The sequence below is a fragment of the Schistocerca serialis genome, chromosome 10 (genome assembly GCF_023864345.2).
Source record: "Schistocerca serialis cubense isolate TAMUIC-IGC-003099 chromosome 10, iqSchSeri2.2, whole genome shotgun sequence".
NCBI lineage: Eukaryota > Metazoa > Arthropoda > Insecta > Orthoptera > Acrididae > Schistocerca > Schistocerca serialis.
In genome coordinates this window covers 167063840-167134911 of record NC_064647.1, presented here as the reverse complement: position 1 = coordinate 167134911, position 71072 = coordinate 167063840, and the positions used below count along the sequence as shown (strand labels likewise).

Genomic DNA, 71072 nt, shown 5'->3' with positions numbered 1-71072 from the left:
TGGCAATGGGAAGGAAAGCGTTTCTGAAGAAGAGAAATTTGTTAACATCGAGTATAGATTTAAGTGCCAGGAAGTCGTTTCTGAAAGTATTTGTATGGAATGTAGCCATGTATGGAAGTGAAACATGTACGATAAATAGTTTGGACAAGAAGAGAATAGAAGCTTTCGAAATGTGGTGCTACAGAAGAATGCTGATTGGATGGGTAGATCATATAAATAATGAGGAGATGTTGAATATGATTGGGGAGAAGAGAAGTTTGTGGCACAACTTGACTAGAAGAATGTATCGGTTGGTAGGACAAGTTCTGAGGCATCGAGGGATCACCAATTTAGTATTGGAGGGCAGCGTGGAGCGTAAAAACCGTAGAGGGAGACCAAGAGATGAATACACCAAGCAGATTCAGAAGGATGTAGGTTGCAGCAGGTACTGGGAGATGAAGCAGCTTGCACAGGATAGAGTTGTAGTGTTGACAGAAGAGCCAACACTGTTTTTCTAGAGGAGGCCGAAATGCACGCATTTAATTACACGCTGACTGGTGTTAGGTCTGGAACAGGTCAGAGAAATAAGACTAGCAAAACAGGAGGTAACTGGTAGAATACTTAACTTTAATCCACAATTGTAGAACATCTCTCATTACGGTACATGCTTCATAATATTAATTATCAATTGAATACGGCGCCTTGCTAGGTCGTAGCAAATGTAGCTGAAGGCTATGCTAACTATCGTCTCGGCAAATGAGAGCGTATTTGTCAGTGAACCATTGCTATGAACGTCGGCTGTACAACTGGGGCGAATGCTAGTACGTCTCTCTAGACCTCCCGTGTCGTGGCGCTCGGTCTGTTATCACTGACAGTGCCGACACGCGGGTCCGGCGTATACTAATGGACCGCGGACGATTTAAAGGCCACCACCTAGCAAGTGTGGTGTCTGGCGGTGACACCACATTCCTCCCCCGCAAATCGGCGAACGGTTGAGTTATAATGCTTCCGCCCGCCGTGGGGAGGACCCCATGTTGACGTATGCGACGAGGTGGGGAGCCTAACAACAGGCGAGGCTGTGCCACCCGCACCCGGCCATTCGGTCCGAGGGGAGTTAGGAAACGCCTGAAAACCTAGTCCAGGGTGCACGTCAACATGCGGTGTAGGCGCCCGTAGAGAGACAGGAGGGGCCGAAGGATCGACCTCCATCGCGTCGGGGTACCCGACGGGCGTAGACGACATGTGGTCCGTATCGGGCAAGAGTTCCATGTCGGAGGATAGCTGGTCACGGGAAGCGATCGGCGGCGTGTGACCCAGGGAGGCGCCTGGCGGTTGCAGTGAAAAGTCCACTGCGGGCGTCGCCGGCGGGAGAACAGGCGGCGGCGGCGGCGGCGCGTCGCCACGGGGCAAAATGGAAGCCATCGTCTGTAACACCTGGGGATGAGGCGAGCCAGTAGGTGGGTCCCCAGGGCGCTGACCGGACGGCACCGTCGCTGAAAGCCGACGGGGAGCGGCAGAACCCGTGCGACGACAGAGGCGCAGCTGATTGAGATGCCGACGCACCTCACCAGATGCCCCCAAAACCAAATACATAGCGCGGCCGAGGCAGCGAAGAATGCGCCCTGCGAGCCAACGCCGTGAACCTCGATAGTTGCGATAGTATACAACGTCGCCTGGAGCAAAAGCAGGTGGCTGCTGCTGCACAGGAACCTGATGCGGCGGATGTAGCAAAGACATCAAGGTTCGATGAGGACGACCGTGGAGCAACTCAGCCGGCGAGCGACCATCTCGGGGCTGAGAGCGGTACGAGGACAAAAAGAGCAATAACGCGTCCTCCCGAGAATGCGACTCTTTCAACTTCAACATCTGTGGCTTGAAAGTCCTGAACAATCGTTCAGCGGCACCGTTTGACTGAGGCGAAAACGGCGCGGACGTCAGATGTTGAATACCATTGGCCTTGCAGAATGACTGAAATTCTGCGGACACGAATTGTGGGCCATTGTCGGAAACAATAGTCTGTGAAAGACCTTCGATGCAAAAGATAGCAGATAACGCTTGGATGGTGGCAGATGACGTCGTGGAAGACGTCCGGACAACAAAAGGAAAATTACTGAATGAATCTACCACAACCAACCATTGAGCATTCCAGAATGGATCAGCAAAATCGAAGTGTAAGCGTTACCAAGGGGAAGTGGCTTTTAGCCATGCAAAGAATGTCCGCAGTGGTGCTGATTGTTGTTCGGCACACACCATGCAAGAAGAGCACATATTCGTAATCACGGCATCGATTCCGAACCAAGTACAGTGCTGACGAGCAAGTTGTTTCGTTCTCACTATACCCCAATGTCCTCGGTGGAGAAGCTGTAAGACAGAGGACTGTAACGAACGTGGTACCACGACCCTAAACTGATCATTATCTGAACGCAACAGCAAAATACCACGTCGTACAAAAATTCTCTCCTGGTGAGCAAAAAATCGGCGAACCAACGAATCCCCGATCCGTGACTTTGACAAGGGCCATTGCGTAGCAACAAAACGCAGAACGGCAGCAAGGACAGGGTGGGCGGCTGTGGCTGTAGCTACACGACGAAAATCAATCGGAAACGATTCGACCACGTCATCGGTTTCCGAATCAATGAACGTGCAAGCATGTTCGGAGGAATCGAATGCTCTATCCTCAGCAACAGGCAAACGGGACAACGCATCGGCGTTTCCGTGCTTAGCAGTGGACCGATACAAGATATCGTAGCGGTACTGTGAGAGGAAAATAGACCAGCGAATGAATTTATGCGCTGTACGTGTAGGTACAGGCTTGTTCGGATGAAAAAGCGATGTCAAAGGTTTGTGGTCTGTGATGATGGTAATGTAACGACCATACAAGAAATCATGAAACTTTGTAACACCAAATACGAGAGCCAATGCTTATTTCTCGATCTGTGAATAATTTCTTTGCGCAGACGAGAGCAATTTGGACGCAAAGGCAATAGGGCGATCGTGCGATCCATCTTTGTGCGCAAGCACAGCACCGATCCCGAAATCCGATGCATCTACCATCAACAAAAGGGGTTTCTGGGGATCGAATGGCGTAAGGCAAGTATTAGAAAGCAACGCCGATTTCAACTGGCGAAAGGCGCGTTCGCATTCCGTCGTCCAGACCTTTACGGCGTAAGCAATGAAGCGGAGCTGAAATGGAAGAGGCCTTGTGCACATAGCGATGGTAGTAATTTATTTTACCCAGCACACTCTGTAGCCGCTTCAAATTCTGCGGCGAAGGCAAGTCTTGTATTGCACGGAGGTGCTCTGGACTAGGATGTATGCCTTGGGCATTGATTACATGTCCCAGATATGGTAAATCACGAGAAAAAAACACACATTTGTCCTTCCGCAAGCGAAGACCATTTTGTCGCAAGACCTGAAATAATGTCCTGAGATTGGCTAAATGTTCTTCTTCCGTCTTTCTGGAGATCACAATATCGTCCAGATAGTTTGCTGCAGTAGGGACCGATGCACAAACAGTTTGCAGATATTGCTGAAATAGTGCAGGGGGGGATGCACACCCGAATGGCAGTCTTTTGAATCGGTACAAACCAAGATGCGTGTTAACCACCAAGACACGCTGGGATTCGTCGTCCACTGGTATTTGCAAGTACGCATCTGATAGGTCCAACTTCGAAAAATATTCACCCGGACACAGTTTGTCAAAAAGATCTTCCGGGCGGGGTAAAGGAAAAGTTGCAATCACTAGTTGTGGATTCACCGTAGCCTTGAAGTCCACACAAAGTCTCAATTTTCCGGAAGGTTTTGGCAAAATTACTAAGGGTGATGCCCAGAGGGAAGCCTGCACACGTTCAATCACACCATGTGATTCCAAATCATTTAATGTTCTTGCGACCTCATCACGCAATACGTGGGGAACATTGCGCGCTCTGAAAACATTTGGTTGCGCGTTTACTTTCAGTTCCAAATGTGCTTTATAGTTCTTAGCGCAACCAAGGCCCGGTGCAAAAATGTCTGCAAACTCTTCACATAGACGAGAAACACTGTCTGAAGGCACAGTCTGGTTCACTGAGAGGACCTGATTTACTATAGACAAGTTAAACTACTGAAATAAATCTAAACCAAACAAGTTCACTGCAGAAGAAGAACGAAGTATGTAAAATGACACAAGTTTTGTTTGTCCCTTGTATGTTGCAAGAAGGCTGCACTGTCCTAACACAGGGATATTCTGACCAGAATAACTATTTAACTTAACATTTGCGGCACACAACACAGGTGTGCCCAGTTGTTTGTACGTGTCTTTATTGATCAATGAAACTGCAGCTCCGGTATCGAGCTGGAATGGGACCACGTTGCCATTAATGTCCAAGTCAACAAAAAGTTTATTGTCCTGCTGACGACAAGAGCGACTGTCTCGTGCAATTTGAACTGACACTGGAACAGAAGCACTCACGACTTGACGGGATTTCCGTCGACGTCAACACACACTATGTGTGGGACGAACACAGTCACTGTTAGAGAGAGTGGCACTGGGCGGAGTGGAATTAACTACATGAATGTCCATGGGCGAAGGTTCACGAGCCTGAGTATTCTTGGTTCGATTCCGGCGCGAAGCAAAGGGCCTGGAATGGTTGTGAATGTCCGATCTGAGCTTTTTCTGGTAAACACTCTGAACATGTCCTTTTTTATTACAGAAAAAGAAGCAAATAACTTGGCGTGACAGGCAATTCTCACGCGAATATCTAGTAGCACACCGCGGGCATGATTTCAGCACTGCTTTTGCGTGCTTGCGCGGCACACTTAGCGGAGAGCTTGGTGGCAGCTGCGCGGACGGGCGCGAGGGCTGTTTACCGTTCCGTGCAGCTCGCCCGGCGGGCCGGTTAACGTGACACACGGCTGGCGAAGTTGCAAATGATTCCTGAGCAAAGCCAAGTGTGTCTTGCCTATCCAATATGTCTATCACTTGTTGAAGGGAGGGATTGACGAGTTTCAAAATTTGCTCCCGTATGCGAACATCAGAAACGTTCTGTGCAATTGCATCACGTACCATTGTATCTGAATAAGAGAGTCAACATTCACACTCAAAAGCACAATCCCTAGTAAGGCCTTGCAATGTTGCAACCCACTCCCTATTAGTTTGACTGGCCGTACGTTTGGTACGAAAGAACGTATAGCTTTTTGCAACTACATTGACTGATTCCTTGAAATATGCATCTAATGCAGACAAAATTTCTTCATAGGACAGAGTTGCTACGTCGCGTCGGGGAAACAATTTCACTATCACACGGTATGTCTGGACGCTGACACATGATAATAAGTGAGGCCGCCGCTCATTACCTTGAATTCTGTAGGCGGCGAGATGGAATCCAAATTGGCGTGACCACTCCGTCCAGCTTTCCAGTGCCGCATCAAACGGACGAAAAGGTGGTGCAACTGCATGTTGTGGCTGCGGTAGCGGTGGAGCGGCGGCTGTCGAATCGTTTTGCATTGCACGTTGACCCTGGACGAGGGCGTCCAATAAGGCCTGCGTCTGCTGATTCTGCAAGTGATAAAATTCGGACAGTACATCTGGAGATTGTGGCGAAGCCATGACAAGTAAATTAGAGCAATACAACTGTTAATTCTTCGTCGCCAATTTGTAGTGTTGGCAGAAGAGCCAACACTGTTTTTCTAGAGGAGGCCGAAATGCATGCATTTAATTACACGCTGACTGGTGTTAGGTCTGGAACAGGTCAGAGAAATAAGACTAGCAAAACAGGAGGTAACTGGTAGAATACTTAACTTTAATCCACAATTGTAGAACATCTCTCGTTACGGTACATGCTTCATAATATTAATTATCAATTGAATACGGCGCCTTGCTAGGTCGTAGCAAATGTAGCTGAAGGCTATGCTAACTATCGTCTCGGCAAATGAGAGCGTATTTGTCAGTGAACCATTGCTATGAACGTCCGCTGTACAACTGGGGCGAGTGCTAGTACGTCTCTCTAGACCTGCCGTGTCGTGGCGCTCGGTCTGCTATTACTGACAGTGGCGACACGCGGGTCCGGCGTATACTAATGGACCGCAGCCGATTTAAAGGCTACCACCTAGCAAGTGTGGTGTCAGGCGGTGACACCACAAGAGTAGCATGGAGAGCTGTATCAAACCAGTCTCAATACTGAAGACCACAACAACAACAACAACAGCTGCACTATCTTGTGCATCTCCACCCTGACGCTCTTTATATACCCTCCAGTATTAGTGCTGCCATCTGACATCTGTGAGTGTTTATTGTATGTTGACACTTACATATGCGGTGGTCACATTAATGAGACTGGACTGTTTAAGCCTTATATGTTTCATGACTACTATGAGGTGTAGGAGTATATCAGAAATGGAATACCACTCTGGTATTGTTGTTGATTACAATGGATGCATCGCTATGGTGACAGGAATGAAGTACAAGATGAATTGAGAATGCCTGATAATAATAAAAGTAACGTAAATAAGTTCAGACAAATAGTGTCACAGTAATTCTAATAATTCTTGGAGTAAATCACGATGACCACTCTCTTCCCCATGCAGCTGTTATGAAGGTTCTATATTAAAAGGTAACGCAACTCAAGGTGTCCCTGCACTGACAGTAAATACAAATTGGAGAAATGGTGAAATAGTGCGACACTTGGATAATCATATTGGCTCTACAGTTCATATCAAGCGCTGCCATAGATTTGTAATCGGATGACCAAAGTGGGTGACATGGTCTGGGTTGTAGGGCGTGACTGGGCAGAAGAAGTTGGCTGTTTTTGGCAATCTTTATCTTTATTGTTGATTCTCCCAATACATTTTCCAGTAGCTCAGCCCCACCACTCGTGTCGTGGTGGAGATGTGCTGATGCAAGGAGTCCGGGGAATACAACGCTGGGCTCGGTCAGCAGCTGTGCAGACGGTAGGAGGTTAGTGGCCTGAGGCCCATCCCAGCGCGCCTCTTGCTGACCGAGGCCAGCATCGCGTTCCCCGTACTCCTTGCATCAGCACATCTCCACCACGACATGAGCGATGGGGCTGAGCTAATGGAAAATGTATTGGGAGAATCAACAATAAAGAGGAAGATTGCCAAAAACAGCCACCTTCTTCTACCCAGCCACACCCTACAACCTAGACCATGTCACCTGCTCCAGTCATCCTATTACAATATCTATGGTAGCACTTGATATGAACTGTAGAGCCAAGATGATTATCCAAGTGTCGCCCTATTTCACCATTTCTCCAATTTGTATTTACTGTCAGTGCAGGGACACTTTGAGTTGCGTTACCTTTTAATATAGAACCTCCATAACAGCTGCATGGGGAAGAGAGTGGTCGTCGTGATTTACTCCAAGAATTATTAGAATTACTGTGGCACTATTTGTCTGAACTTATTTACGTTACTTTTATTGTAGTAAGCATTCTCAATTCATCTTGTACTTCATTCCTGTCACCATAGCGATGCATCCATTGTAATCATCAACAATACCAGAGTGGTATTCCACTTCTGATGTACTCCTACACTTCATAGTAGTCATGAAACATATAAGGCTTACACGGTCCAGTCTCATTAATGTGACCACCACATATGTCAGTGTCAACATACAATAAGCACACACAGATGTCAGATGGCAGCACTAATACTGGAGGGTATATAAAGAGTGTTGGGGTGGAGATGCAGAAGACAGTGCAGCTGTTGTAGTAATGTGTAAACGGAGCAATTTGTCTGATGTCCAAAAGAATGTGATCATTGGCTTTTGGAGCTCAGGCGAAAACATTTCTGAAATGGCTAAGTTTGTGAACTGTGCATGTGCTACGTTGGGTAAAGCATTCTGTGCATGCCAAAATGGCGCTATCCAAAAACAGCGCTGAAGCAGCTGTCATGGACCACAGGCCATAGATGACAAGGGTAAATGACAACTGTGGAAATATATACATATGACTTGATGTACAACTGTTGCGCAACTGACCATCCAGATGAGCCTATTGGCTACCAACAATGAGTGCTCAACGACCATTCAGCGAACATGACTGCCTATGGGCCTCCACACCAGGTACCTGGTTCATACTCCTACAGTATGAAAAGCCTGAAAGCAAACACCCTGCAACAAACGTTGGACAGATTCAGTCTTGAGGAGGATACGTTATCATCTGAGGAATGTTTTTGTGGTGTTCCCTGCGTGATCTCGCCATTCTCGAAGACACACTGGGTCAACACATGTATTCATCTTTTCTTGAGGAACATGTCTACCTCTACATGCAGTATGTTTTTCCTCAGCATGATGTGTCTACCACCAGGACACTGCAACATGTCACAAAGCTCACAGTGTATGTGTGTGGCTCGAACAGCACCAGGATGAGTTTACCACATTCTCCTGATCATCATATCCGTGGATTTAAACCCAATCGAGAATCCATGGGAGCACCTCGATCGGATTGTATGTGCCATGGATCCTCAACCGAGAAGCCTAGGATAGCTGACTTTGGTACTGGAGTTGGCATCTCTCCATGTTCAAGTTGGTACATTCTAGAACCTCAGTGACTCTTTTCCTGTTCATATCGTGGCAGTCTGTGTTGTAGAAGGTGGTTATTCAGGCTTTTGACAGGTGTTCATATTAATGTGACTTGCAGTGTATTTTGAGGTAATCTAGCTTAATCAATCTTGCTGAGTTGTAGTGGATTGTGTACTGTTGCCGAATGAGACATACATGTAGTTGTTGCCCCCACCTGAATAATTTGTAATTTACGAATTACGAAGCATAGGGTGCATTGCTTATACCTAGTTGTCCACAGGACCATACTCAGTTGTCATGAGCTGCTATATGCTAATATAGAAGTGGTTTGCCGAAACTCATGTTAGAGGCAGTCAAGAAACCAAAGAAAACATGCTCAGCAATCCAGAGACTCTGACTGTTTGTGTAAATACAGCATTATAGAGATGATTGTGGTGGCCTGTAAACTTGAGTCAATGAAAAATTATATTCTGCGCCCCATTCAGTTGATGTCACAAATCCTAGTTTTGGAATTCATAAATTAATTGAATTGGTGCTTGTAAGTTCCAGGCGTTTGGTCTCAGATTTCACCTCTGCCAGGTAAATATTAATAAATTTGAACAATTTATTCACATTGTGATATTTAATACGTAAACACAGTGCACAATATTTAATTAGAGAAGAGAGTTACAATATGAGTCCAGAATAGCAACAGCCGTTAACCATGTTTCTTTGCAGCTGTCATTCTACATTTAGAAGGCATTCACAAAAATACAAGTGCTATAGATTTACACGCCGTTTTGCAATGTTACTTCCCTCTGCACTGCCTTCTGGCTCATTTCAGAAATCTATATATGAACATGTTTGTACTCACTAGTTTAAGATGTGTGAGATCACAAAAACGAAGTATAAATATGTGTTTTGTAGTAGAATAAGCTGCCTGTTGGTTAGCACTCTTTTAAATTACATTAATTTATACTCAAAAGCTTTTATTCTTTGGATATTAAATTAATCATAATGTATATTTATGTTGTAGCAACCATATTTGAGTCAACTATTTTTCCAAAACCCATTCTGCCATCTTAGGAAAATAAAATAAATGAAACATAGCGGAATCTAAAACGACCTTGAAATGATGTGTGATGTATCTCATCTTAAAGGAATTTCAATTCTGAGGTCGAAATTGGTCTTAAATTTTGTTAGTTGGTAATATTTCCAAAGTTATGGGGAACTTAATATTATGATTCATATTGAGGTAATACTGATTCATGTGATGCATTTGGGATACAGTTGTATGTGCATACCATATATTTTGCACTCTAGTAGTAGGGGGATGAAAAAGTTTTTTGAAAACAGTTGTTTAATTGAATTTCACTATTTCACTCTTGAATTATAAGTTTTTCCATTAATATGTGATATAGTTTTGGAATTTTGCAAATTAGTAGATTACCCATGAGACCAGTTTCCCTATTATAACTGTTAGTTGCTATATAACCTCAGTTCATAGTAGCAAAATATGAGGAGATGAATTTAACTGGTTTCAACATTGGAAATATGGATTATTTAATGGAATCCAAAATAAAATTTCAGAAGTATTGTATGGTGTCTATGGAATCAGTAATAAGCACTCTAATGTGGTTGTTCCAAACACGTTTTACATTTAAAAAAGTAGTGACACAGTACAGTTTAGGTTATGATCAAAGAAACTGTTGCTAGGAGTTACAATCAACTTTGCATCGCCAGTTGGTGAGAAATGCTGTCATATATTACTCATCCACATCCCCACCAAATGGTCCAGACCTGCTGTGGTAAACCTATTTACATACTCACCTTGCCATTTGTGTAGTGATGTGATTTTTATTATTTACTTTTTATTTAGCTGCCTATTTGCTCTTTGTGTATCTCTGGTGATGGCAGAAGCTGTAGAATACCTGAAGATACAATATGTTTCTTAAGATAACAGGTTGCACTATTTTCTTCTGTACTTGATGGCTGCCTTAGTTGGTTGAGCATGTTCATCTAGGGGGGGGGGGGGGGGGTTCAGTAACATTTTCCGCACAGTTCCAGCGTGACAGCAGAATTATATCTCTATAGCAGCATTACAGAACTCCTTACATCATGGTCCCATGTACACTGATACCCTCAAAATTGTGCCACATCATAAGAAACGTTGTGTCACATGCATATGTCACATGCATGATTTAATGGTATGAAACCCACAAGTATGATGACTTTCTTACTTCTGGTGTAGTAACTAAATTCACGAAACTGTTGCTTACAGATGCCAATTTTGAGGGTGTGGGTGTGTCTTCACATAACAGCTGGAATCACCATAGTTTTTAATAAAAATAATATGGGAAATTTCTGTGTCATTCCTGGTCACTGTCACTGTACTCCAAAATAGTCCATTGGGTAAATAATAATATTATACTCAAAAATTGCAGACTTTAGTTTAAATTTGCCTCCCTATTGTTAGCATACATTTTCTTTCTTTTGGAAAATTTCTTTTCTTAAATCGGTATTAATATTTGATTCATACTTCATCATATTCCAGACATGAACCTGGGACAGATATTTCATTATCCAACATTTCAGCAGCTAACTATTCAGCTAAATTCACAACAAGCTGGTGGTGCATTTAACCACTTTATGCAATGCAGTTTTATTTCATTCACTTACTCACCTTCAAGATGGCTGTATGGTTAACAGCCAAGATATTGTTGTTCCAGATGCACACATGAAAGACGGTGGAATATTCCATCCCCTAGGAAATTTTCAAGAAACATAGTTTTATTCATGTTTTACGGAAGAACTATGAAGGTGTCTCTGTCATTCATTGCCTACCCACTGGATAGGAAAGTCTAGCGTTTCATATGAACAGTGGTATGAGGTGAAACTACCTTAATGTTATCAAATAATATGATGTTGTCTAGTAATATAATGACTAAGCATTACAAATATTAACAGGTAATAAAGTTAAAATTCGAAATTTCTTAAAAATTAGTTACATAATTATGTTACAAAGCAAGACTACATTAACAGTACTGATTTACCCATTAATTAATCGAAAAAGAAATTTTTACATAGGTACAAAACTTTCCCGATAACACAAAGGCTGAAGTTTGAGAGTGATTCCTTCAACAGTTGAATCCCATAGTGAAGAAGTGAGCGTATCAAGGACTACATCATTTCATAAGGAAAAATTCATCCTTTACTAGCAGTTGTCAGCCACAGCTTCAGTGTGCATGCTCCCACTCTCTGTTTTGTGAAGCTTGCCATGACTGGGATGGTAGTTCAGAGAAACATCATTGTAAGAGGTCAGGAGCTTTTGGAGCACCTACTCCTCCTTTCGAACATGCCGTATGTTAGCCACTGTTCAATGCACTTTCAACTAACACAGGAACTAATATTTTCCCATTTAGCATGAGTCTTACCTTTAAGAGACTGCGAAGAGGCTGATGTACACCAGTGAATGTAGATACTGGAATGACTCTGGATCATACCTTCATTCTCTAATTGGAAATGCTGGAATTACTCTTTTTGTTTTGTGTGTCCAATAACTGGGAAACGTAATGATAGGCTTACCTTTGTGTTCGTGGGTCCTTTATTCAATTGCTGAACCGATTTTATTCCCTGTTAGCTCTGCTAAATTCGCTGATTGTTGAATAATGTCGAACTATTTGCAAAAAAGACCACATATATAGATACGAATCTCACATTAGATATTATTGTTATTTATTCAACTAAGGACTACTCTGAGGAAGATAAATGCCTGTTCTTGCTTTGAGAGCTATAGAAATTTTCTCTCTGCAGTAATTCAAAAAGTGAAATAAATAAAACACAAATTAAATCCTGTGCTTCCGTACGAACCAGTATTCAAATGAGATTAATTTTCTTTTATGTTCCAACTGTTAGCAAGAGGTAGTATTCATTTCACACATCAGTTAACAATATAAGGTTATAACTTGGAAAAAACATTATTTCCGTCTCTCTTGTTGATAATGAGTTAAACATGTAACCTAAGGTCCAGAGAATGACATACGAATTAAACATATAATCTAAGGTCCAATATCTAGAATTATCACATGTAGTCTTCTCAGAGAAACTATAATTAACGACAACTGACAGGAACGTTTAACTGGTCATTAACGTCATCTCTATGACTGTATAATCTCACAGTTCAACAGCCACTTTAAACACCACTCTTCAGTATTACCAGCATCAATAATATAGCGTAACAAACTCACTTCGTCTCATAATATGAATTATATATTCCTCCAATCAGTTATCCGAAAAATGTAAGTTATCAGGAGACCTGGGACACCGCAGAAGATTCACAGAATCATGTGTTCTGTCATGTAAGTTTTTATCATGAATTATTATTTCATAATCATTAAATATATTGCATCTTGCATAGTAACCAATAAGAAGGATCCTGTTTCACAGTGGCAACATAAATGATCATTTGAAGGGAAAAACACTTATCTACTGCATTTATGTATTGCTTTTCTTTGCCACTTTGATTTCATACAGCTATTACAGATGCCACACAGTAGAAACGTGCAATGCTAAAAGGGATGTGTGGCGTAAAAATGGATGTCAACACACTATGTGAATACAATTTGTCTCAATTGAGACACAGCCCTTATATACCAGATATTTAGTATAACTAGATATTTCATAAGTTAGAAATAAAGAAAAGGGGAAGATAGGGCCAGTTAGCACTACAAACTAAAAGTAAAGGCTCCAGCAGGCTCTTGTCCATGCAAATCAAATATCCTTGAACTAAAGGTAAGCCATATATTGCAAAATGGTCAGTCAACCATCGTGGAATGGGGATAAAATATTCCCTCATTGTAATTTAATCTGTACTAATTGTTTCAGCATGGAAAGTATTGTAGATAATTTGTGAATTGCTAATGAGCTCTAAACAACTCATATATATATATATATATATATATATATATATATATATATATATATAGAGCTCATAAAATACAACAGTCTCAGAATGGGACCAATTTCCTTGTGATTGTGATCCATGTGGTATGGGTCCAAGTGACTGTTGGAAGTAGTAGAGCTAATAAGCAATTTTTTTTAATTTAAAATTAATGGGATACTACCTGTGATGTTATAATCGGAATTGTGTATCAGTAGAAAAACACAGTTTGTAATATATTGGGCGATAGTATGTGAACAAATGTATCAACAATTAAAAGTCGTAATTTGGATGTACATAATACAAACAATGTCAATTATTTTTTGAGACATGGAATGTTGGACTGAAGGATACTATAGTTGCCAATTTACGTTTGAAGGTATTCCCTGTACTGAATTTGAGCCAAATCCAAGTTGGGCCTTTTTCTAGCCAACCATTGTCAAGTTAATAGTTTTTTCTCCAGTCATTCACAAGATGTAAATGGGGTTTTCACAGTGAAACACGAAGTCTGTGTTACATCACTCTGTAAAATATTTTCTCTCCTGCTCCACGACCTAGGTGGCATCGTTTAGAGTAATTGAAAGGAAAATGTTTCATTCGTTCTTGTGGCCAATGGCATCTTGGTAGTAGGATGGCTATGAGAATCGTGTCACATATTTCAACATAGCAATGAGTTACAAAAAAGGAATCTCTGAAGTTAAGTGTCTTTCACACAGACGTGGGGTGTATATGTAGAAGTTCACAAAGTGTGGATTATGATTCTATAGTCTGTATCACATAATTTCTTATGTCTGATGTAGTAATGGTTGTAGGTGTGTTTTCGTGGTGTTTAGCTTTGTCGTAACATCACTATCAGTGGACATTCGTACATATCTTCTTGTGAATACTCTGTGGCAAATTTAAAAACTGTTGGGACTTAAATAGTATTCCCTATGAATTCAAATCTCTGTTGCCTCTTGGATGACTAAAAAAAATTATTTCCAGTCGATATGCACATAATTTATAGCCTGGTTTGCAGAGTGTGCCATATCCTGTACAGTCATGAAGATCCATTGTCACGTGGCGACCTAGAATATGTTACTATAATTTTAATTTCCATAGTTCATTTCTGACATATTTTTCCCACATTTTTGTATCGATAACCTCGCTGGTGTGGAGGACAACAATGGTACTGGTGATAGTGACATTTTGGTAAGCAAAGTTTCCCTAGCTGCAGGAACGGGCAGCAAGATACGAAGCATCACCAAGCAGAAAGCATCCTGTGGAGAAAAAACTTGTACACACATGCATGTCTGAAGGAATTTTGCATCATACTTCTGAACAACACAGGAACTGAAATAACGTAAAATAACCGAAATCATTCAAGAGGCTTTTACTGGAAATGTCTCCCCTGTATGGGAATATACATAACTGTAGTATGAGTGCAGGTTGTAGGCACTTGGTTCACGACATGTGGAAAATAAGACAAGAAGTGTATCGCTAGAGTTGGTAATAGTAGAATGGTTTTAGAGTTCTCTACTATTTTCACGTGTTCCTTTCCGAGTAGAGCAGAAAGAAACCTGTGCTTGATCATAAAGTTGACACTAGAAGAGCTGCGCTGATACCCCCTTCATGGTAGTCTAAACTGTACTGGGGAAATGCAAGACAGACCTATTTCGTGATGGTAGAGTTGTGGGAGGATGCCCATAGGACATATTTTCACGAAGTAGGACCGCAATGGGTGTAACTAGTGCATTATTCACTCATAGCTATAATCATCTGCAATCAGCATTATGTCGATCAATGATGGATACCCATCTGTGCATCCAATCTCCCAGTCCATTGTCTACCAATCCAATGGATTGACCAAAACTATTGAACACTGTCAGTATCTCAGTGAAAGACACCATCTGATGGAGAGTGCAAGGTAGAGGAACAGACAATGTGAAAAATTTAAATAAGAATGTGAAAGAGGAATCACCACAACTGTGTTCGTGTGTGTGTGGGAGGAGGGGGGGGGGAATATAGACACATCAATAATAAGTTGTAATATTTTAATAGTTCACAGGTTCATCAGCAACGTGGAATTTGGAGTGTCAGATTCTCCTGAGTGGGGGGGGGGGGGGGGGGTTAACACTGACATTAAATGTCCTGGGTACCATGCAGGCATCTGCTCAGGCTTGCCAGATGCCTGGAGCCATACTCAGAGTCAGCCACAAGCTTGCAGGGTGCTGAGCTAACATCAGCCTCCTGTTGATGATGTCACACACGTACAGGCCATGTTATGCTGAGGCACTATGCTGCCGCCCCTGTGTCCACACTCACTGCTCAGTTCCTGTGCATCAATATCGACCTCAGGTATGAAAGTGGCATCAGCTGTGGGAAAGATTTCATCACCAGCAACAGATGAGCATACAGAACTGCCAACAGCGAAATCATGTCACTATGCTAAAATATTGGTGACATAGCATTCTGGAATAAAACGGGTCTGGGTTGCGTTGCTTCATGCTGTGGCACAACGCTATGCTTCCACAGCCATCTGTGTGTTGAGAAGCGGGCTTCTCTTACAACACACAAGATCCAGCACTTGTTTTTGGACTTCTTAGTTCAGTTGGTACCATAATGGTCTCCACACCAATTGTTGGTCCAGTATATGGCTGAGGAGTCACAACATAACTGAACAGCGTCTTCAGCTATGTGAACTTCCTGGACTACAAACCACCAGCTAGACCTGATGGTTCTGTGTCTCGAACTGTTACCACTGAGAATCACTCTACACTCTGACTGACGTGAAGTGTCCTGGGTACCATGCAGGCATCTGCTCGGCCTTGCCAGATGCCTGGAGCCATCTAAAGTATACTCAGAGTCAGCCAGAAGCTTGCAGGGTGCTGAGCTGACATCAGCCTCCTGTTGATGATGTCACACGCGTACAGGCCATGTTATGCTGAGGCACTATGCTGCCATCCCTGTGTTCACACCCACTGCTCAGTTCCTGTGCATCAATATCGACCTCAGGTATGGAAGTGAAGACTACTGTTATTGAATGAGCGTACTTAATTCAACATTCACCTTCGGTATTGAATGATTCCCACCAATAGATCCAACATGCACTAATCTGGGGGCAGATGTGGTCGCCCCCACTGATACTGATGTCGGCTTTGGCTCCTGCTCTGTGGTGATATTACAATGGGTGCAACATAAAATGTTATGCAAAACATCTGTGTTCATTTTTTCATAGATATCAAGTAACATTCCACCATCACACTTCCTTGGCAGGATTCTCCCATTGCCATAACACAGTCGCAAGGGGAATACAGTTTTTGTATTTCATAGATCTGCATGAAACTTCACAGAGATAACAATCACTGGAAACAAATGTTTCCTAGTTTGGCTTATATCTAGGAAAGACAAATGTTGAATGGAACTATGAGTGAACGCTTCAGTAAACTGTCTCTCAAGGCGTTAATAGTGAAATCAGGATATACTTAATGCTTAAGTGTTTGTGCTTGTTATCTATCTCTAAGTATGTGTCGTTTTTTAACCGTAATTAGTTGAAGGAAAAAGTGAGGGTGTTGGAAGGATGCAGAATTAATTGATTGTGTTGTAAATAAATTTCGCTTCGCTTTGATATATGTGTTTCTCTCTGTCTTTAATTGATGTCCAGTACCTTGTCCACAGTGGTGGTTTTGCTGTAACTGTGTTTAGTAATAAGTTGTTACTACATGTATAATTGTGACTTCCAAGTTTTAAATGTAAAATAATCGCGGAATTTTCGTTATGACAACACTATAGTGTCAGAAGTAATTATGTAGGTACAGAAATTCTAATCACATGTAAGAGATTACAATAGTCTAGTTACAACCAGGCAGTGTCCCAGAAACGTATTGATTATTTAATAGCCCCGCAGAGGTTGTGAGACACACTGAAACCACCGAAACAATGCGCAGTACTGTGGCACTGTGCCTTTAGATTCATAAAAGTATTGTTGAATGCATTTGGTCCAGATGTTGTCTCAGGTTATAGTCAGTCACTTTCAAGCATAACGTTGACCACAAATACTGCCATGTTTCTTGCAGCTCACAGAGAAAAAGGCCCACACAAATATTCATTGTTGACGAACACACACATAATTTAGTGCAAGATTTCTACACTTCAATTTCCTGTAGTATATCACAGTTTCGTAATACGTGAGTACAGGACTGCAGTCATGAATGCATTACTCACTGATAGGCGACTGTACCAACGTCTACTAAGAGTTAGCAGCGGTTACGTCGGCATTTAACCCTGGTCGGTGCAAATTGCGGCTGGAGCAACCTCGTTTAAAGTTAAATGGGGGAGTTAATCGTGGTTAAAGGCGGTTGAGGTTGGAGTCTCGTTTACCTTGAATTGATCAAGATTAAAATAAAGTAAACACGTGCCATATTAAAATGGCGCGCCCTTGATGTTTTAGATGGCATAGATGATGAAGAATTGTTATGTCTTACCTGTAACTATGAAAATCGTCGCAGCATCAGTATTGGAGTACTTGTGGAAAGGGGAAATCCTTTCGAAAATTACAGTGACAGGGATTCTGAAGAGAGATTTCGTCCTTCAAAAGAAAAAATGCGGTGGTTATTATGTCAAATCAATGAGACGTTGGAATTTCATCCTTATTGCAATAACCCTGTCGTGCCCAACAGCAGACTTCTGATGACATCAAGGGCAAATGTAACTGGTTCATTTAATATAGTTATTTGCTGACAATCCTTATGTACATAGTAAAACAGTACAAAAGAATTGTCAGTAATGTATTCTGGATCATACAGTGAAGAGCCAAAGAAACTGGTACAGCTGCCTAATTTCGTGTGGAGGACCCACGAGCACACAGAAATGCCGCCACACAACGTGGCATAGACTCGACTAATGTCTGAAGTAGTGTTGGAGAGAACTGACACCATGAATCTTGCAGAGCTGTCGATAAATCCGTAAGAGTATGAGGGGGTGGAGATCCCTTCAGAACAGCATGTTGCAAGAAATCCCAGATATGCTCAACAATGTTCATGTCTGTGGAGTTTGGTGGCTGCCGGAAGTGTTTAAGCTCAGAAGAGTGTTCTTGAAACCACTCTGCGGCAATTCTGGATGTGTGGGCTGTAGCATTGTCCTGCTGGAATTACCCAAGTCCGTCAGAATCCACAATGGCCATGAATGGATGCAGGTGACCAGACAGGATGCTTATTTACGTGTCATATCTAGACAGATCAGGAGTCCCATATCACTCCAAATGCATACACCCTACACCACTACAGAGCCTCCACCAGCTTAAACAGTTCCCTGCTGACATGCAGAGTCCATGGATCCGTGAGGTCGTCTCCATACCCGTACACGTCCATCTGCTTGATACCGTTTCAAATGAGACTCGTCCGACCAGGTAACATGTTTCCAGTCATCAAAATTCCAATGATGGTGTTGACGGGTCCAGGAGAGGGGTAAAGATTTGTGCCATGCAGTAATCAAGGGTACGTGAGTGGACCTTCGGCTCCGAAAGCCCATATCAATCGTGTTTTGTTGAATGATTCGCATGTTGACACTTGTTGCTGGTCCAGAATTGAAATCAGCAGCAATTTGCGTAAGGGTTGCACTTCTGTCATGTTGAACGATTCTCTTCAGTAGTCGTTGGCCTCTTTTTTTCTGCTCACAGCGATGTTGGAGATTTGATGGTTTCCCAGATTCGTAATACGGTACACTCATGAAATGGTCATATAGGAAACCGCCACTTCATAACTACCTTGGAGATTCTGTGTCCCATCACTCGTGCGCCGACTATAACACCATGTTCAAACTCACTTAAATCTTGATAACCTGCCATTGTTGCAGCACTAACCTATCTAACAACTGCGCCAGACACTTGTTGTCTTATATAGGGGTTGACGACCACAGAGTCGTTTTCTGCCTATTTACATATCTCTGTATTTGAGTATGCATGCCTATACCAGTTTCTTTGGCGCTTCAGTGTAACAGTAATGTCTCCACAATATGTATAGTTTTCTTCTCGAGCAGAATTACACTCCGTGATAGATAGTTTCAGTGTACTGGATGGAGTTTCTGGAGTCATCTGTATAGCAGATTTCAATGCTGCAGCATAATGGTCTATCAAAAGCCGTCGTTTTTCTACAGTTTTTCATACTTAAATATCAAATAATAACGTTTGTAGATACATGAAATGTATTCGCAGTTGTGAATATGGACAACCATCAGTCACATAATGGATGACGACTGTGAAAATCTGGGCCAGACGGAGACTCGATCCCAAATTTCCCGTTTATCGCGCGCGGTCGCCTTGCAGTTAGGCTACCTGAGGACGACTTACTGCCACACCCAAATTTCCATATGTTGTCGACCATATGTCTACAACCTTTAGTCGTAATCTACAAATCGTTGACGGCATATGGAAGTTTGGTTTTGGGCGTGACTCGTGCTTGGATAACTTAACGGTAAGCGGGAAATACGGGTTCGAGTCTTGGTTCGGCGCAAAGTTCCATTGTCGTCATTCCATTGTACAGCTGATGGTTATCCATACTCACAATTGTGATCACATTTCACGTATTTCGTAAGGCTTGTAGTTGTCCCTTTAGACATGCATGCTTGGAACATTGCATCATACTTCTGTACAACGCAGGCATTGCTACACTGAGGTGACAAAAGCCGTGGGATAGCGATGTGCACACATACAGACGGCGGCAGTATCGCGTACACAAGGTATAAAAGGGCAGTGCATTGGTGGATCTGTCAGTTGTGCTGAGATGATTCATTTGAAAAGGTCTCTGGCGCGATTATGGTGGCATAACGGAAATTACGACTTTGAACACAGAATGGTGTTTGCACCTGGATGCATGGGGCATTTCATTTCGGAAATCGTTAGGGAATTCAATATTCCAAGATCCACAGTGTCAAGCGTGTCCCAATAATACCATATTTTAGGCATTACTTTTCACCACAGACAACGCACTGGCCAACAGCCTTCACTTCACGACTGAGAGCAACGGCGTTTGCATAGAGTTATCAGTGCTAACAGACAAGCAACACTGAGTGAAATAACCTCAGAAATCAATGTGGGACCCATGGAAAACGTATCCGTTAGGACAGTGTGGCGAAATTTGAAATAAATGGTCTGTGGCAGCGGACGATCGGCGCGAGTGACTTCGCTAACAGCACGGCATCGCCTGCATCGCCTCTCCTGGACTCATGCCCATTTCGGTTGGACCCTAGAAGACTGGGAAACCGTGTCCTGGTCAGATCAATCATGATTTAAGTTGGGAAAAGCTGATGATAGGGTTAAAGAGCGCCACAGACCCCACGAATCCATGGCTTCAAGTTGTCAGCAAGGCACTCTGCAGGCCTTCAAATGGTCTGGGCCGTGTTTACATGGAGTGAGCTGGGTCCTCTGGTACAACTCAACCGATCATTGACCGTTTGTAGTCTGTCAGGGAGTTCATGTTCCCAAACAACAATGAAATTTTTATGAATGACAATGCGCCATGTGACTGGGCCACAGTTGCTCACGATTGCTTTGTAAAACTTTCTGGATAATTCGAGCGAATGATTTGGCCACTCAGATCTACGGATGTGATCCCATCGAACATTTATGGGACATAATCGAGAGGTCAATTCGTACCCAAAAATCCTGCGCTGGCAACACATCCCCAGTTATGAACGAATATAGACGGAGTATGGCTCAGTATATCTGTTGGGGGCTTCCACCAACCTGTTGAGCCCATGTCACGCTGAGTTGTTGCACTAAAGCCTGACAAAAAGTGGTGCGACACGATATTAGGAGATATATCATGACTTTTATCACTTTGACGTGTATCGATTTTGTTGATACGATCTATAAACAGATTATACCTTACCAGAATAAATTTTCACTCTGCAGCGGAGTGTGTGCTGATATGAAACTTTCCGGCAGATTAAAACCGTGTGCCAGACAGAGACTCGAACGTGAGACCTTAGCCCTTCGCGGGCAAGTACTACCAACTGAGCTACCCAAGCACAACTCACAACCTATTCTCAAAGCTCTACTTCCGCCGTACGTCATCTCCTACTTTTCAAGCTTCACGGAAGCTCTCCTTCCGCCGGTACCTCATCTCCTACCTTCGAAACTGCACAGAAGCTCTCCTGTAAAGAAAGAGTACTGCAGACATATGGCCTAGGCACAGCATGGGGTTTCTTTACAGAAAGAATTTTCACTCTTCGGCAGAGTGTGTGCTTGTATGAAACTTCCTGAAACTCAGGACCTTTGCCTTTCGAAGGCTAGTGCTTCATCAACTGACGTAATCAAATACGCCTCACGATCCATCCTCATAGCTCTACTTCCGCCACTATCTCAACTCCCACCTTCCAGACTTCACAGAAGCTGTCCTGTGGACCTTGCAAGACTAGCAGTCATACGAGAACGGATATGCCAGAAAGTGTCATATTAATGCCTACTGCGCTGCAGAGTGAAAATTCATACTGCAAACAATCCCCCAGGCTGTGGCTAAGCCATATTTCCCCAGTATCCTTTCTTCCAGGAATACTAGTCTTGCAGGATTTTTGCAGGAGAGCTTCTATGAAGTTTAGAGGGTAAGAGATGAGTTACTGGCTGAAATAGGGCAGTGAGGACAGGGTACCTCAGTTGGTAGAACACTTGCCTGCGAAAGCCAAAGGTCCCGAGTTTGAGTCTTGGCTCAGCACTCAGTTTTCATCTGCCAGGAAGTTTCATATCTGCGCACACTATGCTGCAGAGTGAAAATTCATTCTAGAAATAATCCCCCCATGCTCTCGCTAAGCCACATCTCCGCAAACAAAGGTTCACATGAGAGCTTCAGTGAAGTTTGGAAGATAGGAGATGAGGTACTGGCGGAAGTAGTGCTGTGACGACAGGTCGTAAGTCATGCATAGGTAACTTAATTGGAAGAGAACCTGCTCGCGAAAGGCAAAGATCCTTAGTTCAATTTTCAGTGCAACACACAGTTTGAAACTGCCAGGAATTTTCAGTGTATACCTTTTCACATACCTCGCTACACTGTTGAAGCTGTAGTCTATGCGGATGCTGAACAGCCAACAGTTTGAAGTGGCAGTGTAGATGCCTGCCGAAAGGAGGATGTTGTTAAGTTCGTTTCGATGTCCTACTGTTAAAGATTAAATATCATTCATCATTCAGTGAATGCTGTAATTGATGACTGTAAATAGCTGACACCTTTATTTATGTCATTTCATTGTAAGCTAGTCACTTTTGTTACTATTTTTGTAGAAAAAAAGTTGATAGCGCCATGAGCTGTGAAATGAGAGCTAGGAAGTTTGCGTCCACCTCTTTCAAATTTTTTTTTAACTCTATTGTTCTAGAAGATCGTCGGTCTCTCTTCTTAATGTAGTAGGTTATTACTAACAGTAGTCGATATTATTTACTATGAATAATTCATTTTCTGCAATTCTTATTGCAAAGCTCAACGTCTGGAATGTTGCTCCAGTGGACAGAAATCTTAACAAAACTGTCAATCTACGTCGGAAAATAAACACAAGACTTTTTCTTATTATGAACCTTTACATAAAATATGTATACGTATCTCTTAGTTTTATGGACAGCGTCAGGTTTGTGTCTTGTTAGTGAATACACTGAAGGAGAAAAAATCGCAACACCAAAAAATAATTAATATACAATAATGCAATTTCATTAATGCATTTGTATAAGTAACATATTTATCTGATTAACATTGCAAGATCACAGGTTAATGTAAGTGCGAGATAAGCCATTGTAAATGTGAAGTGATGAGACACTAATAACCGGCGTAACTACCAGAATGTTGAAAGCAAGCTTGCAAATGTTCTTTTACTGTGTTATACAGGTGCTGGATGTTAGTTTGTGCGATGGAGTCTCATGCCTCTTGCAGTTCGTCACTTGATAGAGGGATGGTTAATGATGATTATAGGTGATGCTGGAAGTGTCGTCCTCTGATTTCCGATATATATTCTATCAGAAATAAATATGACGATCGACCAGGCCAAGGCAACATGTCGATACTCTGTGGAGCATGTTGGGTTACCACAGCGGTTGTTTGGCATGCGTTATCCTGTTGGAAAACAGTGTCTCAGAAGCTGTTCATGAATCGCAGCAGAAGAGGTCGAATCATCAGACCGATGTAAACATTGGCCGTCAGTGTGTAGGATAACCACGAGAGTGCTTCTGCTGTCATACTAAATTGCACCTCAGAACATAACTCCCGGTTTAGATCCAGTGTGTCTCACATGCAGACAGATTGGTTGCACACACTCTGGCCTCCTCCCAACCAACATACAGCAATCACTGGCACCAACACCAAGAAAGAACCGACTTTGATCATAAAAGGAAACAGACCTCTACCTTCCATCCCCTTAGCTCTCACTTGACACCATGGAAGTCGCAAATACCCCACATGTGTTTGGGGCTAGAATAGACTTGCGGTATTTCTGCCTGTCATAAGAGGCGACTAAAAGGAGTCTCCTAGTTTCCAGCCTAATCGGTTATGGTCCCCTTTTAGGATTTGACCTCCATGTTTCAAAATTCTACATAAGTGTGGGTCATTTGGGAAAGGACATCTTACAGGGTGCATCATGTATCCGTTGTGCGCTTAGACCTTCTGCACCTGTTATTCTAATGGAAATGTTATTTCATCTGTAATTTAGCCTTTTGGGCCACAGGTAGGGATTGCAAACGTCCATTGCATCCGTATTATGGTGTGCATATTTTACATCCTTTGTGCACCGTCATCTCCTAATAATAATGGATCTTTCTGCACCCAATATTCAGTGCAGTAGCCAGTCTGTCTTGAGAGTGTCGTCATGTACCCTCTTGGTTGTAGCCCCTTGACAACATGGGGATCGTACTGCTGATCTACAAACTCCCCACTTATGGCGAGGAGAAGATACTCATCTTCTTTGGGTACCAGGTGGCTACTGCTGTGGCTGGTTGGCGCCCATTGGGAGAGCCCCTGATTGGAATGACGTGGTGTTCACTACATCCAGCACGTCTATAGGAGACTAAAAGATAATAGGGTTGCTACCAGTTGCTTCATCTCAGCTCTTGAGGGTGATTGTTCCCCATCGGTTCTGCTGCAAACAATACGTCCCTCCCCCTATACAGTGTTTTAAGTGTTGGAAATTCGAGCACATGTCTTCCCAGTGCAATTCCAGAGCCACAGGTAGGGATTGCAAACGTCCATTGCATCCGAATAATCCATGTGCTCCTCCTCCCACCTGTGTCAACTGTGAAGAGCACCACTCCTCCTGCTCGCTGGACTGCATTGTTGTTCATAAGGAGAGGAAGATTATGGAATACAAGATCCAGGACAGGCTGACTTCCCAAGAGGCTAAAAGGAAATATGGCCATTTGAACCCCATTCAATTGATATCATCCTATGCTCCAGCTACAACGACGTCGTCTTTGCTGGCAATGGTAGCCCCTTCATCTATGCCTCCTGCAGCAGGCCTTCAGGGCCGCCTGACAACATCCCCCACCTTGATAGTTGGTGGTACTTCTTCGTCCATTGCTTCCAAAGCTCCAGCTTTGGGACATTGCTTCCCCAAATGCTGCGGACATCCGTTCCCATCCCCCAGCTGGAGAAGCAACAGCCTCCTCCAGCTTCTCTCACACAGAAGGGGTCCCTTGGGACTCTACCTTCCAAGGTCTCCACCCATGACAAAGTGGTCACCAACCAGTGGCTGACTGAGCTGCTGCTCGAAGGGCTTCATACTCTTAATCTGTCCCTGAAGCTACATTAGAGAAGAACAGTGAGAGGGCAGACAAAGAACAAGACTGTTAAGAAACGAGAAACTCTGATGGCCCCCAAGTCATCACTCCCTACAGGTTCCACATCTGAGTACTATTTGGAAATTCCAGCATCCCCTGAGGACCTCGATTTCGCCGACATCCCCAAAGCAATGGTAATAGATACAAGCACTCAACCAGTGGCATTGTATAACCCTGAGATGCCTCCTCCATCCCTTTGTGCCTTCCCAGACTGCAGAAAGGGTCATCCTCCAGTGGAATTATGGTGGTTTCTTCCCCTACCTGGCTATGACAACCCATAGCATTCGTCCACTTTCAGTATTGCCTTTCATGAAACGTGGTTTCCGGCAATGTGGACCCCCGCCATTCGCGGCTATTGGGGTTATTACAAAAATCGTAATGAATGTAACAGGGTGTCATGTGGAGTATGAATTATGTCCTTACCTTTGTCTGTAGCGAGCCTGCACCCCTTCATACAACTTTAGAAGCTATGGCTATCAGGATGAGCACAACACAGGCAATTGCCGTCTGCAACGTCTACCTTCATCGAGATGGTGAAGTACCACGAAATGTACTGGTTTCACTAATTTCTCAACTCTCCCAACTTTTCTAGTTTCGGGTAATTTCAATGCCCATGAGTGTTTATGGGGAGTGGAACCAATATTACTGGCCATGATAAAGATGTCGAGAATCTACTAACTAAGCTCGACCCTTGCCTTCTAAATGCAGGTGCCTGCACTTAGTTCAATGTGGCATATGGCACATACTCGACCATTGATGTCTCAGTTTGCAGTCCTGGCCTTCTACCATATATATACTGGAGAGCTCACTGTGTGGCTGTGAAGACTTTCCACCCTTCTTGTCTCTCACCCAGAATTTCCCACCAGGACATTTGTGAAAATTGGCTCTTACTAAGGCTGACTGGTTTGCTTTAGCCTCCACTACCACCGTTGGATCTCCATTACGTGGCAGCGACGATGTGATGATTCTGAATGTTACTACAACCATTGATTCTGCAGCTCAGTCATTGCTTCTGCAGCTGAATTGACAGTCCATTGTTCCTCAGGTTGCCCTCAGTGCCTTGGTGGTGGCCAGAAATCGCTGTTGCAATTAGAGATCGTAGGCAGGCCCTCCAACATCATAAGCAGCTCCCTCAATGGAGCACCTCATTGTCTTCAAATGTCTTCACACCCAGGTCTGTCAGCTAATTAAGAGACAGAAGCGGGAGTGCTGGAAAGAGTACATATCCACCATTGAAATCCGAACCTCTCCTTCCCAGGTCTCCATTAAGATCACATGGCTTTATAGATGTCAGACCCCTGCAGGTATGCCTGGCATTTCCACACATGGTGCTGTATGTAACATCCCAGATGCAATCGCAGAGCGGTCTGCTGAGCGTTATGCTCGAAACTCTGTGTCTGAGAATTACCATCCCACCTCTCATACCATAAAACACTGGGTGGAATTGTACCTTTCTTTTACTACACAACACCCTCAGCCGTATAATGCTCCATTCAGTGAGTGGAAATTTCTCAGTGCCCTTACACGTTGTCCCAACATAACCCCTGGATCAAGTCACATTCATCACCAAATGATTAACCATTAGTGCGTTACCAGGGCTATCTTCTTGTTGTCTTCAACTAGATCTGGAGTGATAGCAAATTCCCATCACAATGGCGAGAAAGTATCATCGTTCCAGAGCTAAAACCTGGTAAACCCCTCTAGATTTGGATAGATATCGTCTTCTTAGCCTTACCAACGTTCTGTGTAAGCTCCTCAAACGTATGGTGAGCGAGCAGTTATGTTGACTCCATGAGTCTCAGGGCCTTCTGGCTCTGTCCCAGGGCGGTTTTCGCTCCACTACTGTCAACTTGGTATATCTAGAGTCTGTCATTCGAATGGCCTTTCCCACCGTCATCGCCTTATTGCTGCCTTTTTTGACATGATGGATGCCTATGACACCACTTGGTGACACACATCCTTGCAACATTATGTGAATGGGGTCTCCAGGGCCTGCTCCCGATTGGATGCCTATGACACCACTTGGTGACACACATCCTTGCAACATTATGTGAATGGGGTCTCCAGGGCCTGCTCCCGATTTTTAAACATAGTTTTTTGTCGCTGTGCACCTTCAGAGTTCGAATCAGCTTCCTACAGTTCCCGCCATATCGAGGAGAATGGAATTCTGCAGGGATTTGTATTGAGTGTCCCTCTCTTTTTAGCGGCCATTAAAAGTCTTGCAGCTGCTGTGGGTTCTGCAGTATCAGCCTTCTTATATGCCGACGACGTTTGGATTTCCTTTCACTGATCTACTATTAGTGTTGCTGAAAATCTACTGCAGGGAACCATACAAAAGGCGCATTCACGAGCTCTCACCCATGCCTTTCATTTTTCAGCAGCCAAGACTTGCGTCTCTCACTTCTGTCGCCGTCATAGAGTTCACTCACACTCACGATTTTATTTTGATGACCTTCTCCTTAATGTACTTGACTCTTATAACTTTTTAGGTCTGATTTTCGACGCCTGTTTAACTTAGCTTCCCCATCTTCGTCAGCTTAAGCAGAAGTGCTGGCCGTATCTTAACATTCATCGTTGCCTGAGCCACACCAATTGGTATGCAGACTGCCCTATACTGATGCAGTTGTACAAAGCCATTGTACAGTCCTGTCTTGACTATGGGAGCCTGGTGTATGGTTCAGCATCGACCTCAGCATTGCGGATGCTGAGCCCTCTACACCACTGTGGATTTCGACGCGATGGGAGCTCTCCATTTGAGCCCTGTGAACAGCATAACTCGTGGAAGCTGTAGCTCCTACATTGCAGATCAGGCGACAACTGCTTGCCAGGTATACCACACACGTTACAGCTTGCTTAGACATCTGAATCACCATCTCCTTTTCTCTAACATGGCGATCCATTTCACACAGTGGCATCCCAGATTGGGGATTCGAATGCAGTCCCTGTATCCCCTCTCACTGAACTCTTTCCCTCTACCACTTCTCCTCTGTGTCCACTCATGCACACCTCCATGGGGTCTATCTCGGCCACAGCTTCGTCTGGACCTGTCACGTCCCAAAAGATTTAGTTCATCATCGGCACTCTGTCACCTATTTGTCTCTATTCATGACATGTCTCAGGATTCAGAGATAGTTTACACAGATGGCTCCATGGTTGATTGTGACATTGGGTTCAGTTATGCTCATTCAGGAAATAGTGACATGGCTGCAGTGTTTCCACTGCAGAGCTGGTAACCATCTCTCAGGCTCTAGAGCATACCCATTCCTGCCCCACGGAGTCCTTCCTCATTTGTAGCGACTCCTTCAGCACCTTACAACCTCTCGATTAGTGTTATCCTCGCCATACTCTGGTAAGGCCATCCTAGAGTCTGTTTACATCCTTGAACGGTGTGGACAGTCAGTGGTCTTCATATGGATCCTGGGACACGTCGGAATCCCGGGAAATGAACTTGCTAACAGGCTAGCCAAAGAGGCTACCCGTAAACCGAGGCTGGAGATCGGCAAACCGGAATCTGATCTTTCATCAGCATTATGCCACAAAGTTTTCGGGATCTGGAATACTGAATAGTACATCCTAACTGCACCCAATAAATTACATGCTATAAAGCAGACAACAAATGTTTGGGCGATATCCGTGTGAGCCACTTGCAGGGAATCCATTGTCCTTTGCGGGTTCTGCATCAGCCATACTTGGATGACTCACAGTCATCTCCTCTGTCACGACGACCCACTCCACTGTTGCTGTGGTTCTCGATTGACAGTAGTCCACATTTTGATGGACTGTCCCAATCTAGCCACCCTGAGACGGACTTTCAACCTTCCTGACCCACTACCTATGGTGTTAGGTGACAATGCCTCAACAGCTGATCTAGTTTTAAGTTTTTTACCGTGAAGGGGTTTTTTGTCATTCTATTTAAGGGTGGTCGTCTCAGCGTCATCTTTCAGGCCCACAGTCCACCTGAATTTAACTCTTTCTCCCTCCCACTGGTGCTGTCTGTTCGACTTGGTGTTCGTCTTTTCAGCATCTGTGTTTCACTTGCCTTATTTTTTTTTTTTTTTTTTTTTTTTTTTTTTGCTGGAGATTTTAGTGTTGCAGAGTGACTGGCTCATCCTTTTTTTATTCTTGTGATCAGCCAGCCAAGGCCGTCTGCTATATTGTTTTAACAGCTGCTACCGCTTTTTTCCTTTTACTTAATGTTTTCAATTTTGGCTTGACACTTTCGTTTTCTCCTTTAGATGTGGCTAAACACACAGTTTTACGCATTTTATTCTTTTCCCGGAATTCAGGCGATAGAATTCCTTTGGAGTATGGTTTTAATCCTAGATCTGTGTGACTAAGGAAAAAGAGACTAATAACCTTACAGTCTAGTTCCTTTAATCTACAAACCAAGCAGCCTTCCAAGTTGCAAATGGTAGTGGATTGACGTCAGTGGAATGCACGCTATAGACCGTATGGCTTGGAACTCTCCTCAAAATAACCAATTTGTAACATTTCGTTGTGACACTGTGGTGCCAACTGCTGCTCAAATTGCAGCTGTAGATGCAATGCAATGTGCCAAAGCCATATGTCAAACACTATGGTCTTCACTCTTGACAATGCCATGTGGTCATTTGGAACCCAGACTTCTCGTGACCGTACATTCTCGCGACCATCTGTACCAAAAGTCATCTACAGTGGTTACATTCCTGCTAAGTTTTTTTTTCAGTGTCGTAAAGTGAACATTCAGCTTCTATTAGCCCTATTAGATTATGTTATTCAAACTAGGTAAAAGTAAATGTCGTGTGACTAGGGCCTCCCATCGAGTAAACCATTCACCGGATGCAAGCCTTTCGATTTGCCGCCACTTCAACGACTTGCGCGTTGATGGGGATGAAATGATGATGATGAGGACAACACAACATCCAGTCCCTGAGTGGAGAAAATCTCTGACCCTGTCGGGAATCGAACCCAGGCCCTTAGGATTGACATTTTGTCGCACTGACCACTCGGCTACTGGGGGCAGACATTCAAACTTGGTGAGGTCTTGATAGTACTGTATTTGTCGCGGTAAAGGCATTCGTGATTAACATCAACTCACCACCTCTGATCTCAAATGTGAGTAACGCTAACGACTTTTACAACATGTATTTAAATCAAACCCAAAATGGTCAGCTATAGCTTTAGTATGGTTCTACTTGACACATTCACGTAATTTAAACATCTGGATGTAACGCTGCAAAGCAATATGAAATGGAACGAGCATTTGAAGACTATGGTAGGGAAGGCAAATAATCGATTTATTGGTTTATTGAGGGAATTTGAGGAAAGTGTGGTACATCTGTTAAGGAGACCATATATAGGGCGCTAGTGCGATCTATTCTTGAGTACTGCTTGTTTGGGATCTGCACCAGGTGGGATTGAAAGAAGACATTGAAGCAGTTCAGAGGCGAGCTGCTATATTTGTTACCATTAGGCTCTATCAGCTTGCATGTGTTACGGATATGCTTCGTGAACTCAAGTGGGAATTCTTGGAGGGAAGATGACGCTCCTGACTGTAGAATTATCCTTCTGCCGCCAACACACACTGTGTGTAAGGACCACGAAGGAAAGATATGACAAATTAGGGCTCATATGGAGCCATATAGAGAGTCATTTTTACCTGACTCCATATGTGAGTGGAACAGCAAGGGAAACAACTAGTAGTGGTACAGCATACCGCACCATGCAGTGGCTTGCGGAGTATGTATGTATATGTAGATGTAGGTGCATTCGCATAGTAGCACAACTCTTATACGACTGGTGCGAAGTTTGAATAGACATCATGTTTCAGATCTAGGGACACAACTACCAGCTCTCATTTATGTCACACAACTCCTTGGTATTTGAGATTTTTTTCTGTTAATGCACCTTTTCAGTGATGATAAGCGGCTTCGAAAAACTCCTCTTCCATTCAAATAAAACAGCGCAGATGTACGTATTGAGACGTAACACCTGCAATGCAGAATCGTTGTAGCAGAACGTTCTGAAGGAATGAAGATGCTGCACGTTTTCAAATTACGTCCTTGTGGGTCAAGAGGAATTTGTGATAGTGAACATTGGTTTTGCCCAGGCAGATAGAGATCCATCCAGACGATGCCTTTTTCTGTTCAACTTTACACGTGCACACACATTTCCAACACTAGCATGCATGCATTGGAAGGTGTACACTATAATGCATTGCTTCCCAAGTTACACTACTGGCCATTAAAATTGCTACACCACGAAGATGACGTGCTACAGACGCGAAATTTAACCGACATGAAGAAGATGCTGTGATATGTAAATGATTAGCTTGTCAGAGCATTCACACAAGGTTGGCGCCGGTGGCGAAACCTACAGCGTGCTGACATGAGGAAAGTTTCTACCGATTTCTGATACACAAACAGCAGTTGACCGGCGTTGCCTGGTGAAACGTTGTTGTGATGCCTCGTGTAAGGAGGAGAAATGCGTACCATCACGTTTCCCACTTTGATAAAGGTCGGATTATAGCCTATCGCGATTGCGGTTTATCGTATCGCGACATTGCTGCTCGCGTTGGTCTAGATCCAATGACTGTTAGCGGAATATGGATTCGGTGGGTTCAGGAGGGTAATACGGAATGCCATGCTGGATCCCAACGGCCTCATATCACTAACAGTGGAGATGACAGGCATCTTATCCGCATGGCTGTAACGGATCGTGCAGCCACGTCTCGATCCCTGAGACAACAGATGGGGACGTTTGCAAGACAACAAACATCTGCGCGAACAGTTCGACGACGTTTGCAGCAGCATGGACTTTCAGCTTGGAGACCATGCCTATGGTTACCCTTGACGCTGCATCACAGACAGGAGTGCCTGTGATAGTGTACTCAATGACGAACCTGGGTACACGAATGGCAAAACGTCATGCTTTTGGATGAATCCAGGTTCTGTTTACAGCATCATGATGGTCGCATCCGTGTTTGGCGACATCGCAGTGAACACACATTGGAAGCGTGTGTTCGTCATCGCCATACTGGCGTATCACCCGACGTGATGGTATGGGGTGGCATTGGTTACACGTCTCGGTCACCTCTTGTTCGCATTGATGGCATTTTGAACAGTGGACGTTACATTTCAGATGTGTTACTATCCGTGGCTCTACCCTTCATTCAATCCCTGCAGAACCCTACATTTCAGCAGGATAATGCACGACAACATGTTGCAGGTCCTGTATGGGCGTTTCTGGATACAGAAAATGTTCGACTGCTGCCCTGGCTAGCACATTCTCCATATCTCTCACCAATTGAAAACGTCTGGTCAATGGTGGCCGAGCAACTGGCTCGTCACAATACGCCAGTCGCTACTCTTGATGAACTGTGGTATTGTGTTGAAGCAGCATGGGCAGCTGTACCTGTGCACGCATTCCAAGCTCTGTTTGACTCAATGCCCAGGCGTATCAAGGCCGTTATTACGGCCAGAGGTGGTTGTTCTGGGTACTGATTTCTCAGGATCTATGTGCCCAAATTGCGTGAAAATGTAATCACATATCAATTCTAGTGTAATATATTTGTCCATTGAATACCCGTCTATCTTCTGCATTTCTTCTTCGTGTAGCCATTTTAATGGGCAGTAGTGTATATGGAAAGCTCGAAATTGTGAAATTTATTAATGTCCTCAATGTCTTGTGCAAAGAATCTATAAATCTCTTTAAAATATGTTGATATCATTGTTTTATGAGAACCTTCCTTTTGCATGAGAGAAGAAATTTCATCATTATAGGGAACAGACTAGAACATAAACCGCAACTGTTGAGTATGACACTTCAACCACTACACTCTAGAAAGGCTAGCCTACTAGTTACAGACGTTAGGAGAAGATATTTCTGGGCTTCTGTTAGACCACACTGTAGATAAAGAGCAACATTCGTATTTAAGAATACATAAGCTTGTGTCACCAGGTGATACAAAGTAATAACTCTTCTTGCAACAGTACTCGAATACAGTTGTACTGTACAGGCTGACAGACCGAGTTCTTTGAAACATTCCACAGCAGAGACACCTGAAAAAAGGCATTGAACTGTTGATAAAAGCAGAGGGAGTTGGAGTATATGATATTTGTGCTAGGGCGGTAAATATTTAACGTAAACTGGAGGAAAAATGTGATTTTAGATTATTGTCGCGTCCTTCACCAAATGGATAATACTGTATTTCCAAACAAACATTTCATTTGTTAGCATTCGTCCAAATCATGTCGAAAACTAGGCACTGTCAGTCACTAAATGGAATGATACTGTCCCACTGGCTATGGTCCTACCTCTTTCAGATTGATGAGGTGTTGATGTGTGACAAAGTATGTGACTACCAGACAGAATTACAGATGGTGTAAGGGAGAGTGTTGTAGCTTGGACACTTTTGAGTATTTCGCATCTAGGAAGCCATGTAGAGGAAGTTTTATATATTTTCCTATTCTATTTTTAAATGACTGCATTCAGTTTTTGTGTCTGCATTATCTTCTTGAAATTACAAAAATTACTACATAAAAATAAGATTTTTCCGAAAGTGAAGAAGTGTTCTGCAGTTCTATGAAAACTTAAAACTGGTGCACTTGAGGAAAATTTTTCATTACTGTATTTGATGTTCTATCTGTTACAACATTACTCTACTACACGCAAACAATCAGCAAGAGAAATCAGATGAAATAGAAATGTTATGGGGAACCAGTAATCTAGTAATTTCCATTTTAAAGACAGATAACGCTCTTACAACATTAAAAAACTTATAAATATCACATCTCTCATAGTAAACAACCTTCTATTTTCAGATAAAAGCTGCTACATGACTGATGAAATATAGTTTAACTGATCACACTACAACTAGTTTTAAAAATATAAACTTTTACTGATCATAAGATTCTATAGCTCGAGAAATAACATTATCTCCCTAGAACAATATGTACCACAACAATAAAGGCCATAGAAAATACCAGAAACTGATTATGGGTGTGTGTAGTGGGCAGTCCTTCAAGTGATTTCTTAAATTAGTCAGTAGCCTCAAACACCAAGCAGAAAACATTGTGTGATTTTATTTTAGAATTTTGTTGTTGTTGTCGAGGGGGGGGTGGGTGGCTTCACAGTTTCAGCATGTTTTAAGAAAAAAACATGGTCCAAACAGGTTATAATATATTTATTGTTCGTGCTATTAGCTTATTTTTGACTGTTAGTCATTTTAAGTCCTTTTCCCCAACCCTCAAGTTCCACATCACATTTTGCTAAGTAGGCAGTACATATGTACTATCTCTCTCCTATTTGAATGTCTGTGTAGAAAGAAATTGTCTCAGTGTGAAACAATACTTATATGGTTAGCCTTTATTTCGTGTAGGTACTGGGAAGTTATAAAAATTAGAAACACATATTAAAGAGAACTACTCAAACGTGGCATGCTGCACAATTTAATCATACATTAACGAATAACAAACTAGGCAATTTATGTTGCAAAATAGCATAGTTACAATTCTGAAGAGGAAACAGCAAACATAGAAATAGTTGTTGTGTGAAGACTGACTCTAGACAATTGCCTGAAATCATTCTTTGGTTGTAAATTCACTTAGTCATGGTCCCCATCGACAAGAACCAGTAGTGTGCGTTGGTTGTGATGTTCTTATATCATAATCAGCGTAATTAACTTTCAAATAGTGGTATATGTTTTCCAAAATGAAGAGTGCTATAACTTTGTAGAAGTCTGTCTTTTTCCCTTTATAGATTTTATAAAAAGATTTTCCAAATATATACTACTGTACATGTTGTTGGTGAAGTACATTTTAATTAATGTCAGAATGTTTGGTTCACCTTTTATTTCCACAATGATCTGCTGTTGGCATCTAACTCAGGTTTTGATTATTATGTATTATTTCATGTGTTTTATGTTAAGAAAAGTTGCTATCTCTGAAAATTCGTAACAAAAGGGTTCAACATTCGTGTATATGTTTGTCAAATTTACAATTAAAATCGTATTTATTATGACTGTTAGCACACTATTCACTGGTACACATTGTTGAAGCGTTAATGATTAACGTCAATTACTTTTTAATATAACTCACCGTTACTGCAACTCAATTGTGAATGACCAGGCTAAAAAGGAAAAAAAATGTTTCATATATCAGGGCAAAACACATACTGCATTTTGTTTTTGTGTATAGTATTTGTAATTCTTTTATTTCACACAAAATGCAAAATGCTATAAACAGGGATGTAAAAAATTAAAAAAATTGCTTTAAAATTCATCATACTGGACACGTCTTTTATAAGATTCTGCATGTGTCTTCTTACTTTTTCAACATATGACCTAAACAAATGACCTAAACATCCATAAAAATGAAACTGTGCGCTTATTGTGTACAGAACCAACTATCGAAAACAGAAAATAATCTTTATTCTTCGTCAAATATTGAGAAACCGAGTAAAACAATAATATTAACATTAGAAAAAACCTTACGACTATTGGGCTGAAAGGCTTTCTCAGTTAGTAATTCATAACTAAAATGGTTACTACGTTGTCAAAGCCATCAAGTGAGAACTTCCTCTGATAGGGTTTCGTGGATTTCGCTACTCTCAGTTGCGATGATTTGGCATTCCGCCGCAAAGGGTGTGACTTAATCAGTTATGTGCAGTATCTGTGTATATTTGTAAGCAGATATCCAGTTTTTTGTGGACAAGTGAGATAGGTCAACTGGAGCCTTCGATAACACCCATCCGACTTGAGGCATGCTCTAGTACTACTGGTGTGAGTGACGTCATTCATCGGTCAGGGATTATACAATATCTTTGGTTGTCTTTGCAGCCAGCGAAAACACTGGCTACAGTTTACATGTACTTGGAATCATCTTCCAAATACAGAATTGTTGCCTGATGTTCTACTTGCTTTAAGATGTTGAGTCTCAGATTGTGTGTTACAGTGATGTTAACCTGTTAAAACTTGTTTTACTTACACACCGCATTTTGTAGACAGCTGCGATTTTTAGCTATTTTAGCTTTTTGGCTTTTTTTTAAACTGTTTTCGGTTATTATCTGTTTATATTGACATTGGTGCTTACGTTGCGCTATATAGGTCAGTGATGTTTTCGACATCCCCTTTCGTTAGTTTTTGCAGTTTTTTACTGTGTGTTTTGGTATCGCCATTTAGTTTTTGTATTTCCATCCGTTTTTGACTTATAGTATTGGTATCAGCTAGTTAACTTGGGATATATAGCTAATCTAATGATTTCGACACCATGTTCCGATAGTTCTCGCGATTTTCGCTATGTGTATTGGTATCACCTTTTGACTTCCTTAACTGATATACGTTTTTTGCTGTCTGTATTGCTATCTGTCTTTTCAGTTGAGCTGTATCGATATCGCGTTTCGTTAATTGCCGTGATTTTTCGCTATTTGTATAGATACCTTTTGTTGGCTTTCTGTATTGCTGTTGGGTGTGTGCCATTTAGTATTAGTATCGATCTCTTATGCTGAGCTGTACTGGTCAAGTGATATCTTCAATGCCCGTTATTGTTGGTTCATGCTAATGTTGAGGTTTTTATATCTTTTAAGGGGATATGGAATCACCTATCCCCGCAATGTTAATATATGCCTACTATAGGGAACATTTTCTCACAAACTACTGGAGACAGAGAGGTAAAAATTTTACTGTATGTGCATTCATATGTTACAACAATACTGAAACAACAGTTTATTGTCAAAGTATTTTCTTACAGAGATATTGTACATTTATTTTTAAGTAAATTTTTTCCATCGCTTTTTACTAGACTATCACCCCTAAGTCTTTTGTAAATCAAGTAATTAAAAAATCGTTGTTTCAGTATGTAATAGGGACCTATGTCACTACGTCATAAAAATTTCAGACTTCTAGGTTGACCAGTACCTGAGATAATGTTCCTAGATGAAGTAAAAAGTAAACTTACGGGAAACGGAGAAAGAAGATTAAAACATTCCTGATCCGTAGCTAATACCCCCTTCACAGTCTTCATAATCATCTTCAAGTCTTCTTTTGGCACCCCTCTGCACCTGTCTTGCTTTTTTCACTAATGTCTTGATTATATTATCAGCATGCCTTAGTCTGTGCTGATCTAAAAAGAACATAGCACGTACCGTACGGGAACCAACACACATACCCAACTTTTGAAGGACCTGGCATTTAGTTATATTTCCAAGATTGAAGGTTGCCACAGCATCATACACACCAAAATGTAGTGTATTAATTCTGACAAACACTGTTTTTGGGAGACGATGCCATATCACACTATTCAAGCACTCGTTGGGGCTCTGCGTTTTTCCGTGAAGACATTTCATCAGAAGACTTCTGTCAGCCAGATCTCTGAAAATGAGCTTTATTTCTGCCATGATGGCTGATGGTAGACTGTGGTGGTGAATGTATTTCTCTCCTGTTGTTAGTCCCCTATTGTATTTACACCAGCTGTTTTCACTTTTGGGGCACAAACCATGTTGTGGATGCTCATCCGTGGATGCGGTGTGGAAATATAAAGCCCATATAGCTCTCCTCATTTCTTCAAGATTGCCTGTATTTTGCCTGATTGCAAGGCCATAGCAGTTCTGAATGTGGTCTATTATGGAATCAGTCAATCTTCCTCTGCCATCCAAGGTTTTCCCATCATCTAGTTTTTTCCCTTTCATAACTGATTTTAACCTTCTCAGCCTGGCACCCATTCTCTTCTGCACATGTCCTATACATTCAAGTTTGCTTATATTTACACTGTTCCCATATGGTTTGCTTTCCAAAACTTCTTTGAATGCTTTAGAGTCACCATCTCCCAGATATTTGACATAGCGAACATTATACCACTGTGAAGAGCGATGAAAAATTTTCTTCACCCCAGCAACCTCCATGCCACCACTACTACCATAATAATTAGCAATACAGTCATCACTGTGTTCATTTTTCAGCCTGCCTGTGCACCTACAGTATTTAGACATTATTGCAACATCAATAACCTTGCCAGTATCAACACTAGTTGCTGTTACAACACCATTGTTGGAGGTGTGGCCCCTTTTCTGCCACGTGCCATCAAACGCCACTGTGAGGTCACGACTGCCGTCATTTTCTTCCACTGCTTCTTCCACAGCAACCTGCATTGACTTCTGTGCTACATCTTCAACTGCAGATCCTAGTACATAATTGTAAGCTTCAAACTTTGAAGGTGCACTTGGAAGATTTAGAACACCACATAGCATATCACCAGCTGCTTTGCCCTTACCAATTGCTCGCAATCCATAAACTAACCTAATATTTACACTATAAAGTTCAGTTTTCTTGTTTCCATTATTTACAGTTACTGAAACCGAACTTGGAAACTTACAGCTGTATTTACAAACACTGCATATTAAATTAAACTGGGCAGCCAGGCCAACATGGGATTCTACTTTCAGAGAAACGTTTCCATGACATTTTTTGCAGCACAAACTGTTTTCAAGAGCTTCACACAATATATTCGTATCAATGAGTTCAAAAACTTCATTCCCTCTATCAAGTAAATTATATTTCTCTTCCAAATCTCTTAGTTTTTTATGAGAAGCACTGTTTTCATTTGGTGTAAGTTCGTTCGGCAAATCAGTAATAAGTGGATTCACATTTTCCAACAGTGATGATGATGAACTGCTTTGCTTTGCTAATGAATCATTATTTCTTTTCTTTTGCCAGTTCACACGCTTTTTAAATACTTTTGCTTTAGCTCTAGGCATTTTCACTGCGAAAAATGAAGCACTAAATACGAAATAACTCAACAACAACTACTTTCTTATATCACACTGTTTACAAAACAGTCCCGCCACAAAGTCAAAGAGTAACTTGAGGAAACCAGAGAGAAACATTTTTGGGCAACTAGTGTATAAATAGTCGCTGGAAACCCGGATATTTGAATTCATGTCACTTTAAAGGTACTGCCAAAAAGTTCATGGTCAGCCACGAGAGACGTGTATAACTAAAGCGCAATACCCGATCTCACAAATATATAAAAATAAAATAGTTATAATTGTAGTAGAGCTATGTATGATACATCATTTTAAAGAGGAAACATGGCAGAATATAATACGCCAATAAAAAAAAATTCGATTTTTTAACCCAAAATCCGATTCCGTATCCCCTTAAACCAACCATTGTGTTGTGATTCTCAGGTTGAGGCGTTTTATATATTTTACAGTTGTATTTCTCCAGTTGTTATTTTAGTTTCTTCCCATCCAGAACTGCTGATTTCCACTATTTTTCTCGTTAGCGTCAATATTTATTGTTAAGAATTTGCAGGATTTTCTGTTTTATGTTTATATTTAGGTGTCATGGGTCAGCGTTTTGAAATCGTGTTTGTGTAGTATTCTGGAGCTTATAATGACGTCAGTGGCCAAAGACAATGCAGCTATCGACGACTCTGCTTTATCTAGCGAGAGCATGTAAAACTATCTCTGTCGTCATATATTAGGAGTTTCATAACGTTTACGAGTGCTGTGCAAAAAATAAGTAGAACTATGTCGTCAGTTGTAATTTACCTTTTTGCTTTATACAGATTTTGGCAATTAGCATCCTCATTCAGACTATCATTCCCCTTAATATAGCGTGTTTCACGCCATTCAAGGTATGTTTTTGATAGTTTTCGGAAGTTTACGAGTGTCCCGTATAACTTATTTTGCAGTAAATCGACGGATACGAGTTGCAGTCGTGTTCTACAAATTTTGGCAGCAATACCTTAGGAAAATTGTTTCCCATAATTACCCTGTAAATAAACACATTGTTACTGCAATATTTCGCACTGTTATCTCCTTTTTGACCAGCTTGTTCTAAGAAAATATTCGAAAACAAAGCTCCTACAAAGGAAACTTCTGTGGCATAATATTGTGTTATGTGCACAATGCAATTGTGGTATCAACTTCCAGTTAGTTTGCCATTACAATTGCAGTAAATAATGTGAGCATTCCTTTTCAATTTCCTTTAATGTCGAGTTTGTTACACAAGGCTGTTGGATAGTGTAAACTCGACAAAAAAATTTCGACATCCAAAGTTCCGAGTATCTTCTACATTTATGTATATATACTCCGCTAGACACCAAGCGGTGTGTCGCGGAGGGCAGTATTCGCGCCAAAGTCATATTCCCCCCCTCTGTTCCACTCGCGGATCGCGCGAGGGAAAAACGACTCTCTGAACGCCTCAGTACGAGCTCTAATTTCCCTTATCTTTGAATTGTGATCATTGCGCGATTTGAAAGTTTGTCGTAGTAATATATGGTCTACATCCTCGGTGAAGATCGGATTTCGGAATTTAGTGAGCAGCCCTACTGTTTAGCGCGCCGTCTATCTTCAAGTGTGTGCCACTTCAAACTTTCTATGAGATTTTAACGCTATCGCGATGGCTAAATGTACCAGTCATGAATCTTGCCGCTCGTCTTTGGACCTTCTCTTTCTCTTGAATCTGACCCAACTGGTAAGGGTCCGATACAAACGAACAATACTCTAAGACTGGACGAACTAACGTATTGTAAGCAATTTCCTTTGTTGAAGGACTGCATCGCTTCAGGATTCTAACAATAAACTGTAATCTAGAGTTCGCCTTACCTGTTACTTGTGTAATCTCATTGTTCCATTTGAGATTATTTCGAATAGTCACACCCAGATACTTGACGGATGTTACCGCTTCCAAAGAAAGAGCATTTATTTCGTACTTGTACGTTAATGGGGATTTTCGCTTTGTTATACACAGTAGGTTACACTTACTAATACTGAGAGATAATTATTTTAAACTTAAGTACTCCCAAAAGACATTGTAGTTGCAGACTAGTTGTTGTTCTCAGGCAGATGGAAATCGATCTGGTGCTGTTGAACAATTGAAAGTTACTGCGAATCCAAGTACAATCCTATGCACAGTCAAGTTACCAACATGTATGAGGTGCTGTCTCCCGCTAAAACTGAAACTGATTCGATGTGATACATTTTACCTTTAGGAAGATCACAGTATCCCACACCAGGACGACAGAAGAGTAAACTTTTAGGGTTCTGTTAATCGTTGGAATCTTGAACACACAACGAAAACTGGCAGTCACTTTTTAGGGAAATGGCAGCAAGTTACAGAATGGTCAACATATGCAGTTACAGTGTCTGCCTGGAGGCTTCATCCAAGAAGCTATTCCGGCATCCAGTGTTGAATAAGGGTGGAATCATGTTCATATTATGGAAAGAATGGTGTGTGCTGTCTGGAATCGTAGGTCATACCTACATCATTCCGGTGACTTGAAACAATGTTGAGGAGACCAGCCTTGCTCATAGAACTTCACTGAAGCACACAATACTCAGGATTGTATCCAGAACTCATCATCACCTCTTACTCTGAGTGGAGTGAAAGTCTTGAAACAGATACCTTGAAGGTTATGTTACAAGCTAGGCTGTTACTTCCTAGACTTTCGCCATAGGGTCGAGAACTACAGGGTACTCCTAAATGTCTCACAGGGACACTACCCAGGAGTTTGTGGTGCATACAAAGTTTTATTTTAGATTTAGAGACTCTATCCAGTCCACATGGTAGCTATAGACCCTGAAGTATATGTGTAAATGCCCCTCACAAATGAAACTATTGAAATCCTAATGATCAACTCCTGAAACATTCAGAATAAAGTGCCAGAATTCTAAGCATTCCCAAATATTATGTAATATTGTGTACTGATAGCCCATATTAATGCATCACAATTCGAATCAATCACTCATGTAAATGTGTAGGTGTAATAATTTGTGGGAATATGAAATGGAAAGATCACACTATCTCATTCATATGTTAAGTTGTGGACAGAATTTGGTTCACTGCTTGAAGTCTGGGAAAATGCATTTATATTACAAAGAAAATTTCTAACAAAACACTCAATGGATCCCAACTAGAACATTGTTGAAGTGTATGGTACCTATACCAAATGAGACCAAGAGGGGATATTGCACTTGCAGAAGGAAGGGAAGTACGAATGGAGACAGATTTTGTTCAAACCTCAGGAGACTGCGACGAAAATACTGAAAAACTTGTTATTGTGTTTTGTGTGGCGAAGATTGGGGACCAGTCAAGCATCTTGCCAGATGAGCGAGGAAAACCACGTAAAGGCTACACTCAGGCTGGCCAGTGTTACAGTGTCTATTAAGCTATACAAGCATGTCGAGTGCGGGCACTAACTAGTTCTTACCAACTTTCAGGTATTTCAGTTACCAATGGTGAATGAGAAATCCAGAAATTTACAATATCTATCATATGTAAGTCCTGTAGGGACAAGGAAAACATGTTTACACCAAATTTTAACACACATGGAGACATTTAAACTGATATTCGTTTGGTGCTCGATACTGGAATGGAGTGCAAAAAAACCACCCTTTTCTGACACAATATGCACTTCACCATAGGGTGCATAAAATGGGAGTAGATGCAGAGCAGTGTGTTAATGGTGGGCCATGGTTCATAGGCTCAACGTTGTGGAATTTTGTCATGACTGTCCCTAAAATTTACATGTACACTTATAGTAATAATGTGTCTGTATTCAGACGACCTAGAAAATGAGCAGCAATCATGAAATAATTGGTAAAAGAAGAGGTATTTCAGTAGTTAAGATTTTTGTTACATCTGCAAGTACTTAGTAAACTAGGACTCTGAAGTGTAACTGGAGAGGTCTGACTCCAACTGTGGGAATATCGTCAAGAGTGTAAAGCACATACCATGTGTTCGTCTACATCTAAGCTATAACAAAATAGAGACTTTTTGTGGACGAGAGGAATAAAAAACTTTTTCACTGCTTGCAGATGCAATCCCTCATAACCTTTTCTTACTGGTGAGAGTTTGATTTATAGTTATGACTGTGGGATACCAGAAGAAACTGATCACACACTATTTAAATGCTCTATGCACATACAACATATGTCGTTGAGAAACAGTAATTACAAGTTATTAATTTATTTGGCATACTTAGAAATAGGGAAAACTGAAAGATAATGGACAAATTTTCAACTCAGTTTTGAGAAAGAGAAACAGTTAAAGAAAAGCGTACTATGTTCTGCACGTGGATCACACATAAGCGAACATATTGAAGCCATGTACACTACAAAAGAGCATAGTAACAATCGCAATGTGTGGGCTGACCTGGAAGACTGCCTGTAATGACTGTTTTAGTTTCAATTCTGTTAATTCTTCGATAGTAGTGGATTAGTAGGTACTTTGCTGAAATAATTGATTGGGGTATGGAATTTAGGTGAATTTAGATTTGATAGAAGGAAGCAGTGTCAGAATAAAGTGCACTAGTGAATGATCCGCGTTGTACTGCGCTATTTTCCTGTAGGAACCGAAAACTAATAAACATGCTATCTTAAAATTTATTCAGAACTGTCTGTAGTAGTATAATCAGAATTTTAGCTGTACAAGTACTAATTTTATAATTTAGGTATTGAACCATTCTGTATGAGTAAATGTATCAGTCAGTCAACAATTAAAATTGTAATTAGATTGTAAATGAGGCAAGAAATGTCTAACTTAATTTTCTTGAAACTTATGAAACTTCAGGTGAGACTGATGTAGCTGTCAGTGTTCCTCACAGTAACACGAATGCATGTGCAAAATTTCAAAAAAATATCTGATAAATCTTTCTCTGTCCATCCTTCTTTATTTAAATACTGTTTTCCTGCAAGAACTACACCACCCTTTCTTAGTCTGTAAAAGTTTTATTAACTGTTGCCCGACTGAGTCGGTATCTCCTGTAGTAGTCTAAGAAAAGTCACTCATTGGTGATTTTTCTATGGTAGGCTGTCCATGACAACCGTACCTTAACATGTACAAAGACATTAGCGTGTTTGAACAATGGGGATGTTTGAAGATAAATGCATGCGGTATTCATTTGTCTTTTCTAACCCCACCCAGAGAATTTTGTATATGTGGCAGTGACATTTATTCACTTAGTTTTCTGTGCTGTTACATTTTGCAATGACAGTACCAGTTATATATTAAAACCACCTCGGGGTTTTCTACCACATTAATTTAGGTCGTTAATTGGTTTTAAGCTTAACAAGAGCATTTTCAGATCATAACTACTGTTGTCAAAGGGAACACTTCATTCCAATATATGTTGCATATGAAAAGTGAAGTGTAATATGTTATTCAATGTTTTTAATTATGAAGTTGTTCTAATGACAACTGAATAAATGGATTAACAAAACAATATCAGTGAATTTTAGAACATCAAAATCAGAGATAAACCGACCAATTTGTAAACTCTTGTTACCAAACAATCATGCTTCATGCGACTTCAAGACTTGTAACAGCCCCTTCAATGCAGAAATGTTCTGTGATATCGAGCTGGTGTGCTCCTCATTTACGCCCTAGTTTGTAGACTTTGCCAGATTTATTGCATTCATTGAGATGTTGCGGGGTATTTCGGATTCTACCATATGTTAAAATTCTTGTTCATTTCCATAATTGTACTGTTAGACAAAATTTTCTTACACTGTTTTTCCACTTTTTGTGCAGTACTGTCCCCGTTGGCGTGGAGGGCAACAAAGGCACTGGTGCCAGTGGCAGTTTGGTTACCAAAGTTACCCTGCCTGGAGCAGCAGGCAAGGGTGCTATCTGCAAAAAGACGTTCCCACAGCGGCAGCACCCGAAAGATCAAAACCACGTGGACAGTCATGAATTTCCGCATTCCTGTAATGTGTGTCACAAGACATTCACAAGGAGTAACTCTTTAAAGACACACTTCCGCCTGCACACTGGTGAGCGCCCGTACAGCTGTGACTTGTGTCACAAGAGATTCAAGAGAAGCAGCATTCTGAAGGATCATGTTCGTGTTCACACAGGTGACCGTCCCTGCACTTGTGATGTGTGTGGCAAATCTTTCAGTAAGGATAGTGACCTGAGGAGACATATGACTGTGCACACTGGTGAACGACCATACAGATGTAGCATTTGCAAGAAGACGTTTTCACAAAGTAGCACATTGAAGCACCATTCATTGCTGCACACTGGCGAGCGCCCGTTCAGCTGTGACATTTGCAAAAAGACATTCACACAAAGTACTCACCTGAAGCAGCATTCACTGCTGCATGCTAACGATAGTCCCCACAGCTGCGATTTGTGCCACAAGCGATTCACAACCAGTAGCATCCTGAAGGATCATTTGCGGGTGCACACAGGCGAGCGTCCCTTCACTTGTAACGTATGCAGCAAATCATTCAGGAAAGATGGTGACCTGAGACGGCACATGAGTGTGCACACTGGTGAGCGCCCATACGTCTGTAGCGTTTGCAATAAGACATTTGCACAAAGTAGCACACTCAAGCATCACTCATTATTGCACACAGGTGAGCGCCCATACAGCTGCGACGTTTGTAACAAGACGTTCACTCAAAGTAGTACACTGAATCAGCATTTGGGGTTGCACACTGGTGAGCGGCCGTACAGCTGTAACATTTGCAAAAAGTCTTTTACACTCCGTAGCACTCTGAAGCAACATTTTCGGCTGCACACTGGCGAGCACCCATACAGCTGTGGCATTTGCAGCAAGACATTCACACACAGAAGCTGCCTGAAGAGGCATTCAGAGAAGCACAGTCAATAATGCCCATATAGCTGTAGTGTTTGCCATAAGAGATTCAAGGGCATCAGTGTCCTGAAGGAGTAGTTACATATACATACTGGCAACTAATCCTTCAGATGTGGCATGTGTGGCAAGTTATACAGGTGTCGGAGGGATGAGGCACAACACCTGGCATGAATCGCTGATTAACACCAGTAGACCTGTGGCATTCATGACAAGTTATTGACACAAAATGGTACACCTTCAAATAACCATGTATCTGGGGTGTTCATACAGGAAAATCAGCTTATTAGTTGTTGGTGAGTGTTCCACGTTGTATGGCAGTGGTCCATGAAACTTTTCAAAGCCTAACATTTTGTCCAGTTGTAGCGAATCTTGCCAACCAAAAGTAAGACTCAGTTTAATCAGCAGCACATCTGAAGGTGTCAAGTACCACTGTGGACGAAACATTGGGAATGAGAAAGTTTCATGGACCGCTGCCACACAATCAGGAAGAGTCATCAGGAACTAAGCTATCTAGTCATTAGAGCTTTCATTGTAAAATCATCATATTGCAGCAACTTGTTTCACAGGACATTTGAGAGCAGCAGTCGCTTTAAAATCTACATAAAATCACCCACATGACTTTTTTGCTGTCAGACATAAGTCTGACAAGAAAGAGGTCTTAGGGGATAATATTTCAACACTGTCCTACTGTAATCATGATTGATGTGTCACTTGAATGTATGACAGGGACGTTTGAGGTGTTTCAGTAGATTGCTGAAATAATAAAAATAGCCCTGCATTTTCGTCAAATTTACTTATTGCAGTCATTTACATATGCTTGTCAAATGCGTATGAAAGCTTCTAATTGAATTCAGGCTTGGTGAAATAATCTCATTCTTTTCTATATGGAAAGAGACAGTTCTATATGCTGCTATTTCAGTAACTGGATAATTAAGGCCATTATGATATGTTAAGTTGGAGGCAGCAATATGTATCCAAATCTGTACTGTTATGTGAACTCTGAAATTTCAGATTTATTCAGTGTGTGTCAGTTTACAATTTACTCTGACTTTCCCAACATCCAGATCAAGCTTAAATCGCTCTGGTCAGATATTCTCTAGTGCTTGGTGATATTGACAATACACAATCTATAAGTAAAATAACATGAGATATTTTCAAATACTATCTGGCATTACGGTACTGAGTATATGCACGAAGATATATCTGTCAGCATTCCTACAAGTAGCCACAGAGTCCTTCCAGAATCTGATGACAACGAGCCACTTTCACTCATCTAATTGTGAACAATTGTTGATCTGGCCACTAGCATATGGTTCTAGTAGTGTGACCCAACACAATGATCTTCACATTGTTATCAAATAATTATTGTTAGACATAGATGACAACTTTTCAGGCAGTTGCCCAGTCTGTTGTGCCAAGGTTAGTGAAAGACTGTAGTACTTTAGACTTCTACATAGCAGATACATCATTTTTAATTGATAGTAGCAGCGAAATTTACAAGAAAAGTCAGTGACAACTGCCAGTGCGGTTTTCTTTCAGTCACAAATGTTGTTTGAGGATCATTTCACTACAATACTGATAGCATGTGGCATTAGATTTCATAGACAACAACAAAAAGGCTGTTGCATGTCAGGCATTACAGAATTTATTATCAAAGAAAATCAATAATTCCTTTTACAATATTATGACAAGGAAACTTGCAACTCACCATATAGTGGAGACACTGAGTTGAAGATAGGCATAACAAAACTTTTTGTTGTGCTTATTGCGACTCAGCATCTCAGCTATATGGTGAGTAGCAACTTTCCTTCTCATAATATTGTTAAATTACGTTCTGGGTTTTTCATTATTTAATAATCACTTTATATATATATATATATATATATATATATATATATATATATATATATATATATATATATATATGCATGTCAGTCAAGTTTGCTCTCCTGGATGTCATTGACTGTATGCCTCCTTCATCTAAGGTACATAAACACTTCACTGTAGTTTTATTTCTCCTTAAGAAAACCTTTATTGCACAGTGGGATAATCTATGAACATGTTGAGCTTAGACTCTTCCACCATTAAAAGCAGGTATTTGAGAGAGTGGTATCATGTTTGTAGATGTCAGTCGCTGATTATGTGTACAGCCACTAACAGTAAGAGAAATTGGTTCCACTGGCTCACAGTGACTCGTTACATGCTTATATTTCCTCACTGGTATCAGGAAACTTCAAATTCAAAATGCTGATCAACAAATTGTGTGACCACAAGTAACATTCCATCACGGCACTTCGTCCACAAAATTCCCTTATTGCACAATACATTCACAAGGAGAAAACGTCATTTGTGGGCTACGAATTAGTGTGATGTTTCACGTAATTGTTCATAACTGAAAAAATCAACTTCCGTTTCATCTTGCAGCTATGAACATCAGATACTTTGCAGAATCTAACATAGTAAATAAATGTATCATTCACACTGTAATGGATTATTGTATGAAGAAGTCATACTCTGAATTTGCAGAGTACACATTAATCCTACCTGCATGTCTTTGGGAACATTTTATCTTTCGTGAACTGTACACTTAAAAATTCGGTAATGTTAGCATTTTTTTGCGTTACATGGAAGAAATGTCTAAACAAAATCAGTAATTTCCCAAAGAAATGTGCTATGTTTTTCGACAAGGTCCACATTAAGCATTTGCATACGGCAACCCATTCAACATAAAGTAGCATAAATGTTACTGAATGATGTAAAATTATGGACTAATGCAATGATGAAGCATCACAAGTATCACTTATCAATGAAATAAAAATACAAATTTTGTTATTAATATTGTCGATTTATTATATGTCAAACTAGTAATTCATTTTATAATAGTGTAACATCCATTTTATGAAGAAATTTTGTTTTAAGTAAGAGAAATAATTTCTTCCTTCAGTGGCAAAGTTGAACCAAAAGCCAGTAATCATGAGTATAATTTATGTATCACAGCTCACTGAAGCGCTATCTCGTTAGTTATACACTTTAGGAATAGATATACCTGTGCATAAATTACAACACAATGTTCTTCTGGATCAGATCAAGAAAGTAATAGAGACATATACATTACCATGGCAGCAACCTGTCAGAGAATGGCCATAGTTGACCTCACATCTTAGTATGTCCACCGCTTTCGTATATCTCTACTTCATATGTCAATTGAAGACGATGCTTCTGACTGGTAACATAAGAATCATGCTTTACTTTCGTCTTCTGCATTGTTTCTGTGTGCAATTTGTTAATTTCATGTTACTGAATATCCTATATACGTTGAAAAAGTGCACAGTAAAATTATTAGACTGGTACCATCCTGCTAAGTAACCCAATACTACACATTAGGTAGGTTCTGTGTGTGAATGTATCCAGAATTGAGAAGGCTTATATGTGACAAACTTGATCCGACAATATCTCTTTCGGCCATATTGAATTTTCAGTAACTGAATTATTTTGATTGAGGTAGAATTTCACAGCTCATATTGGTAAGATAGTTGAAGAGCAATATTAATTTCTAACAAACAGGCATGTTCATTTTTATCAGTGATAAAAGAATAATGCATTTCCTTGTTTCAGTAGTCGTATTATCTGTATGTGTTGTCTCATAGACTCAACTTTGTGAAGCCTGCTAATGCAGCTAGGGTGGTGTAGAAATCACCAATCTGACAAATCGTGAATTTCTGATCGGCTGCTTTTGATGCACATTTTCTGCGATGCAAATGGGCCCTAAAGACCTATCAATTAAGAAGTAAGATTACAAATATGTCACTTGATTTCGTGGTTTTAAATGCCTGTTTTTGCACTAAGTCAGCAAACGTCACAAAATATTAGAATAAGGATTGTGAATTTAGATTAGTGCCAAGATCTTCGTCTAATGGTCGATGTTTTCCATAGAATATTTTATCTGTTAGCTAATGTTAAGGAAATATTGGGAAAACGCTAACAGTGTGGGAGTGGTACTTTCTCATTGGTCTTTAACCATATGTTTGGCAGATAATGAAATGGTTGATTTGTGGCAGTGTGTATGGGAACCAGAAGGATCTCCAGGTCATGAGGTATTTGAGATCTCTAAGTAAATATAATTTATCTTAGTTGGGAAACAATCATTGTAAACCGGATATTTGTTTGGTATGCTTAGAAAATTAAGAAAGTAGATAGTACTAGTAGTATAAACAGCATAGATTTAAAAACTGTTAAAATTGGCTATATTGTGCACTTAAATTGGTGGACAACAGAGTGGCCATATGTATAGCAAAAAATATACTGACAATTCTGTATTGAAGATGGGAACAAAAATCTTGCCATGATCGTTCTTCGATTGTGAAATGGTCTGGAGCCACAGGGGTGTAAGAAGACACGGTACAGTGCCAGCCAAACAGCTTAAAGTACCGAAATATCTTTATAATGGCTATCCATCATGGTTCAGCACAGACAACAGCAGCATGTCTGAGGCGTCCAGTGGGCTCCGGTGTCAATGTGTGTCATCCAGAAATCCTGACAGAGCAGGGCATCAGCTGAGCAGCAGTGTGGGCTACGTCTGCCCCTGTCAGTGATGATTTTGGCCTGTGCAGCCCTTGTTGCCACGAGTGTGTTGGAGCAACTCACGCATTCAGTGCTTTCCTGCAAGCATAATGGCCGTGCTATCCTGCAAGCATAATGGCCATGACCCCACTGCCCTGTGATGATGGCCAGCAAGTTGCTTCTCAGAGCTGACGCTGGCCTGAAGTCGGGGTGGCTCTGGCTTCTGTGGTTTCAGGGTGGACTGCCCTGTCACAGAGTCGAATTGTGAACCACAAGTAGCATTCTGGGCAGTGCCCATGCGTCACACCTCTGTGCTTCTAGAGATGTGATAGTAACACATGTCACTGTAGTACAACATATCTAGGTATTTATATGCTTTCGGGCTGAGCTTGCTTGGATTTTGCTCTGCCTTGTAACATATATGCTTAACACTTCCACAGTGTCTCTGGTGCTTGCCTGCAGTTGGCGCAGCTGCAGTCTACTTCCATTAGAATGTGTTTCGTACCAAGTATGGCCAGTGGGCTAAGTTGCTCTCCTCTTTAACAAGATCTGGTCCCTTGGGTCGCCTTAGCCTAGATTATCCTTATGAAAAACTAGAGTGATGCATATAAACAAGGGCTAAGTTGAGTCGAGTAAGTATTGGTGTTATACATGGTATAATTTCTTCCTGTTTGGTACTAGTTCTCCTTCTCCTGGTCAACATGCTGCATCAGCGCCTCCACAGAGACTCGCCCTCCTGTCCTTTAATGAGCCTGTCTAACGACTGAGGTTACTTGGGTACTAAATGTGGTACAACATAGTCCAGTTGATGTCTGTTATCCCCCCATAGATTCAGTTGAAGCTGTGAAATACTCAGCAGGGTTATTCCTGAAACTGTGGCAGGTAGACGGAAAGGTGACTCCACTGTGTCACACAATGTCCCATTTATTAATAATCCACTCCTGTGTAGCTAAAACCTTTTTGCTGCCATGTGCTTCCCCTGTTAGAAACAACTGACTGCTACAAGTACTTTATAGAAGGTAGGCTTCAACCAATGTGCTGCCTGCTGAAACTGTAATTCAGGCATAACCACTTCTTTTGTGCAATATTTTTCTGTTTTCTGACCCTGCAGTAACTTCACTGCACATGAGATGTGACCTTCCCTCACTACCCCGTTAAGACAGACTGTAACCTCGCCTCTGTAGCACTTCTGCAATGCCACATCTTCCTTTCCACGTGCCTCATTTTGTTCTCTGCAGTTGACAAAGAGTGCTGCACTTTTACGCCGAAATACTTCTTCAGTACTGTCGCTTAGCAAGATGTATGTGGACTATGTAACATTGGATCCATCACTGCTTCCCTGCTACTGAAAAGGAAACTGAAATGTAGACCTTTTCTCCATCGGTCCTTGCTTCTTCTGTGGTGACAATCAGGAGCATGGCTATCGTGTGTACTATCTTGCCTCCTGACATACCTAACCTCAATACAGGGATACCCATTACCCCTTTCTTTCCTTTAAAGTGCCCTGCTGCCCCACGACAGCTCATCTCGCCTATGCTATACATTATGCTATACTTATACCCAACAAACACAAAACGTAAATCTACTTTTATCTCTTAGACCTTAACCTTATGGACTTCTTCTCAACTGTTTGTCCAAATCTTCTCTAACTGTTCTAAATAAATTGCACGTCACATTGACAGCTAAAAAGTTTCAGGTATAATGGTTACAAAGGTGACTATCAGAGGACAAAAATTAAGGCCATTTTAAATTACTTCTAGCAATCGAAACTTTAATGTATAACAATTAAATATTTTTTACACATACACCATTTTACAACAATTCCTGTAGCATAGTTCTTATGATAACTTTTTAATTATGGGTATTTTACTAACAACTTGTTAATTCAAAAAATTCGAATTGTCTGTTAATTTTTCCTAATACCAGGCACATCTGATTCTAAAAAAATTAATGCTTTCACGTATTTCAAAGTAATGACCAGTTATTTTAGACAGGTTGAGGGTGGATGCCGCTGTTCAGGTGTAGTTTATCAAATTCGTAAAACATAATGCCAGAAAATGATAACGCACAAATGACTAAAGTTTAAGAATACCATTCCAGAGATAAATCTGAAATGAGAAACAGCTATCATATATTAAATTGCCCAACAGTTTCCTGAAAAATGTTTTCCATCGTCAAAAAAACTATTTATGGGGAGCTTCAATCACATTGGTAGCCAAATCGTATCAACAGTCTTTTCGTTGTTCTTCACAAAGACAGAGGTGTCGTTATGTCCAGGTCAAACTTCCATCAAAATGTGAATTATTTTGTGTAGCTGATACCAAATATTTCAAATGAAATATTTTTCCCGATTCTGATACGTCCTTTACAAGGTTTTTACTATCAAACATTCCTTTCTTTTTATTTATTGTCCTGGCAATCAACAGCATGCCTTAATTCATGTGAATCTAAATGTTGTCATTAGAGTGAATCACAGGACACGAAATATCATGTGTTCTTTTCTTGAAGTTACAATGCTCTCCCATATTACTTGAGTACTGAATGTAAAAAGAGATTGTCTCCGTGGCAAACAATAATTATATACCAAATATTTATTTACATATTTTAGTGGCTGGGCAGCTGTTTGTGAGAAGTGGTAAATCTGGGTTTGAACCCTGGTCCATCAGAAATTTTCAATGTCCACCATCACATTACCATAATGACCTGTGTGGTTGGAGGTCACGAAGTCCCACCCATCCCTTTCCTTTCTTCCTCATTCTCTGTTTCATATAAACATTTATTTGGTATAAGTACACATAAAGGAAATGGAAATTCTTGAAGGTTAACAACACAAGTTAAAAAACTGCACAAACCTGGTATGCTGTACACTTGTATCATATATCAGTGAATTAGCAGTTAGGCTACATATCCTGCAAAATAGCATAGTGCAATCCTGAAGTGAAGACAGAAAACACAGAAGCAATCCTTCAGTGACGATTGGAGTTAGAAGGTTGCTTGTAATCACACTTTGAATTCAATTTAATTTAGCCATCTTTTCTATCAAGAAGTCCCAGCAGTGGGTGTTGGTTGTGATACATTATTATCAGTGTAAATTACTTTTAAATCGTCTTCTTTGTTTCGTAGAACGAGGAGCACTGTAATTTTGTAGAAATCTGCCTTTTTCTCCACTTAGATCATAAATGAGGTGAACATGAAAAGTCTTTGCGAGTGTACTTTATCATATATCAGAAAGGTTGGTTCAGCTTTTATTTCTTGGCATCCAACTCATTACTCTGTTATATTGCACTTCACATATATTTGACACTAAGAAGAGTTGGAAATTCTCAAAATTCTTGACAAAGAGTTTGTGTTTGTCAAATTTACCAATGAAATCATACATCATTTGTCCACTGGCACATTGCCCACTGGTAAACATTGTGCATTGTTAATGATAAATGCCAATTTCTCTTTAATATTACTCATTGTTACTGTAAAGTCAATGTTGAATGACCAGGCTATAAAAGAAAATGTACAAATACTTTCAATGTTTCATGTCTGAGGGTAAAAAACTTAATAAAGTTTCTTTTCTTGTGTTATAGTTGTAAGACTTTTATTGCACACATAAAGCGATAAACAGGGGTTCTAAAATATTAAAGAAATTACTTTAACATTACCACTCCACTCGCATCTTCTATAAGATTCTGCATGGGTCGTTATATTTTTTCAACATGTAACCTAAACAAATGACCTAAAGACATGGCCTACAAATGAAACTGCGCATTTAGGAAGAGAATCAGAGATTGAAAACAGAAATGCCAATCAAAATTTACGTCAGATATAGAGCAAGCGAGAAAAGGAATAACATTAATATGTAAAAAGCTTAGCGACTATTCACCTCACAAGCTTTCTTTTGCCGCCATAAGGAGAAAATAACAATTAATAAACCAATGCTAAAGTGATAACTGAGTTGTTAATCATCTCAAGTGAAAGACTTCCTGTGATAGTGATCCATAAGTTTCGCTGCTTTGAGGAGGCTGATGTGGCGCCTCAGAACCTACGTTTGGCATGCTTATGCAGACGGTGCAACTTAGTCAAGTGCAAAATCCGTGTATTTCCCACATTTATTGATAATCTAGTCAGATATTCAGTTTTTTTGCCAATAAGCGAGGTAGGTGAACTTGAGCCTTTGATACTGCCCGTATGCTTTGAACCATGACGTAGTGGTGACTGATGTCATTCGTCAGTCAGAGATAATGCAGTATCTCTGTTTGTCGTAGCAGTGAGCCTGAGTAATTATTACAATTTACATAAACTAGGAAATATTTAAGATACATAGTCTTTCCAAATATACAATTTTTACCTGACATGCTACTTGCTTTGAATGATTGAGGCACAGTTTGCGTGTAATAATGATGTTAACGTATCAATCACTTGTTTTATTTCAATACCATGTTTCGTTGATTGTCGTGACTTTTAGTTATTGTGCTGATATCACTTTTTGACTTCTTGTACTGCTATCGATTTTTGGACTTTTGTATTGGTTTTTCGTAATTTTTGTGTTTTAGTATCGCCTGTTGTGTTATGTTTAGCTCTCCGTTTTTAGCATATTGTAGAATTATCGGCGTTCTAACTAGGGCTACGCAGCTCAATCGATGTTTTTGATGCCGCATATCATTATTTATCGCTATTTTTCGGTATTTCTATCGCCCTTTGACTTTCTGTAGTGATTTGCGTTTTTAGCTTCTCCATTGCTGAACTGTATAGATCAAATCATAATTTCTACGTCAAATATTTCGTCAGTGGCACTGATTTTTGGATATCTGTATTGGTAACTTTTGTGTCTCTTCATTCTGCTTCTGCATTGTTGCCCTTTGTATTAGTATCAGTTTTTTAAACTGATTTATTTTGCCCAAGTGTTGTTTTCGATACCTGTTGATTTTGTCTTTTAAGCGTCTTTGAAACCAAACATTGCGTCACACATCCTCGCTTGTTTCGTTTCGTATATTTTGTAGTTGTGATTCTGCAGTTCTTGTTGTAGTTTGCTCATGGCCAGATCCCCGATTTCCTGTGTGTTGTCCAATGAGCTTCAATATTTATTATTAACAGTCTGCAGCTGTTTGAAGTTTATATTTCGGTGCCATGGGAATGGGTAACGTCAATGGTCGCCGTTTTAAAACACGTTTGTGTAAAATGTATGTACTTGTTGTTACATCATTAGCCAAAGTCGGGAATAGAGCAACGTCCGATGTCACCCATCTGCTTTGACCCATGGCATCATAATTTGAGTAAAGAGCATAATTTACCTGAGTTAATGAGACAAACATGGACAATATTTAATAACAGGCCGATGACATCCTTCAAGATGGCGACCACAAGATGGACCACCATGGTCGAAAAGAAACGTAAAAAACATGCAACATATTTCAGTCAGCTAATGAAATTAAGTTAACGGGACAACGTAGGGAATTAGCGCGTTTTTGGTGGGTACAAACTAAAATAAGGTAATAAAGATAAGATCATTCAAAGCAATCAAACAAATTGGAAAATCACGCACATGAATTCGTATGGAATAAACTAAACTAAAAATGGACATAAAATACTCAAGTGGAATCGAAAAATTCGGTTACCTGTAGAGGTGAAGGACTCGGGGTACTTTTTCAAATCTATATTTTGTGAAAATCAGCATGTATGTCTTTCACCAACTGTTCGTCCCGTATGTATTTTTCAATTTTGTTCTTTATCACAGTTAGTGCAGATTACACCCATAACAATTTTCAAGTATTTGAACAGTTTTTGGATCCACTAATGCTTATACAATAACAACAATTAAGTACTGATTATCTGAAATGCTTCTTCAAATTCAATACTGTTTAATTCAATACTGGCCATTTGACAGAGACCAGATTTTTACCACATATGCATGTCATATGGCTGACATATTAGACCTCTTTAATTCTACATATTAAGTATATTTACTAGAATACAAGTTATGGTATCTTATATTTTAATTTTTAGAACATTTTTCCTATTTCAGAATTTCATTTCTCTATTCTATAGTTGAATCTGCTACAAAGTTTAGGTCTGCTAGATGAGTATGAACAATTACACTTCACAAAAAACATCGTGAAATGCTTTGTAAACTTTAGGACATATGTGTACCTATAATCTCAAAAGTACAACTTGCAGGGAATTGTGAATTAAGATCTGTGTTAGACTAAAATGTGGTCAATGCCTGAAGCATAGTCTTCATCCTGCTTCAAACTTCCTCTTAGCATTCTTTTAATACTTATTAATTCATTCTGAAAGTGTATAATTACACTTGTATTTATGTCCACAGACTTCAATTCATTATATTTATGTCCATATACTTCAGTAAATATAGCTATTAAATTCTTTTTGTAAGATAAAGTTGCTAGGGAGATAAACATATTTTAAATAAATTAATATGTAATTGCTCATAATAAATTATATCCTCCTATCAATAGAATTCTACAATTAATTCATCAGTAGAGGCAAAATTCTGCACCCATTGTGATATAATTTCAAAATCAGTTATTAATTATTGAAGCATCTTCTTTGATAAAGGAACTAACGAAATGTAAACAATGTGATGGTGCAGATTGCCTGAGCACAGGATGTTGGGAGTGGAAGCTTGTAATCCACTTGTAGCAGATTGGCTGGTGAGTCAAGCCACACCTCCCTCCTCCAAAGCAGCTAGCTTGCAACTTATAAAAGGAATGAACGTGTTATAGGTTCTTGCTTCGTAGAAGTAACATGAAAGTTGATGGCTGTTTGCTATCAGGACAAGATACAGCATCGTCACTCGCATCTGCAAATAATATCAACAGTCACACTGCACATGGACTTTTGTTATGGCACATGATGCTGTTATGTAACTAATATTGGCAGTGATTGTAAATATTCTGGAGCAGTATGAGGTCAACTGACTTCCATTGATGGCAAAGTGGCCAAGTGAAACTGCGTGATCAGTACCAAGGACATAGGATCTACAATAAACAGCTTCAGTGTTAACTCAGAGATTTGATACTCCCAGAAGAACAGATAGACAGTTTTTCTCAGTACTATGGACTGCTTTGTTTGTAAATTAGTTACCTATGAATTTTGTTTTGTCGAATTTCTAGATGTGTAACAGTGTTAGTACTTATTGCACAACAATGAACATCTCGAATCATGAAATTTTTTATGAAACGGTACACATCGTGGCCTCACTACAAGTAATGTATATCGAACACTCAATTCTCGAGAGGTTGACAAGGGGTATGACATAAGACGAACGTACTGAAACCAGAGATTCATTAAAAAGAGAGAGTAACAGTAATTTTTTCACTCAAGGGAATGTATTGAAATGAATCATATCACTTACATTACTCACGGTATGTAGTCGTCGTGCACAGTACCACATCTGGTGTAGGGAACAGGCACCATTTCTTTTTCGCCGTACCTAGAATACACTATTGACACATCTCTTAGGAACTACTCTCGTGCGATGTTCCATTGTAAAAGCATAAAACAATATCCATATTTCTCGCTTTTAGAGTCATGCGTTCGATATATATCGCTCGCAGTGAGGCTGTGACTTCGACGTGCACTGTTTCTTAGAAATTACCAGGTCACAAATATCCGTAACACTTAGGCAAGAAACTTTTAGTAGGCCATAGACAAAACACTTCAACGAAGCGAAAATAAACAGAAGCAAAAATGATCATCTATATACACTGGAAACCAGCAGTGATACCAACATGTATAAATATCCTAATCAGAATCGCTGAAAGCGGAAATTTTCAAGTTGTTTTGCGAAATATTAATGGTTTCCTATTATTTAAATAAAGGGGGCCTGTCAGTATATGCTGCTGAAATTTGCTATATCGCAATCATTTTTCATTCTGAACCCAATAAAGGATGTATCAATGTATCAGGAAACACTATAGAATTTAATAAAGTAATAAATAAAATTCGAATTTTCCATTATTCAGAAGTGTCGTGTGTGCTCAAACGAAGACAGCTATACCAGATACACCCACTGAACAACGAAATATTAAAAAAACAATACACACAAATTTCTGCATAATAAACCTAAGAAAAATGTAAAACACAACGCCAGTGGAATCTCAGTTCATGCAGGATCCAAATAGCCGAACGAAGACGGCAACACCAGCTACCGCCTCCCCCCCTCCCCAAACACACACGCACAAACGCCACAAAAACCACACAATCTAAATATAATTCCTTCAGAGTCAACCGAAAGAAATTATATTTAAAAAGTTGGGGCCACACTACAAACGAAATGTAACAGATCAAAAACCTAAGCAAATAACTATGCAATAAATAACGAAGTCTAGATCCTGTTAAACTGAACTATTATTAAAACCACATCACAAACGCCAACCACAAGAGTAAGACAGTGGTAAGAACAACACGACTCCTACGGGAACAATCCATTTCATACACGCACTGCCTCCACTACGGCATATTCGACAAAAGAACAGCCAAAAACTCAGTTGGTAGAGCACTTGCCTACGAAAGGCAAAGGGCCCGAGTTCGAGTCTCGGTCCAGCACACAGTTAGTGTACTAGCTTCACTCACAACAATTTGAGCTATGCACTGACTGTAGGCTTCTGCCTCCCCTCACCTTCAACAATGTGCCACATTACAAAAACTACCAAATAATTATTAGGAACAACATTATAATATACTTGCGAATCGTTTAACCTGCAACAATTTATGTTATGCTCTTAAATTCCTGCCTAACCTTACCCTTGTAAATAGAACGAAACACAGGAGAAATGGTCAAATATTTGCAATATATATATATATATATATATATATATATATATATATATATATAATTGCTAGTAGTTTCTCTTTCAACAGTTCAGGATGTGCTCTCAGGTTCCATCCTATAGTCGAGTCAGCGTAGTCGATCCATGACAGTTGCAGTGGGCTAGCTGCAAAAGCTTTGTGGGCGTACCTCACCCAATAACAAACACTACTTTGTAAATGTCTGTATGGCGACGCCTCAGTGTTGTCCGAGCTGTGTAGAGGGCTACTGTTTTCGCCTATAGCTGTTAGCACTTCGAATTTGAGAACTCGCAACAGTGCCGCAAGCTGTCATTGATCTTCTTATGCCCTCATACATCATAGCATATTTTGAACAAACAGCGTAGTTTACGAGCATCGTGGATTACACTGCTTTCTAAGACAACCACAATAACATTTAATAACAAGCGAAGTATTATATGCACAAACTAATTTGACATTTGTCAGGTTGGCTACTGGGAGCAAATGTTAAGACCTTCCCTTTTACGGTCGCTTCCAACAGCTACTGTGTAGAGCGTCAACTTAGTTTTGGTACATAAGTACATACTTTCCACTATGAACTCATGATGTCACACAGCTTATGTGGGTCAAAGAAGATGGCTGAAATCAGACTGTGCACATGACATCAAAAGTGAAGGGTTCAACACCCAGGGTACTGAGTATTTTCATGAAATTTCATGCGACGTTATACCATAAACAACCTTTTGAGTGCTGTAGCTTTAATAGCGTAACAGAAACTGTAGATGTAATCAGTGAGGTTAATTTAAAGTTAGGTCCTCAAAAAAAAAGACATTGCAGATTAGTTGCTGTTTTTAAGAATATGGAAATCGATCTGATTTCTGTCAAACTATTGGAATGTACTGCAACTGGGTTTGTGGGCTGAACTAGTGTGGTATCGAAGGTCTGTTAGTAAAGTCCGTTCACTTGGAATCTGTTTTCTCTGTATCCAGTCCCTTTACTAATGTGTTTGAAGTGCTGTCTCCCACTGAAACTGAAACTAATCCCATATGCCACATTCCTCCTCTTGGGCTTCCACTCCAGGGCGACATAGGAACAAAATGTTAGGTGTCTGTTAATCGTTGGCAAATCGAACAAGCAGTTTGTAATGGCATTGGGAGCAAGAGACAGGGTGGATCAACACATCCAGTTAATGTGGTGTAACATACATCATATGGGTTGGCCTGAGGAAACAAAAATTTGGGCTCTCTAAAATAAAATGTATAAGCTATCAGTAACCAATATAAGTTTAATTGAATCGATGAGTTGGGATAATGTTAATTTATTTTTCAAATAAAGTTTACAGAAGGTAAATATCTTTATACTTATATGCATCATTTGATATGACAGGGGATCATGTCCCATCAACAGATTTGCTACTCAGAAGGGCATTGAGTTAGAGAACGAACCATGTTCCCATAAACAAGTGTATAGTGTGGATCTGTTCCAATAATAAAGAAGAAACTAGACAGTGTGAAGAAAATTCTGCAATACATACTTGATGAACAGAAACCATTTTATAACATATCTGCCAGCAGTCATCAAAGGATGGACAAGATAAAGATGAAACATACCCACTATTGTGTGCTTTGCTATATCTTGTTTGTGGTTGTATTTTGGATACATTATGAATAAATATGTCCGCTGTAATGATATGAATAATATAAACTTGCATAACACAATCATTCCACTGCAAACATAACGCTAGTCGCCTCAGTCACATCATGTGGTTCGAAAAGGGGTAAACTCCAGTTCATTCAGATTCGATTACTGACCACAGTCTATGGGTAAAATACGTTGTAATAGTGTAAATTGTTTCATCCTGGAGCCAATTGTTACTTCACAACTCGACAACACAATGTTTAAACCCAGTTTATAGTAAAACAGTTATATGTGTCTCATGAAAAATCTATTTTCTGGTACATGACCCACTTTCCAACTCAGTGATTCAGTTACAGCAGGTAGAAGTAGAAATTTACATTATAGTGATTGACAATTCAGTGTGAGTAAACATAGACATACACTTCCATCTGGTGTTTGATGTACTTGTACTTATAAAACCTCACTGCACCCACCTTGATCTATAGTGAAACTGAACCATGCAGTGTAGCTTCTGTGACGCTAAGGTATTGATGATTTCACTGGTTTCAATTGCACCAGCTCGGTCACTTCCGGTATTTAGGATACAGAGTTCAATACGTCTGTCTTGTACAATTATGTCCAACTTCCTGCGGGAATCTCAAAGTAGCAAGCATGGAGGACATGGACAGGGACTGTGCATAAGTGGCGCTGTGTCCATATGGCGCACTGGTTAACGCAATTGGCTAGTAAGCAGGAGACCCTTGCTTCAAATCCCAGTCTGGCACACATTTTCACTGCCGCCACTGATTCCACATAAAGTCCTGCTACAGATGACAAAAATAGTTCAATTCCCTTTACGCTCTTTTACCCTCCTCCACCTTCAATTTGCATAATATATTCATTATATGTTAGATCATTCAGTCACAAAAACAGTGATAGCAATAGTTAAAAACAGGTACCAAAGCTGTGCATAAATTTGCAAAATTAGCAGCTACAACTGAATTCTCTTTTAGTAATAATTGTGTGAAGTCAACCACAGGGTTTAATGAGGCTATTTCTTTCTTCAGGGCGTTTTTTAAACCTAGCACGTCGTCTGGAAACATTCTGGATAAATCAGTCTCATACTCGTTTAGAAGAATTATTGCTGAAAGGTGAATCTCTTCGTCGGTTGCAGAATTTACAAATATTGGAAAATAATTTCGAAGAAATTGTCAATATTGTACATACCCTCAAATCTGGTTTTAACTGGGCTAAAGTAACGTCCAGACTGCCTTCTAAAACCAATGGTTTTGAAATGCATATTTCGATCCACTACCTACTTGTCCTGACACAATTAAACAGAATGTTTTTTATCTTTTTGAGGTACCATGAAATGTTCCATTTCTTTGCCAAAGATGTAGCTGATGACATTGCTTCTTCGAACTCTTTTTGGTAGCAAGATAAATTATCAGCTGCATTCTGAACACAAGAACACTTTGTTTCAATCTCGACATTTGCTGAGTGCATAATTTGGGATTCTAAATTAGTACATTCTAGAATCTTTGATAGCAGGACTATCTAACGAATGAATTCAAGTTTTTCTAATTTGTTTTTCGAAACAGTCCTCACTTGTTATTTTTTTGTGCACCACTTAGATGTTTGTACTTAGGTACAAATAGTTTCATAAAAACGAAAAACTGTTAAAGTTCATGGCAGATTAAGACTGTATGGCAGAAAAATTTTCGAACTCAGGACTTACACCTTTTGTGGGCAGGTGCTCTTGGCTGTAAAGTGCAAAGATCCTGAGTTCGAATCAGTGCCCAGCACACATCAGGAAGTTTCATATCAATGTGCACTCCACTGCAGAGTGGAAATTCCATTCTGTTCAAATAAAGTACGAAAAGTTTCAGGTTACAACTTCTGTGAACCTCCTGTGAAGACAGCTCACCTGAAACTGAGTTGGCTGTTGATTGTTTGTTGCTACTCCACAACCTCTGTTGGATAATTGACATTGTTGTCGAATAAAGGTGTGTCATAAGTTAATTTTTTAGAAGAAAGTGCATAATAGAACCTAAGGTACTCTACACATTACGAAAGAATAGTTTTATGCCTAAATGTGATACTCGAGTACACATTTTCATTGATATCATTATTTTGCAGTAGCTAATATGTGCTGCTCTTTTGTGATGATCGAGCAACATGCTGTGAATTGAGTTTTACAAGAGCTGCACTATATTCAACTCAGCATTGACTAATTCCATTAAACAGTTTCGCTGGAGACCAGCATTTGATTTGGCTACTTATTTTATACATATTTCTACATTTGTATTTGTATACATTTGACTTTATGTTTTCATTCTGAACTTTAATAATACTAGAAAAACATTATTTCCTTTCATGTGGGTCCCTGAAGTAATGGTCCAGTTTGCATTGCAGGCAGAAATGTTACGCTATGTCATCCAAAATCATACTTCAACCACTCCAGTGACTTAAAGGCAAAGTTGAGAAGACTAGCCTTGCACACAGAACTAAATAAAAGCACACACTCTCCAGCATTATACCCAGAACTGATCGTCACCTGTGATTCTGAGTGGAATGGAAGGCCTGAAACAGTGACTTTGAAGGTTGTGTGACAAGCTAGGCTGTAACTTTCTCGACTTTCGCCATAAAATTGGGAATTGTGAGGTACTCCTAACTGTCTCATGGAATCACTACCCAGGTGTGCGCAGTCCACACAACGTTTCATTTTAGATTAGGAGACTCTCTATCCAATCCAGATAATGATAGCTTTAGGCCCAGAAGCATTCATGTAGAATACTACTGCAACAAATGAAACTGTTTAAATGCTAGTGATCAATTGCCTAAGCATACAAAGAAATCCTGAATATCATTAACCCAAAACTGACAGCAGGGAAAAATCTGTGTGTATCTGAAGACAGGCTAGAGGGAATCGGTGTTACTGTATTTGTTTCAGTAGACAAGAAACTGAAATCCAACAGTTAGCACTGGAAAGTGTAACTGAGATAGTGTGGGTAAGATTCAGTATCGAAAGTGGATATAAAGCTACAGGACAGTCTCTCTATCACTTTGAAGAATCACAGCAGTATGTAACTGAAAAATTTAGAGTAGACGCTGACTCGCTACCCCATTCATAATGTTATCAATATAGGAGACTTTGATAATCTATAATGACAGGCATGGCAAGATGTAAGAATTTTTAATAATCTCATAAAATGGTGTTCTTTCATTCCAGTTTACATAGAGCGCTCGCTATTCCCCTTTCTGCTAAGGCATTGGAGAACGAATTATTAACACTCGAAGTGATTGCCGAAAATAATGGGCATAAACCAGACTTTGTAAAATAACTCTGTAACAAGAGAGTAAATAACAAGAGAAGCATGACTTCATCTACACGAGGTGCCACAGCAGATGATAACCATGTGAATGTAATCTCCATTCCTTTTATAGGTAAATCTTCACACAGCATAGGGCGAATTCTAAAGAACCATGGTTATAAGGCAACATATTCTACCAATAACAGCCTTAAGAAAAATTTAATTCATTCTTTAAAAATAGCTAAGGACGAACTGACTCTCTCTGGGGTATATAAAATCACATGCGGTGAGTGCCCTAGCTATTACATCAGCCAAACAGGGAGGGCGTTGTCAGCAAGATATAAAGAGCGTATGCCAACGAGTAGTGGTGATGGCAGAAGGGGTTCGACTTTCGCCAAGCACCTGGTCCAAGTGGCCCATGCACCCAATCCTCCAATCAATACTGAGTTGTTGCACTGTGAGGTAAAAAACAAGCCTAGGTATTCTAGAGGAGATGTAGTGTTTTAAACACCTGCTATCTGATGAAGAAAACCTTCTGAACAATCAGCTGCTGCTGATAAATAAAATGTTTTTCGAAGGTTTCCAATCTTTGTTACGTTTGGTTTAATTTATCCCTGTTACATCAACCACTATACTTCTCTCCTGATTGCCACATACCGTGTTCAGACATCAAGCCTCGCCTTTCCCTTTAAACTTAAGTTTGGCCCACTACCCTTTCACGACAGTTTGGACGCCATTATAGTTGTATTTAACAATTGTGCAACACAGTAAGTAAGACTTAGCTGCTTTAAATACTTCCCCTTTTTATGACACGATGATGTTACACACCTATCGTGTTACTTACAATGTTACCCGTGGAAGAATATTCCCATCAAAGGTATATTGTAGATTATATGTTAGTACACTTGACCTACGTTGGCCAATAGCACATAAGTGTAATGACAGAGATGTTGTACCCTCTGCCACACTTTAATTGATATGCATGACCTATGTCGGTCAATAGCATAGATGAACTTAACATTGTAGAATATAGGTTATTACACTTGACCTATGTTGGTTAATAGCACATAAGCGCGATGACAGAGATGTTGTACCCTGTGCCACACTCTAATTAATATGCATGACCTATGTTGGTCATTAGCACATAACCGTGATGACAGAGGTGTTGTACCCTCTGCCACACTTTAATTAATATGCATGACCTATGTCAGTCAATAGCATAGATGAACATAACATTGCAGATTATAGGTTAGTACACTTGACCTATGTCAGTCAATAGCACATAAACATGATGACGGAGACGTTGTACCCCCTGCCACACTTTAATTAATATACTTGACCTATAGCAGTCAATACTAGTTAAGTGTGATGATAGGGGTGTTGTACACCCAGTTATACCATAACTATATTATTGATAATGATTAAGGTTTCAAATAAGTGAGACAAGTAAGTTGCTCGCTGTTAGGCATGTTCGGTGGGGATACTTTGCATGAGGACCATATGTGCTTAAAGTCGTAAAGATTATCCTTAAACTTTATATACCCAACCAAGTAAATAACCTACCATTTAATACAATTTGCATATAGTTAATACACAAAGTGGCTTCATTTACATAATGCTTAGTTTGCTTACAATGACGGTTATCAGAAACTACTTATCACATATAGTTCAGAAATACATTAGTAAGTGATATTTCCCAGCCCAGTCCCACATTTCATCATAGTCAGTTAAAATATATGATAGGGTGGTCGCAAATAACACCTACAACTAAGTCTCATGAACCAAATCGATTGAAAAATCATTTAAAAAATAAATTTAATTAAAAATGGCAATGGCTGAAAATACAAAAAATTATAAATCTTTCACTAAATAAGAAAATGTTTCAAATACAGGTAGCCATAATTTTTAACTCAATAAATAATCTCATACAGGATACACAATCAAAAAAATATATAAATCTAATGAAAATGTGTTAAATATAAACACGAAAATTATAAATTCTAAAAATAAATAGCTAATAAAAAGTTTTTCTAAATATGTAAACTTAAACAAAATTAACTTGTTTGTTCTTCATTTTTAAAAACACAATGCATTTTTTTATTGTATAAATTAGCTCCCTAAATCTAGTGTTGAAATATTCACAACCTATGAAAAAAATATAAACTCTTTTTACTTTTTTTAAAAACTGACTTTTTTCAGTTTTACACTGATGTAAAACATTTTTTGTTATAAATTATCTCCTGAAGTCTTTTATTAAAATATTGAGAACCTATATAAAACATTTTAAACTCGTTTTTTTCCATTTTTATTGTAATCTATTGAAATATTTATTTTTATTTCAACCTATTCAATTGAATATTTTTCATTTTTTGTAATCTATTGGATTTCTTGTTTTGCAATTTACATTTTAATGTATTACTTTTCTATTTTATTTTAAACTATTAATTGTTTATTTTCATTTGTCTTTGAAATTATTAAATATTTATTTTTAATTTTTCTGAAAATCTATTACTTTTTTCCTTAAAAACGAGAGAAGAATTAAAAAACTTCACTGTAGCTCACCATATTGACTGTTGTAAAAGAAATAATGTAAAGCAATTATAGATAAAAAAGATGAACGAATTATTTTTACAATAACATCAGTCATCACCAATCTGAGAAGTATTAAAAGAACATATTGGAAGCAGTTAATCTATTCTAAAGTGGAAAATAGTAATGAAGTTGTTTAAAATAATGAAACTAAACAATTAAAGGAAATGTTTCATTTTCTGTCTAACATACATTTGAAAAAAAAACAAAAACAGAAAAACAATCATTAGTTAGTTAATAACGCATTTTAAAAAAGATCACAAACTATAAATTTCGAGAATAATTTAAACTCAGTTTAGCCTAATGCCTTGAATGCATCAAAACCAAACATTATGAAAATAGTTTAAGAAGATTGAAATGACACAATGGCTTGAAAATAAATTTTATTTTTGTTGTGGTTACAGAATGCAGACCAGTATTGAAGTTAAGAAATTCGATCATCAAACTCAAAATAATTTATTTATTTAATAAATTGCAACCAAATACCCATATATAGCTACTTTGCTTAACATTTCACATTTACATTTACATTTTTGCATATTTATTTATAGATTTTACTCTTAATGCACAGTTTTATGTGATATCGTTCACAGACTTCGTACCACAGTTCACACACACACACACACACACACACACACACACACACACACACACACACACACACACACACACACACACACGCACGCACAACAGATATGATCCATTTAATATGTTCATCAAATATTAAATTAACAGATGAAGTTAAACAAGAATAGGCTTGTATTAATGTTAAAAATAATGATCAATAATGTTTTCTATGGTCTATAGGTCCAGCAATAAATCCAGTGAATAGAAAAAATGTAAAAATCTAGATAGAACAAGAAATTATAAAAATATTTTGCAGTCCTTAAAGAAAAACTGCCTATTAGCTCAATCCTTAACCTATAATTAATAAATCTAGTAATATTTAACCTTTTTGTGTAAACGATCATGTATATCTATTACAAATAGCAAAATAGGAAAATGAAGAACATATTATTTGATAATATTTTAAAGACGAAAATAACTTGCATTACTGATGGAAAAAAAATTAGTCTAGACTTTTTGAAAGTCTGATTAATAAATACGAGCAACAATAATTGAAATTTGATTAGTGTTTATTACGTTTTAATAATAAGGAAATGTCATATGATCAACCTATAATTGTTTAAATAAAAAAACCATTAAAATTAGAAGTACCAGGCAAAGGCTCAGATATATATAGGTTTTAAAAATTATGAGTACACTCAAAAAAATCTTTTTAATTTTGTTTAGCTTAATATTAATTAGAATAAAAATATCCTGAATTAATGGAAGATGATATAACTAATGGCTCCAATAGCGAAATATTAAAAGATACCTATATGAACTTAAAAATTAAAGAATATGCAAATAAATCAAATTCAGTTAAAATTAGAAAGAGATAATAAACCTTAGTTTATAAAATATCGAAAATATTACTGAACCTCTTTTTTGTTATAATAGTAAATTTATAAATTGACACTATAAAAATCCTGTTATTTTTAGAGTATGAAATTGCCATAGAAATTTATATGTTGTTTTGTTGTTGTGGTCTTCAGTCCTGAGACTGGTTTGATGCAGCTCTCCATGCTACTCTATCCTGTGCAAGCTTATTCATCTCCCAGTACCTACTGCAACCTATATCCTTCTGAATCTGCTTAGTGTATTCATCTCTTGGTCTCCCTCTACGATTTTTACCCTCCACGCTGCCCTCCAATACTAAATAGGTGATCCCTTGATGCCTCAGAACATGGCCTACCAACCGATCCCTTCCTCTAGTCACATTGTGCCACAAACATCTGTTCTCCCCAATCCTATTCAATATCTCCTCATTAGTTACGTGATCTACCCATCTAATCTTCAGTGTTCTTCTGTAGTACCGCATTTCGAAAGCTTCTATTTTCTTCTTGTCCAAACTAGTTATCGTCCATGTTTCACTTCCATACATGGCTAAGCTCCATACAAATACTTTCAGAAACGACTTCCTGACACTTAAATCTATACTCGATGTTAACAAATTTTTCTTCTTCAGAAACGCTTTCTTTCCCATTGCCAGTCTACATTTTATATCTCCTCTACTTCGACCATCATCAGTTATTTTGCTCCCCAAATAGCAAAACTCCTTTACTACTTTAAGGAGAGGCTACAACCCTGTCTCACTCCCTTCCCAACCACTGCTTCCCTTTTATGCCCCTCGACTCTGATAACTGCCATCTGGTTTCTGTACAAATTGTAAATAGCCTTTCGCTCCCTGTATTTTACCCCTGCCACCTTCAGAATCTGAAAGAGAGTATTCCAGTCAACATTATCAAAAGCTTTCTCTAAGTCTACAAATGATAGAAACGTAGGTTTGCCTTTCCTTAATCTTTCTTCTAAGATAAGTCGTAGGGACAGTATTGCCTCGTGTGTTCCAATATTTCTATGGAATCTAAACTGATCTTCCCCAGAGTTGGCTTCTACCAGTTGTTCCATTTGTCTGCAAAGAATTCGCGTTAATATTTTGCATCTGTGACTTATTAAACTGATAGTTCGGTAATTTTCACTTCTGTCAGCACCTGCTTTCTTTGGGATTGGAATTATTATATTTTTCTTGAAGTGCGAGGGTATTTCGCCTCTCTCATACATATTGCTCACCAGATGGTAGAGGTTTGTCAGGACTGGCTCTCCCAAGGCCGTCAGTAGTTCTAATGGAATGTTGTCTACTCCCAGGGCCTTGTTTCGACTCAGGTCTTTCAGTGCTCTGTCAAACTCTTCATGCAGTATCGTATCTCCCATTTCATCTTCATCTACATCCTCTTCCATTTCTATAATGTTGTCCTCAAGTACATCGCCCTTGTATAGACCCTCTATATACTCCTTCCTCCTTTCTACTTTCCCTTCTTTGCTTAGACCTGGGTTTCCATCTGAGCTCTTGATATTCATACAAGTGGTTCTCTTTTCTCCAAAGGTCTCCTTAATTTTTCTGTGGGCAGTATCTATCTTACCCCTAGAGAGATAAGCCTCTACATCCTTACATTTCTCCTCTAGCCATCCCTGCTTAGCCATTTTGCACTTCCTGTCGATCTCATTTTTGAGACATTTGTATTCCATTTATTGCATTTTTATATTTTCTCCTTTCATCAATTAAATTCAATATTTCTTCTGTTACCCAAGGATTTCTACTAGGCCTAGTATTTTTACCTAATAGATCCTCTGCTGCCTGCACTACTTCATCTCTCAAAGCTACCCATTATTCTTCTTCTGTATTTCTTTCCCCCATTCCTGTCAATTGTTCCCTGAAACTCTGTACAACCTCTGGTTTGGTCAGTTTATCTGGGTCCCATCTGCTTAAATTCCCACCTTTTTGCAGTTTCTTCAGTTTTAATCTACAGTTCATAACCAATAGATTGTGGTCAGAGTCCACATCTGCCCCTGTAAATGTCGTACAATTTAAAACCTGGTTCCTAAATCTCTGTCTTACCATTATATAATCTATCTGAAACCTGTTAGTATCTCCAGGCTTCTTCCATGTATACAACCTTCTTTTAAGATTCTTGAACCAAGTGTTAGCTATGATTAAGTTGTGCTCTGTGAGAAATTCTATCAGGCGGCTTCCTCTATCATTTCTTAGCCCCAATCCATATTCACCTACTATATTTCCTTCTCTCCCTTTTCCTACTACTGAATTCCAGTCACCCATGACTATTAAATTTTCGTCTCCTTTCACTATCTGAATAATTTCTTAAAACCAAACCATTAACAAACAAATGATCATCTTGCTTATGTATGACTATTTCTACAACATATATATGTTATCTTTGGTTTTTGTAGTTTTTGTTCGTATAAATTCCTTTTATATTTTTTAATTTATGTGTAATTTGATCAAAATGTATGTCATCTTCTATTTTAAACATTTCTGGTTACAAATTAGTTGTATAGCCTTTATCAGAAATTTCTATTATTTACTGACTTGAGCTTTAAAATGTTTTTTTTTATATTTTGGTCTATTATTATTTACAATGTAATCTTTAGTTTTTTCATTAACCTTTATTTAGCTTCTATTTTATTGTTGGTTGTTTTGTATTATTGTATTTGTCAACTTGTTTGCTAACTATATCAACCTATTTATAATTACCTTGAAGAGCAAATTTTCTCCTTTATTTTGGTATTGTGTTGAATTTTTCAACAACTCTACAGTCATTCAGAGAAAGTGTACAGTCAATAGCACATAAATTCTTATATCATGCAATACTATTTGGAGGTGACTTCAACCTGCCTGAATAGACTGGGATGTCTATGGATTCATTGCGGGGGTACAGACCAACAATCATGTGAAATACTTTTGCACATGTTTTCTGATAATTACCTTGAGCAGCTAGCGCAGGGTCCACACACAATGGAAATAACTTAGACCTTGTAG

The 71072-nt window shown here is 39.8% G+C and overlaps 1 protein-coding gene across 1 annotated transcript; it reads left to right on the top strand.

Annotated features, from left to right (window-relative positions):
- The first annotated feature begins 15554 nt into the window (after positions 1–15554).
- Positions 15555–47609, top strand: LOC126424633 (zinc finger protein 271-like). The gene is given in 5 exon segments (XM_050087367.1): positions 15555–15602; positions 22383–22407; positions 28878–28912; positions 39509–39624; positions 44705–47609. Coding segments are annotated over 5 exon segments (1311 nt in total). The 3' UTR covers positions 45792–47609.
- Positions 47610–71072: the final 23463 nt, after the last annotated feature.